This window comes from Coenobita brevimanus, chromosome 5, assembly GCF_032717465.1.
Source record: "Coenobita brevimanus isolate Jiangsu-jjx chromosome 5, ASM3271746v2, whole genome shotgun sequence".
In the NCBI taxonomy this organism is placed as follows: Eukaryota; Metazoa; Arthropoda; class Malacostraca; order Decapoda; family Coenobitidae; genus Coenobita; species Coenobita brevimanus.
The window spans coordinates 22,932,854-23,004,942 of NC_136958.1; the positions used below are offsets into that span (position 1 = coordinate 22,932,854).

At 41.5% G+C, this 72,089-nt stretch overlaps 1 protein-coding gene across 1 annotated transcript; it reads right to left on the reverse strand.

Moving 5' to 3' along the window:
- Nucleotides 1-3,434: 3,434 nt before the first annotated feature.
- On the reverse strand, nt 3,435-58,638 carry LOC145398043 (trans-1,2-dihydrobenzene-1,2-diol dehydrogenase-like). The gene is made up of 7 exons (XM_080271007.1): nt 58,437-58,638; nt 55,815-55,978; nt 50,797-50,924; nt 36,931-37,054; nt 20,428-20,553; nt 11,434-11,584; nt 3,435-3,558 (listed from the first exon to the last, which is right to left on the reverse strand). Exons 1-7 carry the CDS (start codon nt 58,636-58,638, stop codon nt 3,452-3,454), a joined length of 1,002 nt encoding a protein of 333 aa, XP_080127133.1. The 3' UTR covers nt 3,435-3,451.
- Nucleotides 58,639-72,089: the final 13,451 nt, after the last annotated feature.

Below are 72,089 nucleotides of genomic sequence, written 5' to 3' on the forward strand. Positions count from 1 at the left end.
TGCCCAGTGTACAATAATCTAAGAAGTACAAATTATTTATTTACCAAACCTTACCAAGAAAATTGGCTTGCAGAATTATTATTTAGTGATAGCACTGACAAAGAACAAGTCAAGAAAATAAGAGAGAGAGAGAAAAAAAAAGGTGGTGCCAGGCACAGCAAACCTCGCAGAACCACTGAAGTTCAAAGGTCATGGTGTCAAATGAAAGCATATATGAGACTTCCTATATCTTGTTAATAGTATATATCCCTATCTTCATCCAGTTTCGAGTTATAGTCCCCGGAATATCCGTGACCTTGAGTGTTATCTGTCAAGGCCACTTAAGGTCAAAGGTCACGGTATCAATTAAAAAACCATATGGGACTCCCTTCATTTTGATAATAGTTAATATCTATCAACAGTTCTAAGTTATGGCCCCCTGAATATCCGTGACTTTGAGTTTGACCTTCCACGGTCACTTAAGGTCAAAGGCCATGGTACCAGTTACACACCCATATATGACTTCCTATATGTCGATAATAGTAACAGGTCGTGCTAGGCACAACAAACATCGCCCGACAGCAGCTCTTTTATTGCTGTTAAATACTGAAACAGGACTGCCAGTTAGTGTCAGTATGGTACACAATAAAAGTCTGGGGTAATGGCATAAATGCTTTCAAGTTACACCCTCTGAATATCTGTGATCCTGCATTTGACCTTTCAAGGTCACTCAGGTCAAAGGTCATGGTGCGAAATGAAAGCCTATATGGGAGGTCCTGTATGCTGATAAAAGTAAATATCTATATCTTCAACCTGTTTCAAGTTATAGCCCTCTGAAAATCGGTGACCTTGATTTTGACCTTTCTGGGTCACTCGATTACCTGCATAGTTTAATCACTTTCTTATGAGATCAGTGCTAAAATGTCCTGAAAGTTTCATGTAATTAAATTCAGCCGTTTTTCCGTAATGTTGCTAGAAAACAAAGAAACTCGACCCACAACAATACCTTGCGGGACTCCGTCCCGGGCGAGGTAATTATAAAATCACCCACGTGACATTAACACAAAAACTGAAGAAAGGGCAGGCTGTTGCAAAAGCTCCCCAACCAGCATCTGATCTGATCTGATTGTATTATGAAAGGAAGAGTTTCAACATCTAACATTAATGATGAAATTGTTATGGAATGGGCTTTGGAGGTGTGGCAGGCCTATTAATTCCAGTATACATAATTGATGGAAAATCTCACTTTCCATGTGTGCAGGTAGACGTAGGTTGCAAATGTGCGCAATTTTAAATGTTAAAACTTGGCAAAAAAAAAAATCCCAACATGCATTTACTTAACATTTACATGGTAGAAAATAAAATGATTTATGCTGGACACGTTTACAATTAATGCATATGAGGCCACTCTTTATGACACATGTCCCTTGACGATGGGAGTTCAAGTCATGCTACTAGAAATGAGTCCAAGAGGTCTATTTGTCGCATTTGAACTTAATGGTAACATAAAAAAAAAGAAAAAGAGAATGTTACAGTCACCTTTGTCATCTTTCAGAAGTTATATGTTATATTCTCCTATACAGAGAGGGGAGTCCTGAAGAACCATGGCAACCTGACTTTAAAATTTTGGTCAGAGACAGGTAGGAGGCGCAGAATAAAAAGTATTCAGCTATTAAGATTGCAAACGGATTCGTTGACAAATGTGCTCACTGAGATGAGGGGACAATCATCGATCTTCTGATCAAGAATAAGGGCCGGGCTTTGGCAAAGAAAAGAGGGTCATACCGGTATTAGCCTGCACTGCATTGTGGTATGACCTACTAAGCTCTCCAGCAAGTCTGCAAGATGATGGAGTTTCTCGTAATGCCTTTATAAGTCGCTGTTAATTATCTAAGAAAGACTAGAAGACCTCCCATCATATACAGTACAACAGACATTATGGCCTGACAAGTTTCAGCCAGGGACAGGTGTGAACAAATGAATGTGGAGGCTGTTCCCCGTCAAAAGAGGCTGAGGTACACAAAGTTATACTTCACTTATCAGTCCCCCGATGAGTCCAACAACAATTCATTCTAAAATCTGAAGGTGTATTTCTGCAGCATGATTGCGATTGCTACTGTATCTTTACCTCATGACAGACTGAAGACTAATGGGGGAGTGAGGAACAGGTTTGAAGATTTTGAAGAGCTCTCTAGCTCAAAAATCGTTTCTGTAAAGCAACTGGAAATCCTTAGCAGCACCATAAGCAATTGGAGAACAATCAAATCTAGATGGTGTAGGCGGCTTGTATAGGAACTACAAAATTTGCTTGAAGTGTCATATACCCGCATGACAGCACTGTGTCTTCTGACATTTACCAACGAAAAGCACCCTACAAACATATGCCTCAACTTCTGAGTCACCTCAAGGATCGCCCTTCCAGTTATTTTGGCTGGAGCAGAAAGAATTTTTTTATTTTTTCCAAACTAAACCTCATAAACATCTACCCGATGTCCATCATACCATAACACAGATTCAGTGGTCTTGCTGTTCATCTCTTATTAGCAATAACAGTGAGATTTTTAGACATCATTTCTATGACGAAATCCAACATTACATTGATTCAGTGAAACCCAGGTGGATCCAATCTTAATCTAGTTAGGTCTAAAACTTCCAGCAACCTGAGCAATTTTATCATCCATTTTCTGCCACCTTAGTTTTTCAACCACTTCAGTATGATTTCTCGTGCTTACTATTCCATGACGACTTTAACTTTGAAATGACCTCTCGCATTTAATGAGTCAATGAAACCCAAGTATATCCTTACCAGTGAAGTTTAAAAGATGCCATCTTAGTCAAAAAGATAACCTTTCAAGTGTACGATCTCTCATAAACCCACACTGTGTTCGATTTGTATATATTACTTTTCACTGATGCATTTTTTCTGCAACACCCCTCATATTCCTTCTGATTCTTCTGATGAAATGTGATCATTTGCCGTGTATGTAGCACTTGAACTATAAATTATTAAAATATGTAAAGTTTATCTTTCATACTCTAAAGTAGCATTTCATAAAGATATTGTACTCTGTGTACTTGAATACAATTATATTTTTCTTTGTAAACGTGCAGCATAGAACACCTAATATTCAGTGAAGAGGATGCCTTCAGCTTAATTTACAGTAGGTTCAGCGACTTCTCCTTCCTTTATATATTTTGTTTCTATTTATCTATACTATTTTACTTATCAGTATATCTTTTCTCACGGTGGCAGTGATCCGGTGATATGAGGAAGCGAGATTTTGACGAAAAATGAGTTAGGTTCGAGGGGGAGGGCTTGCCCAAGGCCTAGGGCACCAAGAATGCGAGGACCTCCACTGTATCAACAGGTGCAATGTGTGTGTGTGTGTGTGTGTGTGTGTGTGTGTGTGTGTGTGTGTGTGTGTGTGTGTGTTTGCGGGGGGGCCGAGGGTGCCAGCCAGTAAAGAAGCCTCTAATGATCCTGTGGGTATTCTGTGCCCACTTGTTTGCGAATCTGCTCCATGATCTCGGCCACGGTGAGTGTATCTGAGTGTGGCATTCCAGGACTCTCCAAAAGACCTGCAGAGAGAAAAATATCAATTCATGCTCTATTTCTTAAAATACAGATTAATCATGCCAGATACAACCCTTACAACCCGCTTAAAATAATTATGCTGCATTTTTTCTTTTCACCTTAGCTTGGCCCGTTTTTTAGTATTATTTTAGTATCTTGCACGTACATCGACGGCACACAAAGATAAGGCTGTGCTGTTGATGCTTTCCATAGCAATTTGCTGTTTCAGTTCATCATTCAGAATAGAGAGACGTCGTTTTTTTGGCTAAGATAGTATGAAAAAAGTATACTTATATTACCAAGAGGTCAGTGACTCTCGACACAGTAAAAAAAAAAATAGGGGGGGGGGGTATGCAAGAACTGTTGACAGTTAAGCTAGTGACCGGAAGTGTAAGATGTGCTTACCATATGCACATATTGAGTAACACTGGATAATTCTGCGTACTGACTAATCTCGCACCAAGACACCGCGCCCACTTCTCTATAGCTACCACCACCACCACCACCACACTCACACAATCCGTTACCACTATGTAGGGTTCGATACCAGCGTCACCAATACACAGCCATTAACATAAACCAGATTTCGTCACCATCACCACTTGCCATATATCGCCATCGCCACCACAACAAACATCACATGCCATACGCTACAATCACTACCAACAGAGACTACCGGCACTTAAAGGTCACGGTTATCACCACCCATATATCTCCACCACAACCCATATATCACAACCAACCACCATCCATATATCACCACCACCACTCATATATCGCCATCACCACCCATATCTCACTACCATCACCCCTTTATCACCATCGGCATCATTCTGACACCCTCATCACCACCCGCATACTCCCATCATGGTCACACAAACACTAACATCACCATCAGCCATATACAAGCTTCACCACCGTCATCACTCCAACGTAGACAACGCTATACACAGACCACCAGTACCACCAAGCATAAATCACCATTGCGACCACACATACTGTACGCCACTATCACCTCCAAACCCTCACAACTATCACCACCTACCAGACACCATAATAAGACACGACAGTCACCATACAGACAACTTATCGGACATCACCATCACACGTACCCCACCACCATTACACAGACACCCCCATTACAATCACATATACAGCACCACAAAACAGACACCTTTAAACAGACACCACCATTACCGTCACACATACACCACCACCATTACACAGACACCACCATTACCATCACACATACACCACCACCATTACACAGACACCACCATTACCATCACACATACACCACCACCATTACACAGACACCACCATTACCATCACACATACACCACCACCATTACACAGACACCACCATTACCATCACACATACACCACCACCATTACACAGACACCACCATTACCATCACACATACACCACCACCAAACAAACACCTCTAAACAGGCACCACCATTAAGATATACGTAGCATCACAACCACCACACACAACTACCGAAACACCGTCATTGTTTTAGCTGGATTACACTCATACACCGATTCCAACAGCTAATTGTTTCTTACGTCTTTGTAGTACTAGTGTTTTCAATCTTGTTAAACTACACTAAGTATTCTAAAGTGGTGCAGACATGTTGTATCCTGTAGCCTGCATGGTATGATTCATAAATCCTGTTCGTCATATGTTTCTTGTACATGAATTCACATTTAATTCGCCACAGGAGTTCAGTGTGGCATAGGATTGTTTAGGTGCAGGAGTAGGGACCAAATTAGTCAGTCACACCCTAAGGACTTTCATACGCACGACCCGTCATTTTAGTGAAGTTCCACATGGTGCTTCATTATTGTTCCCAAAGGATTTTCCCACTTAAGGAATTCACTTTAGCAGAGCCACATAAGGCCATTCAGTACAGGATTTGCCCATATGGTCTAGGGTCTGTTAAGGATATCTATACTTGTCAGACAGCCGATGGAGACTATACTGCTAACTAAAGCACCTGCGGGAAGGGGAGACCGGTTCCGTGGAGGTGCAGAAACTGCTTTCATTGGTAAAACATGGCGGTAGCTCAGACTGTTACGGGCCGCAGTCAGGCGAAAAGAATTAGGTGCTTCCCTTAGCAGTGATATTATAGCATGATATTCTTTTTATCCAATGGGATTAACATATATATATATATATATATATATATATATATATATATATATATATATAGATAGATAGATAGATAGATAGATAGATAGATAGATAGATAGATATAGATATAGATATAGATATAGATAGATATAGATAGATAGATAGATAGACAGATATATAGATAGATATAGATTTATATATATATATATATATATATATATATATATATATATATATTGCCAGACGCTTTAATACCTTATACGGGGTGGCCACAAACAAATCGCCTCCAAGTCACCCTGTCCCCCGCCATTTCACTTACCTGCTCCCAATTCACAACCCCCTCCCTTATATACCTCTCCACTCCATCCCACCATCTCATCCTTGGCCTTCCCCTCCCTCTCTCTCCCTCCACCTCACTTACATACTCTCCTCGTCAGTCTCTCACTCTCCATCCTCTCCACATGGCCAAACCACCTCATTGTGTTTCTCCTAACGCATCCTATCACACCCACATCCACACCACAACTCTCCTTCACATCCTCATTTGTCAGTCTGTCACTCAATGTGACTCCACAGGCTGCTTTCATATAACTCATTTCCACTGTTCTCACTCCTGAATTGTATCCCTTCAACAACGTCCAAGCTTCACTTCCATACGTTATGGTTGGTATCACAATACTGTCAAGTAATAACGTTTTCACTTCCATGATCACTTCCCTGTTTCTTTCCACTGCCTCCAAGGAACCAGCAACCTTTCTTCTTTGTTGTACCCTTTCAAGCATTTCACCCTCCAAACATCCATCCTTACACATCACACTACCCAAGTACTATTGTTGACTGGTTAGTAAGATTATTGAATGTGTGCTTTGAGAAAGGTATGGTGCCAATTGACTGGGCAAGTGCTTGTGTGGTCCCGTTGTATAAAGGCAAGGGTGATAAGTATGAATGTACTAGCTTTAGGGGTATAAGTCTGTTGAGTGTTGTAGGTAAAGTGTATGGTAGAGTGTTAATTATGAGAGTTAGAGAGGGTACAGAGGGAGTGATTAGTGATGAGCAGTGTGGCTTTAGGAGAGGGAGGGGATGCGTTGATCAGGTGTTTGCTGTGAGACAAGTGTGTGAAAAGTATTTAGCGAAAGGCAAGGATGTGTTTTGGGCATTTATGGATTTAGAGAAAGCGTATGATAGAATTGATAGGGAGGCTTTGTGGACTGTTTTAAGATTGTATGGACTTGATGGTAGGTTACTAAAAGGGGTGAAAAGTTTTTATGTAAATAGTAGAGCGTGTGTAAGAGTGGGAAATGCTGTGAGTGATTGGTTTCCCGTGAGAGTGGGGCTGCGACAGGGATGTGTGATGTCGCCTTGGTTGTTTAATATTTACATGGATGGTGTTGTAAGGGAGGTGAATGCAAGAGTTTTAGGTGGTCTGAGTCTGGTAAATGTTGATGGAGGAGAGTGGAATCTGAAGCAGCTGCTGTTTGCAGATGATACTGCACTGGTGACTGATTCAGAGGAGAGATTGAGACAGTTGGTAGAGGAGTTTGGAAGGGTGTGTGAAAGGAGGAAATTGAAAGTAAATGAGAATAAGAGTAAAGTGATGAAGTGTACGAGGTTGATAGATGGTAGGGGGATGAATATAGTTTTGAATGGTGAGTTGCTTGAGGAAGTAGATTGTTTTAAATATCTAGGGTCACATGTTGCTGTGGATGGAAGAATAGATGCAGAAGTGAAGTTTAGAATAAATGAAGTAGGAAAGGTGATGGGAGGAATGAAAAAAGTGTTTAAATGTCGTTCGCTTAGAATGGATGTAAAGAGAAGGCTGTATGAGGGTGTTGTGGTACCGACTGCGTTATATGGGGCTGAAACATGGAATATGGGTGTAGCAGAGAGGAAAAGTTTGAATGTAATGGAGATGAGATGTCTGAGGAGTATGTGTGGAGTGACGCGTATGGATCGAGTGCGAAATGATGAAGTGCGAAGGAGAACTGGAGTTGTTCGGGAGATGGCTGGTAGAGTTGAGCAGAGGGTGTTGCATGGTTTGGGCATATGGAGAGAATGGATAATGAGCGATTGGTGAAAAAGATAACTAGATCTGATGTGAGAGGTGTAAGACTGAGAGGAAGACCACGAATAGGATGGATGGACAGTGTGAAGAGAGCGCTGGATGCGAGAGGGATGTCTGTTGAGCAAGGAAGAGTGGCTGTGCATGACAGAAATAAATGGAGAGAAATTGTGAATGAATAAGTGATGACGCAGCCCTGAGGGGATATTCTCCCGCATTTGGTCTGATCAGCTAGTCAGGTCAGGTGCGGGTAAGGGGATGGGTCTGTTATGATGTGGCAGGGGTAAACCAGTTCTGCTGTCAGGCCCTGCTGTGGATGTCACTGCTTGCATTGCGCAGTTGACCCTTGTGCGGTGTGATGCGGTGAGGATCTGTCCGTTCTCCCCTTTGGGGCTAAGATGCGAATGAATGTGTTTGAATGGATGAGTAAATGGAGAGTGAGTCGTCCTGTCTCGGCTACCTCCCTTTCCTTGGGGGAAGCAGCCTAGGTATATAGATAGAATAGATAGACATTTTCCATTTCCTCATCATCCAGCCTCACGGTACATTCACTGATTTCACTTCTCTCGAAGACCATGACTTTACTCCTCCCTACAAACACCTTTAAATTCCGTTTCTTACACACTCTCCCAGACTCATCCACCAAGCCTTGCAGCTCCCCTTTGTCTTCACTTAACAACACAGTACCATCAGCAAACAACAGTACAGGGAGTTTCCAAACACTGCCCTCTCTCATTAGGGCCACTCCAACATCCGCTGCCCTATTTTGTATCTCTTATATAACCCCATCTATATACAGATTGAACAACCATGGAGACATGACACATCTCTGTTTCAACCAAACCTTCAAATAGAAAAACTCACTCAGTTCACTATCCACACGCACTGCAGCCTTAGCACCCTCATACATACTTTTCACAGCATTCAGCAACTTCCCATCTACTCCAAATATTCTTAATGCTTTTCACAAGTCGGACACATAAAAAAAAATAATCCTTGTCTATCCACCCTGTCATATGCTTTCTCCAAATTCAATGAAGGCCGCATATAACTTCTCTCCCTTCTCTAGAAACTTTTCCACTAAACATCTAAGAATGAATATCTGATCTACACAACCTCCTCCCTTCCAAAAGCCTCCCTGTTCTTCTCCAACTAATTCCTCTGCTATTTCCCTAACTGTCAATAAGCATCCTACCGTACAACTATTACACTAAGAAGACAAATGTCCCTGTGATTACCACACACTTCTTTTTCCTCTTTCCCTTTGTTCAAGGGAATAATTATACCCGACTTCCAATCGTCCAGGACTCTACCTTCCTCCCAGGCTAATCTGCACATCTCCCACATCCATCCTACTACTATCTCTCCCCCATGCTTCAGCATTTCACCACACACTCCATCAATTCCTGGGGCTTTCCCCATTTTGACTTTCTTCGTTGCTTCCACAACTTCCATCCTACTGATTTCTTCCTATCTTCTCACCTCCCTTCTTCTCCCAGCCATTCCCCAGCCGCTTATACTCACATTACTTTCATTCTCTATGTTCAGCAATTCATTAGTGTTCTCTCCATCTCCTCACTTTTTCTCCCTTCTTAACTAGTAATCTACCATTTTTATCTTTCACTCCGTACTAACTTCATTGTCACCTTGTCTGACTCTCCTTACCTCTTTCCAGAACATTTTCTTACATTCCCTCCGTTTGACACTCAGATTCCTTCCAAATTCCTCATCCACTCTCTTCTTACTCTCTCTTACTAATCTTTTCATCTGTCTCTTCCATTCTACATATATCTCTCTCTTCCATCTCTCAGCTTCTTCCACGCCCCTATTTCTCATCCGTTCATTATATGTTTTTTTCTTTTGTGCCACAGCCTGTCTCACCTCTTCATTCCACATTGCTGTTCCTTGCACCCCCTTTCGTCTTCTCTTCACCCCACACACCACCTCACATGCTGCACATATTTCTTTTGTGAATATCTTGCACACACCTTCCACGTCTCCCTTCTGCTCTACAGTAATTCATAATTACCCAATCGTTCCTCCACTTCTCTCTTATATTCTGACTATTTCTCATTCTCTTGTAACCTTTCCACTCTCCTTGCATATACTCTTTCCTTCCGTCCTTCCCTTCTTCTATTTCTCCATTTTACTTGGACCTTAATTCTGACCACCACCAAGTTGTGGTCAGAAAGTCCACTCCCCCAACCTCTATATGCTCTTGCATCCATTACACATCTTCGCATCCTTTCATCCACACACGCATAATCAATCATTGCCTTCCTTTTATTCAGTTCACCATCCACCCTTCTCATCACTCGCCATGTATACCCGTGCATCATTTTGTGCCTGTAGAGGGCACTGTATATCACCAACCCCCTCCCGGCACAAATGTTCACTAAAGCACTGTCATTCCCACCTATCTCAGCATGCACACCACACTCACCAAATACTCCATCCACCTTCACATTCCCAACTTTACCATTCATAACTACAATCAAAAGCACTCTCCCATTCCTTTCAGACTTTTCCATGCACACTTACACATTTGTCTAGAGCTTTCCTCTCACTTTGCTTGCGTGATCTTGTGTTGGCGCATACACGCACACAATTGCCCACATTTGTAGTCCAACTTCCAGTCTTACCCACACAGTCATTGAGCCAACTGATCCATACTCTCTTATATTCTCCATCCATCTGTTACTCTCAAAAATACACAATCCTTCTTTTGCCCTGACATTCTCACCTACTCCTGCACATACACACCACCCATACTCTCATCCTTGCACACTCTTTCCTTTCCATTAAGTTTCAGTTAATCCACATACATTCACTTTCGCACCCTCAAGCACCTGGACAATCCCTCTCTCTTTCATTTGCACCCATTACATTCCACGTCGCCATCCTCATCATGTCCTTTGCTCGGTCCTTAGTCGTCATTTTTTGGTCAGCCCTGGTCCGAGGCTTCTTGTTCGTATTTTTAGTTAGTTGTTTTCCGGGGAGAGGACCCTCCGCCAACCCACTTGCTTTCACGTAGGGAACACGTATCGGTTGGTTATAAGGTTACTGCCAAGCGTTGTAAATGATTTCCGGTTTACAAGAAATCATTTGGCTTGCCACTAGATGTAGAGCTACCCTAAAAGCAGGGTACCACTACACGAAGTGGGTGGATGATAGGCACCCCCACCTACCACACACACACACACACACACACACACACACACACATATATATATATATATAAACTAGCAAGGGTACCCGGCATTGTCGGGCCAAAAACGCGAACGCTCAAGTAGTATTTGTTCTAGTTCGATCTTTCTTTTGACTCCAAAAAGACCATGTACACGACTTATAAATGACCCGTGAGCCTTACGGCCTTGCTTGCACGTTCAGGATCTCAGGCTTAAAAACAAGGCCTTGAGTTAACCTTTCGAATCCGGTGACATCTTTATGTAGATTATTTTTGCAGCTCCAGAATATTTTATTTAATTTAGGAAAGGCCTCTACTAATTCATAGGCTCATGAAGGTTGCATCTAATTCTTCCAGATCGAAAACTCTCCTCGGAGAAAGAAAATATTTTAGAGACAGCTAAAAAAAAAAAAAAAAAAAAAAAACAATTAAGCCAACAGATTATCATACATTTAAAAACGAAGGTGAAAGTTAATGACCATCTCTGGCAACTCACCTTCCATGATGCACCTCCTCACTTCCTCAGCCTCGTACATGAGACCCTGGCTGTTGTCATAGAAGAATGTCTGTCCCGTCTTAGGAAGAGGCTCATAGAAGGTGCCGGAAGGCAACTCGATGCTCTCAGGACACCACATGGGGTAGTTTACCTTAGGAAGGAGACATAGTCGTAAGTCTTTCCTTACAACTGATCATCAAGCTTAACACACTCAAGCCCTATGACTCACAGGTGAATGAAAACGTCTGACATTAGCTGGAATGGCTCATTAGATTGGTCTCGATCCTCAGAGAATTGACTGAACTCTAATAGTCATATATCACTGTGTTCGTACGTTAACAAGGTAAAGGGGTAACACTATTTTTGTGTTATTAAAAGATAATCAAATCCTCACTTCAAACAGGTGTTACGAAGCAAACATTGTATAGTGAAGTGCATGATACATTTTCAACCAGCACCTGCAAGTGCAGTGGGATGACATTTTAAATTATAACCATGAACGTGATTCTTTTCCCTCATTCTTTTCATGCTTCTTGTTCACACACAATCATTATGAGGTATAATTATTTTACTTCTTGATGACGTAGACGCAACAGTATTAATCTGGGATTCAATTTTCAATAGATTTGGTTGATAGTTAAAACCTGACATACTGTACGATTAATGGCTTGGCGACAGTTGTTGGGTTCATTGAAAGTTCTTCAGCACTTACTACTGTCATCAGTATACTCTTTAAATTGAAAGAGTTATTTTTTTTTCTTTAATATCTGGGTGGCATTAGTTGTGAAATTTTCCAGGTATTTTTTGAATTCTTAGTTTTGGAACAATGTGAATGTGTAGTGATTGGAGATCTGAATCCTATTGTAGGAAATGTAGCAGTTGAAGATGTAGTTGGTATGCATGGTGTGCCTGGAAGAAATGGTACTGGGGACAGCATGATAGGGACGTGTCTGAGCGAGAGATGGTTATTGGAAATACCATGGTTAACAAGAGAGATATTTATACATATAAGTGGGTGAGACAGAAGGGCGGAAGGGTTGTTGATAGAGCATTGAAGGACTACGTGGTTGTGTCCAGGATTGCAAGAGGAAGAAAAGAGAGAAACCTGCACTGTACATAGAAAAAATAACCCAGTATATTACCAACATGCCGAGAATCGAACCCAGGACTCTCAGGTGAGAGCTAGGCAGCATACCACTACATGACGACCAGGTAAAAGCTATCTCACATTGTCACAATCTTGTAACCATTGTCCCTTCCCCCCCACTGTGGGCCTGAAGAGGATGACATAACCCCCTGGCACTCAGGCATTCTGACTTGCCGTAAGTGCTTAGGATAGATTAAAAGCATCTACATGCCCCAGTGCCAGAGGGTTACCTCATCCTCTTCAGGCCGAATTTTGAGAGGGGAGGGTGGAGGTATGTCTGACCACTACCTGTTGGAGGGAAAGTTGAGAGTAGGTATGGGGTGGTTGAGAGGCGGGAGAGTTGGGTGTGGTGGGGAGGTTTTGAAAGTCAGCAAGTTGGATAAAAGAGAGAAAATGATAGAGTAGCAGAAGTAGTTGAAAGATGAGTGGAACGCAGTGAAATATCAGGATAATGGCAGTGTGGAGAAGGAACGACAGTTGTTTAAGAGTTCTGTTGTGGGGTATGTGGAAGAGGTGTCTGGTATGAGACGTGTGGGTGGTGGTGTAAGAGAGGGAAGTGAATGGTGGTCCGAGGAAGTACGTACGGCTGAAGCTGAGAAGAGACATGCATATGAAATGTGACTGCAGAGGAAGGGTGGGGTGTCATATGAGAAGCATAAGGAAAAGAAGTATAGGGCGAGAGGGACTGTAGGTGATGCTAAAATGGCAGCAGATGAGAGGTGGGATAGACCGTTGACTGAGAATTTTCAACAGAAGAGAAAAATGTTTTGAAAGGAGGTGAAGAGAGTGTGAAGGGGAGAGTCTAGGAAGGAAGAGCGAGAAAAAGCTGAGAATGGAAGGATGTTAAATGAGACAGATGCAGTAAGGAAGAGATGGGCAGAATATTTTAAAAGACTGTTAAATGTAGAGGAGGAAATGGGGGCTGAGATTGTGGCAGATGGAACGGTGCAAGGAACAAATGTGTTGGGAGAGCTGAATGATTCTTTGATCACGATGGAGGAAGTGCAGGAGGCAGTTAAGGAGATGAAAGTAGGGTAAGCTGCAGGTATGGGTGGGTGTGCTGCGAAATATCTGAAAGGTGATGGAGCGATTACTGTTGAGTGGTTAGTAAGATTCCTGAATGTGCGTTTTGAGAACGGTATGGTGCCAGTTGACTGGGCAAGTGCACGTGTGGTTCCGTTATATAAAGGTGAGGGTGATCGGTATGAATATACTAGTTTTAGGGGTATAAGTCCACTGTGTGTAAGGTGTATGGTAGAGTGTTGATTAAGAAAGAGATGGTACAGAGTGGTGATGAGCTGTTTGGCTTTAGGAGAGGGAGGAGATGCGTGGATCAGGTGTTTGCTGTGAGATAGGTTCGTGAAAAGTATTTGGCCAAAGGTAAGGATGTGTTTTGGGCATTCATGGATTTAGAGAAAGTTTAAGAAAAACCTGATGGGGAGGGTTAATGGACTGTTTTGAGTTTGTATGGACTTGATGGCACGTTATTAAATGGAGTGAAACGTTATTATGAAAATAGGAGAGCATTTGCAAGAGTGGGAAATACTGTGAGTGACTGGTTTCCCGTGAGAGTGGGGCTGCGAAAAGGAAGTGAGCTGTCGCCTGGGCTGTTTAATATTTATATGGATGATGTTCTACGGGAGGTGAATGTGAGAGTGTTAGGTGGATATCTGAGTCTGTTGAATAATGAATGTAGACATTGGAATCTTAATCAGCTGCTGTTTGTGGATGATACTGCACTGGGGGCTGATTAGGAGGAGAGATTGAGACAGTTGGTAGAGGAGTTTGGAGGGGTGTATGAAAGGAGGAAATTGAGAGTAAATGAGAATAAGAGTAAAGTGATGAAGTGTACGAGGTTGGTAGATGGCAGGAAGATGAATGTAGTTTTGAATGGTGAGTTGCTTGTAGAAGTAAAGTGTTATAAGAATTTAGGGTGGCATGTTGCTGAGGATGGAAAAATAGATATAGAGGTGAAGTTAAGAATAAATGAAGTAGGATAGGCGCCGGGAGGAATGAAAAAAGTGTTTAGATGTTGTTCACTTAGAATGGATGTAAACAGAAGGTTATATGAGGGTGTAGTGGTACCGACTGTGTTGCATGGGGCTGAAAAGTGGAATATGGGTACAGCAGAGAGGAAGAGTTTGAATATAATGGAGATGACGTGTCTGAGGAGTACGTGTGGAGTGACACAAAAGGATTGAGTGAGAAATGATGAAGTACGAAGGAGAACTGGAGTTGTTCGGGAGATGGCTGATCGTGTTTAAGAGAGCGTTGTGATGGTTTTAGCATATGGAGTGAATGGATGAAGAGCGATTAATAAAAATGATAACTCGATCTGATGTATGAAGTATAAGGTTGAGAGGAAGACCACGAATATGATGGATGGACAGTGTGAAGAGAGCATTAGATGCGAGACGGATGTCTGTAGAGCAAGGAAGAAAGGCTGTACGTGATGGGGATTACAGAAGAGAAATTGTGAATGAATAAATGATGAGGCAGCCCCGGGGGGATATTCTCCTGCATTAGGTCTGATCAGCTGATCAGGTCATGTGAGAGTAAGAGGATTGGTCCATTATGATGTGGCAGGGGTAAACAAGCTCTGTTGTCAGGCCCTGCTGCAGATGTCGCTGATTGCACCGCGCAGTTTACCCTCGTGTGGTGTGGTGCGGTAAGCATCTGTCATTTCTCCCCTTTGGGCTTAGATACGAGTAAGTGTGTGTGTGTGTGTGTGTGTGTGTGTGTGTGTGTGTGTGTGTGTGTGTGTGTGTGTGTGTGTGTGTGTGTGTGTGTGTGTGTGTGTGTGTGTGTGAATAAATTGGGAATGTGTCGTCCTCTCTCGGCTATCTCCCTTTCTTTGGGGGAAGTGTACATTACTACCGTGTCGTCCGAGAGGTGGTCAGTAGTCCCAATGGACTCAGGATCAAATCCCGGTTGAGGCAGGGAACAGTTTAATTATCTGAATTTAGTTAAAGTAAATGTGGATGTGATAGGAAGCGTTATGAGGAACACACTGAGGTGGTTTGGCCATGTGGAGAGGATGGAGGGTGAAAGACTGACGAAGAGAGTGTATGTGAGTGAGGTGGAGGGGGGAAGAGGGAGGGGGAGGCCGAGGATGAGATGGAGGGATGGGGTGGAGAGGTATATGAGAGAGGGGGTGTGTGAGTTGGGAGCAGGGCAGTGAAATGGCGGGGGACCGGGCGACTTGGAGGCGATTTGTTTGTGGCCATCCCAAACGGGATTGAGGCGTCTGGCAATAGATAGATAGATAGAGAGATTGTACTGATCTAAGACAAGCCGGCATGTCGTAAAAACACTCCCATAATAACAATACACCATCCCTGTTTGAAACAGCTCTAGTACGTATCCAATGTGGACAGTGGGTGTTAGCGCCAGCGGTAACAAGTGGAGGTGAAGTGCGCAGGAAACTTCTGGTCCTCAGGGAATGGGTTGTTAAGTCTATGCCCATAGGCGGACACATAAAAGAAATCTTGTAATTATCAGTTTGGAATAACTGCTTAAAATATATGCATGTGGCATCCACCTATTACAGTCTGGCATTCACTTTTTGATGGAGCAAAAACACGCAAGCCCTAATCGCAACTGTTTAGAGTTAATATCAGTACCGTATATAAATATCAGTATTAATTCCTACCCCCTGGGGGTAGGGGGGTTTTCAAGAATACTCCCCCAGTATCCCTGCTTGTCGTAAAAGGCGACTAAAAGGGTTGGCGGAGGGTTAGTGCCCCTCCCCGGAAAACAACTAACTAAAAAAACAAACAAGAAGCCTCGGACAAGGACTGACCAAACGTTGACGACCCAGGACCGGACAAAGGACTTGGTAATGTGTACATGGAATGTAAGAGGAGCGAATGATGAGGTGAAAGAGAGAGAGATTGTCCAGGTGCTTGAGGATGCGAAAGTGGATGTATGTGGAATAACTGAAACAAAATGGAGAGGAGAAAGTGTGAGAGAATGGGAGTATGGATGGGGTATATGTGCAGGAGTAGATGAGAATGAGAGGGCAAAGGAAGGAGTGTGTATAGTTGTGAGTAAAAGATGGAAGAAGAGCATAAGACAGTATGGATCAGTTGGGTCAAGGATTGTGTGGGTAAAGTTGAAAGTTGGAATACAAATGTGGGCGATTGTGTGTGTGTATGCGCCAACGCAAGATCGTGCTAGAAGAGTGAGAGAAGAGTTCTGGACAAATGTGGAAGTGTGCATGGAAAAGTTTGGAAGGAATGAGAGAGTGTTTTTGATCAGTGATATGAATGGTAAAGTTGGTAATGTGAAGGTGGATGGAATAGTTGGTGAGTGGGGTGTGCCTGCTGAGATAGATGAGAATGGGAGTGCGTTAGTGGACATCTGTGCTGAGGAGGGTTGGTAATAGCCAATACCCTCTTCAGGCACAAAATGATCCACAGGTATACATGGCGTGTGATGAGAAGGGTGGGTGGTGAACTGAATGAAAGGAAGGCAATGATTGATTATGTGTGTGTGTGGATGAAAGGATGCGAAGATGTATATTGGATGCAAGAGTTTATAGAGGTTGGGGAGTGGCCTTTCTGACCACTACTTGGTGGTGGCCAGAATTAGGATGCAAGTAAGATGGAGGAATAGAAGAAGGGAAAAGACGAGAGAGGAAGGAGTAGTTGCAAGGAGAGTGGAAAGGTTACAAGAGGATGAGAAAAGGCAGAGTATAAGAGAGAAGTGGAGGAACGATTGGGCAAATATGAATTGGAGCAGATGGGAGACGTGGAAGGTGTGTGTAAGATATTTACAGAAGAAATATGTGCAGCATGTGATGTGGTGTGTGGAAGGAAGAGAAGACGGAGGGGGGTGCAAGGAACAGCGTGGTGGACTGAAGAGGTGAAACAGGCTGTGGCACAAAAGAAGAAAGCATACAATGAATGGATGAGAAATAGGGGCGTGGAAGAAGTTGAGAGGCAGAAGAGAGAGTTATATGTGGAAAGGAAGAGAGAGGTGAAAAGATTAGTAAGAGAGAGTAAGAAGAGAGTGGATCAGGAATTTGGAAGGAATTTGAGTGTAAAGTGGAGGGACTGTAAGAAAATGTTCTGGAGAGAAGTGAAAAGAGTAAGACAGGGTGGAAGTGAAGTTAGCAGGGGAGTGAAAGATAAACATGGTAGATTACTAGTGGAGAAGGGAGAAAGAGTGAGCAGATGGAGAGAACACTTTAAGGAATTGTTGAACGTAGAGGATGGAAGTAATGCGAGTATAAGTGGCTGGGGAATGGCTGGGAGAAGGAGAGGAGGTGAGAAGACAGGTAGAAATCAGTAGGATAGAGGTTGTGGAAGCAATGAAGAAAGTTAAATCGGGGAAAGCCCCAGGAATTGATGGAGTGTGTGGTGAGATGCTGAAGCATGGGGGAGAGATAGTAGTAGAATGGATGTGGAAGATGTGCAGATTGGCCTGGGAGGAAGGTAGAGTCCCGGAGGATTGGAAGTCAGGTATAATTATTCCCTTGTACAAAGGAAAAGGGGAAAAAGAAGTGTGTGGTAATCATAGGGGCATTTGTCTTCTTAGCAGTATAATAGGAAAAAGTGTATGGTAGGATACTTATAGACAGAGTTAGAGAAAGAACAGAGAAATTAGTTGGAGAAGAACAGGGAGGCTTTAGGAAGGGAAGAGGTTGTGTAGATCAGATATTCATTCTTAGATCTTTAGTGGAAAAGTTTCTAGAGAAGGGAAAGAAGTTGTATGCGGCTTTCATGGATTTGGAGAAAGCATATGACAGGGTGGATAGACAAGGATTGTGGAAAGTGTTAAGAATATATGGAGTAGATGGGAAGTTGTTGAATGCTGTGAAGAGTATGTATGATGGTGCTAAGGCTGCAGTGCGTGTGGATGGTGAACTAAGTGAATTTTTCTCTTTGAAAGTTGGTTTGAAACAGGGATGTGTCATGTCTCCATGGTTGTTCAATCTGTACATGGATGGGGTAATAAAGAGGGGTACAAGGTAGGGTAGTGGATGTTGGAGTGGCCCTGGTGAGAGAGGATAGTGTTTGGAAACTCCTGTACTGTTGTTTGCAGATGATACTGTGTTGTTGAGTGAAGATGAAGGGAGCTGCAAGGCTTGGTGGATGAGTTTGAGAGAGTGTGTAAGAAACGGAACCTAAAGGTGAATGTAGGGAAGAGTAAAGTGATGGTCTTTGAGAGAGGTGAAGTCAGTGAATGTATAGCGAGGTTGGATGGTGAGGAATTGGAAAATGTGAGTACGTTTAAGTATTTGGGTAGTGTGATGAGTAAGGATGGAGGTTTGGAGGGGGTGAAGTGCTTGAAAGGGTACAGCAGGGAAGAAAGGTTGCTGGTTCCTTGAAAGCAGTGATAAGAAACAGGGAAGTGAGCATGGAAGTAAAAAAAGTTACTACATGACAGTATTGTGATACCAACTCTAACGTACGGAAGTGAAGCTTGGACGTTGTTGGAAGGACACAAGTCAAGAGTGAGAGCAGTGGAAATGAGTTATTTAAGAGGAGCTTGTGGAGTCACGTGGAGAGACAGGCTGACGAATGAGGATATAAAGGAGCGTTGTGGTGTTGATGTGGATGTGATAGGAAGCGTTGTGAGGAACACACTGAGGTGGTTTGGCCATGTGGAGAGGATGGAGGGTGAAAGACTGACGAAGAGAGTGTATGTGAGTGAGGTGGAGGGTGGAAGAGGGAGGGGGAGACCGAGGATGAGATGGAGGGATGGGGTGGAGAGGTATATGAGAGAGGGGGGTGTGAGTTGGGAGCAGGGTAGTGAAATGGCGGGGGACAGGGCGACTTGGAGGCGATTTGTTTGTGGCCACCCCAAACGGGATTGAGGCGTCTGGCAATAGATAGATAGATAGATTAATTCAGTCCAAACGAGATTCATTGCAAGAACATTTATTACACGCTGCGGCACATAGAACCCTACCTTTTTGTTTCAACACAGCAAAAGAATATAACTTAGCACACACACCACTTGTTACTGGATAAATCAAATTATATTACAGAATCTGGAAGTATCTCTCTTTGCTGGTATGCATGAAAACCGTCAGGATAATATGCCGAGATGAGAGAAAAGTACTAATGTTTGTTCTGTATGATTAATGTAGTGCATCGACTCTAATCTGATAAAGATCTTTAACATCTTCCGAATCAGTTGATTGCCAAGCGTAGCCAGATGGGGGAATCGTTTTAACTACTAACCATGGAGTCTGCTTCCAATATAACTGATAAGGCTCATCGAATTTCATGCCTCCACAGTATGGTATTATTGCTGCAACAGTGGCATAGTCCTTGAAGATGGAAGTCAACCTACTCTAGGGGTGCTCAGATGTATAGGTCTCTGTACTCGAATAGCCATAAAAAAAAAAAAAAAAGTCTGTGAACAAATTTAACGTCATACATCATGGCAGGGGGAAAACATACTAAAAGCCATAATGCCCCTTAAATTTGCAAATATGATAACTTGTTTTGAGTTGTATGTACCATAAGGATGGTCTTTAATTGAGAAGGAAAAGAAATACTGTTGGATACGCATATGTGGAACCTTCTTTCGTTCTCTCTTCTTCTGATAGCCCAGTTTCTCAGTCCTTTCTCCCCTCCTTTACTTTCTTCTCTCCATCCTTCTTTTCTCCTCCTCCTCCTCCTCACCCTCTTTACTGTGCCAGCCACCTCCTTTCATTTCATCTCACCCACCTGATCTACCATCTCCGTCATCCTATCCTTTCCATTCATCTCTCACATCTCATCTCATCTGATTTCCTCTTTCTTCCTTTCAACTCTCCCTTCCTCCATTACTCTTCTTTTCCCTCGATCCTTTCCATGCCTTCTTCCATCCTCCTACTCTGACAGCCTCACCTTGATAGTGCCTTTTCTGCCAACCACGTATGCCACTGAAGGAAGGTCGTCTGCCTGGGAGGCGAGAAGAGATGTGATTCTGCCCCCGGAATACAGCAAGGTGACTCCAAATGATTCGTCCACACCCTGGAACACCAACACTTTAATTACTCCTTCACACCCTGCAACACCAACACTTTAATTACTCCTTCACACCCTGCAACACCAACACTTTAATTACTACTTCACACCCTGCAACACCAACACTTTAATTACTCCTTCATATCCTGCAACACCAACACTTTAATTACTCCTTCACACCCTGCAACACCAACACTTTAATTACTCCTTCACACCCTGCAACACCAACACTTTAATTACTCCTTCACACCCTGCAACACCAACACTTTAATTACTCCTTCACACCCTGCAACACCAAAACTTTAATTACTCCTTCACACCCTGCAACACCAACACTTTAATTACTCCTTCACACCCTGCAACACCAACACTTTAATTACTCCTTCACACCCTGCAACAACAACACTTTAATTACTCCTTCACACCCTGCAAAACCAACACTTTAATTACTCCTTCACACCCTGCAACACCAACACTTTAATTACTCCTTCACACCCTGCAACACCAACACTTTAATTACTCCTTCACACCCTGCAACACCAACACTTTCATTACTCCTTCACACCCTGCAAAACCAACACTTTAATTACTCCTTCACACCCTACAACACCAACACTTTAATTACTCCTTCACATCCTACAACACCAACACTTTAAATACTCCTTCACACCCTGTAACCACAACACATTAAGAACTCGGCTACACCCTGAAACACCAATTACACTTCCATACATTGCAATACCAACATTACTCTGTCAGTGTAAGGATTCAAGGAAGAAAAATAATCCGAAGACCTTAATTAATATTCCAGGGACAAAAATTTTTTGAAAAGAAAATATGTCTGATACATTAATCAGGTGTAGATTGTTGTTTTTGCTAGTATTATTCTTATTACAACCTCAAAGTCTCTCCACAATTCCAGGTGAACCAGAGACTGCGCAAGAAATCTGAAGGGCCCAGGTTATGTGTCCTGGCATAGGCCATTGCTGATAGAATGAAAATTGTAAATCCTTTATGTGCAGTGGCAGGAGTCATATCAGTATTATGAGTGAAAGAGATAAGGCAAGAGTGTCTACTGGAGATTTCAATGGGACCTGAGCAAGTAATCTGAAAAGAAACTTAGCGGAAATTCCCAAGAGCTTATTTTGATTTCATAAGGAAGTTCCATATCTCCCCAGTGGAGGAACAGTCATTGTAAGAAACACTGTGTGGCGACTGGTGAGTGTTCACAGTATGGTTACAGAGTTCTAGTTATTATTAGTCTCAGCCTATTAAATAGGTGGACAGTATTGTTTTTGCTCATGCTATTATTATTTCGACCTCAGAGTCTCGCAATGATTCCAGGAGAACAATAGGCTATAGAAGGAATATGAAAGGCGAAGGTTATGTGTCCTGGCATGGGCTATTGCTAATTTTTAAAAAAATCCAAATCCTTTAAGTGCATTGGCAGAAAGAGTCATACCAGTATTACAAGTGAACGAGATAGGATGATCAGGTCTACTGGAGACTTCAACAGGACCTGAGCAAGTACAGTAATCTGAAAATGAAACTTGGAGGACTGATTCCCTATTTCGTTTTATTAGAAAAACTACAAATCTTCCCAATGGGGTCAAGGTCATTGTAAGAAACAGTGGGTGGGGACTAGTGACTAGCCACGGGACAGTTATAGAGTTCTTGTTATTAGTGTCCACCTACCTAGTAGGTGAAGACAATTGTTTTTGCTGTTATTATTATAATTATTCTCGTCTCAGAGTCAATTAACGATTCCAGGGGAACTGGAGACTTCGTAAGGAATCTGAAACGCCCAGGTTATGTGTCCTGGCATAGGCCATTGCTAATAGGAAAAAAATAGCAAATCTCCCAACAAATCTCCGAATGGGGTCAAGGTCTTTGTTAGAAACAATGGCAGACACGTTCTTCGACACCTTTGACAGATCCCTTGTTAATATTATACAAGAATTTACCTTTGCATTTTCAGATATGGTTTATAATACACATATCTTACCACACAGCGTAGCTTCCTTATTATGGCTACACAATAAAAATACATTTCTTTTCTCATTTCGTTTTTGAAGGCTCTAGTGTGATTGCATGCATTGGCCTTGGTCACCTAATGGCGGCTCTCCATGCTGCTCGATCTCTGGCAGCCTCCCTGTTCATCCCTTAACCATGAGGTAACACTTAATGACATCGTCGCAGGTCTTATTTGGTCCACCCCTCGCAACCCCATCCCTAATATTAACGCTTCTCACTTTCTGCACCCAATTATCATCCCCGATTCTCTCCACATGCCCAAACCACCTCAATCTATCCCTCCTCATCACAAAAATACGTTCAAGTCACACCCTACTTTTCAATTATTTCACTGTAAACCTATTTCCCCCAGGCTTTGCACTCAGGGACGGACTGCGCATCCACCCAATCATTGTCGTTTCTGTACATGTGAGCCTGCGAATATCCTCTTCCTTTACTGTCCAGGTCTCACTACCATACAACATTACACTCCTAACACATGCTACATACAAAGATCTCTTAGCACTTAGGGAAAGCCCTGTCAATGTCAGGAGAGGCAACAGCTCCCTGAACTTCTTCCAGTCGCTCCTCACTCTATGCACACCTTCAGCATATAACATGTCTCCCAAATAACAAAACTCTTCCACACCCTCAAGCGACTCACCAGCAGGTTCAGTCCTTTCACGCCTGACAATCTCCACCTGCTCTCCATTACACACTGCACACATGAAATCAGTTATCTTGCAGTCTACCTCTAATACCACTACATGTCTTACGCACCTAATTATCACAAAAACTGCACAAGATGGAATTATCTCTCACACCCTTGTGGCAAATCGTACATGGCTACTCACCTTCTTCTTTGATAGCACTGCCACCAGCCCTAGATATCATCACTTTTGTTTTATCTGCATTTACTCTTAAGCCCTTGTGCCCCATACCATCACTCCACTTCCTTAATCTTTCCTCCGCCTCCCTTTCACTCTCTGCAATCAACACCAAATCATCAGCAAACAACATCTTCCACAGGGGTCCATTTCTGAAGTCACATGAGAGGGCTTCACGTACGATGATTAGCAACGAGGGACTCAAATCTGACCCCTGATGCACACCAACATTCACGGGAAGAATCATCACTCAAATCTCCATCCACTCTTACCTGGGTGCAAACACCCATATACATGGCCATAACCACCCTAGCCACCCACTCATCGATCCCAAGCTTTCTCATTGCCCACTTCACGATCTTTCTAGGGACTCTGTCAAAGGCCTTCTCCCTTCTGGAATGGATGTGGAGAGGTTGCACTAAAACAGCTAGACAAAATTCAGAACAAAGCTGTTGGAATTATTAATAACCCTGCTATTATAAATAAACTACCTCCCCTACAAGTACGAAGGAATGCTGTCTCCCTTGCATTCTTTTCGATACTCTTATGGCAAATGCTCAGACGAAGTTTGCTTCCATTGTGCCACCTCTCCATGCATTTCCTCGTGCTACATGGGCATCTGGTTGCGCTAATGACTGGAATGTCACATAGCCATATTGCAGAACTTCTGCCTATCAGAATTCTTTTATTCCCCGAACTGCATCTCTCAGGAACTCGCTTCTCCAGATTTGTTTCCCCCCACCCTTCAACATATAGCTGTTCAAGTCCAACCGTTACAGATATTATATGAATGGAGGATGCCAGTAATCTGGTGAATGGATTATTTTTTAATTCCTTTGTTTTTCCTTCCCCTGTTCTGTTTCTTTAAGAAAATCAACAAAAACAAAGTACAGTTCCCATTTCTTTCCTACATATTTTTCGTGAAGCTGCCAAATGATGAATATGGCATCAGCAGTCCACCCGCCTAAATTAAACCAATAATGCATCTCATCAATATTCACTCTTTCTCTAATAATACCTTCTAGAACTCTCTCCATTACCTTCAGTATCTGATCGAAAAGCTTTATACCTCTATAATTTTCTGTTTCTAGGGCATCACCCTTCCCCTTGTACACATTTACAGTTACACTCTTCAGCCAAACATCTGGGACAATACACTCATATATAATCATATAGATCAGATCAGTGACTAACCTCACTCCTATATCACCTGAGGCCTTTGACATTTCAGCGATCAACCTAGAGACACCTGCTGCCTTCCCCACTTACATGCTGCCTATTGCCTCACTCACAGTAGCAGCGTCAATCGAAGTCGGAGGGCCAAACACTGGATGTGCTCGCTCCAAACCTTCCCTGTCCCAGTCAAACTCCTCATTCAACAACAGGCTCTAATGCTCTCTCCATGTGTCTTTAATATCCCCACTGTTCACCAAAACCCTTCCTTCATCATTCTTCACACACTGCTCATCTATAATATCCCGATTCTCCCTCCTCACCTAATTTGCCATCTTAAATATCATATTCTTCCTTTCCATGTGACTTGGGTTATCCAGTACAAGTCTCCGTGACTCAGACTTCACCCTGTATACCTCTCTCCTAGCCCGACGCTTGACAGCCAAGTATTTCCTATTTACTACCGCCCTTCTTCCTTTATTGCAGCTTCTACTCCCTCATAGCAAGTTACTTTATGGCTTGGCGGGCCTCTTATCCACTCACATACTGCATCAATAACTCTCAAGAGGTTGTTCTTGAGGGCTCTGTACTGTTCATTAACGCCTCTGTCAACGGCTCCCTGTTCAGCCACCACTCCTCATGTCGCAACGGAAAGTATCCCTCACTGCCTGGTTTCCAGCTTTCATATTTTCCTCCTTGGTGTATAAGACCTCCTTTTCATCATTCGCTCTTTAGGTACAACGTTACTTATCAATAATTGTGCTGCTGCACACACTCCTCGTTTCCTATAACTTTAACATCCCTCACTAACCTCTTATCAGCCCTCTTGGCCAGGAAATAGTCTATCTGACTGCTATTTCCCCCAGACTCATATGTAATCAACCTACTTTCTCTGTTCCTGAAATATGTGTTACACACAATCATGTACATTGCCTCCCCAAACTATCTACCTATCTATATACCTAGACTGCTTCCTCCAAGGAAAGGGAGGTGGCCGAGACAGGGCGACACACTCCCAATTTACTCATCCACTCAAACACATTCATTTGCATCATAGCCCCAAAGGGGAGAAGGGGCAGCTCCTCACCCCACCACACCGCACGAGGGTCAACTGCACAGTGCAATCAATGACATCCGCAACAGGACCCGACAGCAGAGCTGGTTTACCCCTGCAACATCATAATAAACCCATTCCCTCACCCACACCTGACCTGATCAGCTGATCAGACAAATGAAGGAGAATATCCCCCCAGGGGTGCGTCATCATTTATTCATTCACAATTTTTCTCCATTCATTTTTACCACTCACAGCCACTCTTCCTTGCTCAACAGACATCCCTCTCGCATCCAACGCTCTCTTCACACTGTTCATCCATCCTATTCGTGGTCTTCCTCTCAGCCTTACACCTCTCACATCAGATCTAGTTATCTTTTTCACCAATTGTTCATTATCCATTCTCTCCACATGCCCAAACCATCGCAACACCCTCTCCTCAACTCTATCAGCCATCTCCCAAACAACTCCAGTTCTCCTTCGCACTTCATCATTTCTTACGCGATCCATACGCATCACTCCACACATACTTCTCAGATACCTCATCTCCGTTACATTCAAGCAATCCCTCTCTGCTACACCCATATTGCATGTTTCAGCCCCTTATAGCCTAATACAGTCGGTACCACAACACCCTCATACAGCCTTTGCTTTACATCCATTCTAAGTGAACGACATCTAAACACTTTTTTCATTCTTCCCAGCACCTTTCCTACTTCATTCATTCTAAACTTCACTTCTGCGTCTGTTCTTCCATCCACAGCAACATGTGACCCTAAATACTTAAAACACTCTACCTCCTCAAGCAATTCACCATTCAGAACTATATTCATCCTCCTACCATCTACCAAACTCATACACTTTATCACTTTACTCTTATTCTCATTTACTTTCAATATCCTCCTTTCACACACCCTTCCAAACTCCTCTAACAACTGTCTCATCTGCAAACAGTAGCTGCTTCAGATTCCACTCTCTACCATTAGCATTCATCAGACTCAGACCTCCACCTAGCACTCTTGCATTCACCTCCAACACCATCCATATAATTATTAAACAACCAAGGCGACATCACACATCCCTGCCGCAGACCCACTCTCACGGGAAACCAATCACTCACAGTATTTACCACTCTTACACACGCTCTAGCTCTACTATTTACATAAAAACTTCACTCCTTTTTGTAACCTACCATCAATTCCATACAATTTTAGAACAGTCCACAAAACCTTCCTACCAGTTCTATCATAGGCTTTCTCTAAATCCATGAACGCCCAAAACACATTTTTACCTTTCGCTAAATACTTTTCACACACCTGTCTCACAGCAAACACCTGATCCATGCATCCCCTCCCTCTCCTAAGGCCACACTGCTCATCACCAATCACTCCCTCTGTACCCTCTCTAACGCTCTTAATTAACACTCTACCATACACCTTACCTACAACACTCAACAGACTTATACCCTTAAAGCTAGTACATTCATACTTATCACCCTTACCTTTATACAACAAGCACTACAAAAGCACTTGCCCAGTCAACTGGCACCATACCATTCACAAAGCTTACATTCAACAATCTTACTAACCAGTCAACAATAGTCGCTCCACCACCTTTCAGGCATTCCACAGCACACCCATCCATACCTGCAGCTTTCCCTGTTTTCATTTTCTTAACTGCCTCCTGCACTTCCTCCTTCGTGATCGAAAAATCATTCAACTCTCCCAACACATTTATCCCTTGCACCCTTCCATCCGCCACAGCCTCAGCCTCCCTTTCCTCCTCTATACTTAACAATCTTTCAAAATACTCCGCCCATCTCTTCCTTACTGCATCCATGTTAATTAACATCCTTCCATCCTCTGCTTTTACTCGCCCTTCCTTCCCAGACTCTCCCTTTCGCACCCTTTTCACCTCCTTCCAAAACATTCTCTTAATCTATTGAAAATTCTCAGTCAACTGCCTACCCTACCTCTCATCTGCCGCCCCTTTAGCATCATGCACAGCCCTTCTCACCCTATGCCTCTTTTCCTTGTACCTCTAATATGACACCTCATCCTTCCCTTGCAGCCACACTTCATATGCACATCTTCTCTCAGCCACAGCCATACATACTTCCTCGCACCACCGTTCACATCCTTTTCTTACACCACCATCCACTCTTCTCACACCACACACCTCTTTCGCATGCCCCACCACAGCACTCTTAAACAACTGACATTCCTCCTCCACACTGCCATTTTCCTGATCTTTCACTGCTTTCCACTCATCTTTCAATTTCTCCTGATACTCTATCATTTTCTCTTTTTTATCCAACTCATCCACTTTCAAAACCTCCCTGCCACACCTAACCCTCCTAGCTCTCATCCATCTCTTACCTACTCTTAACTTTCCCTCCACCAGGTAGTGATCATATATACCTCCACTCTCCCCTCTCAGAACTCTCACATCCAACAATCTTCCTATTACATTCCTGGACACAACCACATAGTCCATTAATACTCTATGAACAATCTTTCCACCCTCCTGTCTCATCCATGTAAACTTATAAATATCTTTCTTCTCAAACAAGGCATTTCCAATCACCATCTCTTGCTCAAAGCACATCGTTATCATTCGTTCCCCATTTTCATTTCTTCCAGGCACACCATGCATATCAACTACACCTTCAAGTGCTACATTTCCCACTCTAGCATTCAAATCTTCCACCATTACCACATTCACATTCGCTCCAAAACTCTCCAGACACTCATCAACATCATTCCAGAAAGACTCCCTCTCTTCGTTATCCCTTTCACTACCAGGCCCATATGCACTCACAAACACCCACAACTCACGTTCAAATTTCGCTTTCACCCACATCAGTCTCGATGACACCTCCTTTCATTCAATCATACACTGCTGTACTTCCAAACTCACTGAGAAGGCCAAACCTTCTCTTGCCTTTCTGATTATTATTGTTCTGGCCTCAGAGTCTCCCGAGGAGAGCCGGACACTTCACGAAGAATCTGAAGGGCACAGGTTTGTGTCCTTGCATGGACCATTGCTGCAAATCTCCCCATTCAGGCCAAGGACACTAAGAAACAGTAGATGAAGACTAGCGAGTGTCTACCGTATAGGGCAGTTACAGACTTCTAGTTATTATTTCAGGCTCAGAGTCTCGCACTGATTCCAGGAGAACCGGAAGCTGAGGAAGGAATCTGGAGAGCCAAGGTTATGTGCCCTGGAATGTACCATTGCTGATAGAAATAAAATTCAAATCCTTTACATGCGGTGGCAAAAAGAGCTATATCAGTATTATGAGTTTATTTGATAAGGTGGTCATGTCTACTGGAGATTTCAGTGGGACCTGAGCATGAACTATGAAAATAAATGTTGGCACACTGTTTCCAAAGAGTTTATTTCGTTTTATTAAAACTAATCCAAATCTCTCCATTGGTGTGAAGGCCATTGTAAGAAACATTAGGAGGAGACTAGTGACTGTCCACAGGATATTTACTGAGTTCTAGTTGTTGTTGTTGTTGTTATTATTATTATTATTATTATTATTATTATTATTATTATTATTATTACTATAATAATAATCCATCCATCCATCATCCAATCCAACATTGCTCCATGAGAAGCGTAGGAGTCCGGGGCTAGGCAAGTTGATCCTGACATTTAAGATGAAAGTGACCAGCCTCACTCATTCCTGACTGGCATTATGTGAGCAATACACCCCAACCACCCCTTGGATATAAGCCTTCACCAGCTCAATCCGACTGGAGCGCCTTTATTACCCACTAAACCACGAGGCGCCATAATTTGGTTATATGGTTACCACCCAGCGTAGTAAATGGTTTCCTTGTGTACAGGAAACCATTTGGCTTGTAACTCAGTGTAGAGTCACCCATAGGGAGAAGGAAGAGGAAAGAATGAAGGAAACACAGATAGAAGAGGGAGTGTAAAGTCACCCGTAGGGAGAAGGACGAGGAAAGAATGAAGTAAAGAGCGTCAGAAGAGGAAGGAAAGAAAGAAGGAAAGAGGAAAGGAAAGGAGAGATACCCGAAAGCAGCACTACATCGAATGAGTGGATGGTGAGCACCCCCACCTACAACTATAATAATAATAATAATAATAATAATATTATTATTATTATTATTATTATTATTATTATTATTATTACTTTATTATTATTATTACTATTCTTCTTCTTCTTCTTCTTATTATTATTATTATTATTATTATTATTATTAATTTCGCCTCTGGCTTCTTCAGGAGTACGGTACTGGAAAACTCACAGACTGGCTGGGCTTGTATGCAGGTGACAGGGAATCGCCCTTCTGCCGGCTGCCAGACAGTGCTGTCCTGTGTCCTGTCACAGGTGTGTGTCACTCGCTAGGCATCCTATCCCCCAAGGGTATCATTAAGGTGGCCACTCCCTGCACGTGTCAGCCACCTTAGCTGCTGTTCTTGACCATATCTTGTCTCCTGTTCTCTAGTTAATGTTTTTAATGGTAGTGATGTACAAAGATTCCACCACTTTTCTCTGTAGTTTTGAGAGTCCTTTCTTTAATACTGAGTCATTGTTGTACTGTGGTAAATGACCTTTCTCATCAAAGTGGTTGAGTAATGCACTACTAGGACGGAGGAATTTCACGTCTGCTCTATGTTCTCTTATTCTTACTTGAAAACCTCTGTCTGTTTCTCCGAAATTAATGTTGTCACATCCGCTGCATGGAATCTTGTACACCACGCTATTCTCATTTGTTGTATTGCATCTCTTCCCTTTCATTATATTACCTATTCGTTGTCCCGTGGCACTAATGATGCTGTATCCTGTGTGGAGGAGTGCTCTACGTAATTCAGCGACAATTTCTGACTGTGGAACAATCAGATATATGTTTTTATTTTTATCTCACTTTTTTCTCCATTACGGATGCTGCCTTTCCTTTTGGTTTGACCAGGAGACCCTTGGGACATCGCAGTTTGATGAAAGTCTCAGTTATATGTCGTAATTCCTCTCCCAGGAATTCCTGGTTGTATATCCTTAATGCTCGTAAGATGAACCGTATCACCATTTCTGTTTTTGTACTTTCATTGTGTGCACTTAGGTTGTGAATAAAATCGATTTTGTCAGTGCGTTATCTGTTTACTCTGCATTTATCCTTGCTTCCTGATCTAAAAATCTGTGTGGTATAGAAAGGTAAGACACCATCACTTTCATTTTCTACTGTGAGTTGTATTTTCTGGTGCATTGGTTGTCTCGTTTTAATCCTGTCAATGTTAGTGTAACAATTTGTGATCAGGAGAACGTCGTCTACGTATTTGTACCGCTCAGAATTGCCATTTGTGATGTGTGTGTGTTCTGTTCCTTCTCTAGCATGTCCATAAACATTGACGCCATCACTGCACTTAATGGCGATACCATGGCCAGACCGTCATGCTGCCAGTACTCACACTGGTTGAATGCAGAGGAACCAAACACATCGATACCAGCTTTATATAGTCTGCTCTGCGAACGGGTAAGTCTTTATCGATAATATGGTCCATAGCTTTGTTCACTCTTCCTACTGCACCACTCTCTGGAACGTTCGTAAATAGTGACTTCATATCGAAGCTAACAAGCCTCATATTTCTGAAGCTGATGTTCTCTGGTCGTTCAATCAAGTCTGTAGAATTCTTTAAACGAGAATTGCTTACCTTGCCCAACACTGAAGACACAGGCATGGCTAAGCACCTTGCTTGGCAGTGTGGGGCGCTTCCTATCTCCGATGTGATGGGATGAAGGGGAATTTCCGGTTTGTGAACCTTCGGTAAACCCCGCATGGCTGGGACTCTGGGGTTCTCCTCGAGAAGAATCGGTGATTTGTTCCCTCTTTCCGTTTTAGTTAGAATTTTTCTCATCTCAGCATTAAATTTCTTTGTTTCTTTGTGTGCCTGTTCACACCTTTGTTTGCAGTATGTATGAGGGTCAGATAATAATTCCTCCATCTTTGCGTTATATTCACACCTAGCCAGTATTACAACTCCTCCACCTTTATCTGCTGTCGTTACCACTATGTTCTTGTTACTGCTTAACTCCTGGTGGGCTCTTATGTATCTCCTAGGAACAGCTGCCTTGTTCAGCCAATGTGAGTATAGACAGCATGAAGGTCTCGCCATGATATCGCAATTAAGTGCAGTGATGGCGTAATTGTTTATGGAAATACTAGAGGAGAAACATTACACACAGATCATAAATGGCAGTTCTGAGTAACACAAATACGTAGACGACGTTCTCGCGATCACAAATTGTAACACCAACACAGACAGGATAAAAATGAGACACAACCAATGCACCAGAAAATACATCTCACAGTAGAAAATGAAAGTGATGGTGTCATACCTTTCCTGGACCCAGAGATTATTAGATCAGGAAGCAAAACTAAATACAGCGTATACATAAAATGCACTAACAATGACGATTATATTCACAACTTAAGTGCACACGATGAAAGTACAAAAGCAGGAGTGGTGATGGGGTGATACAGCCATGAATACCTAGGAGAGGAATTTCGACATATAACTGAGACTTTCATCAAACTGCGATATCCCAAGGATTTCCTGGTCAAACTAAAACGAAAGGCAGCGTCCATTATAGAGAGAGAGAGAGAGAGAGAGAGAGAGATGACAATAAAAGCAGGTATCTATTTGTTCCACAGTCTGAAATTGTCACTGGATTACGTAGAGCACTCCTCCACACAGGATACATCTTTAGTGCCACAGGACAAAGAATAGGAGATATAGTGAAAGCGAAGAGATGCACAGCAAATGAGAATAGCGTGGTGTACCAGATTTGATGCAGCGGATGTGACCACAGTTATTTCGGAGAAACAAGCAAAGATTCTGAAATAAGAATAAAAGGACACTGAGCTGATGTGAAATTTCACCGTCCTAGTAGAGCACTAGTCAACCACATTGATAGGAATGGTTATTTACCACAGTGGAACAATGCCTGATTATTAAAGAAAGGATTCTCAAAACAACAGAGAAAAGTGATGGAATCTTTGCACATAACAATCAATAAAAACATTAACCAGAGGACAGAAGACATGGTATGGTCAATAAGCAGCAGCTAAGGCGGTTTATGCATGTAGGAAGCGGTCACCTTATTGATACCCTTGGGGGATAGGATCGACTAGCGAGTGACACACACCTGGGACAGGACACAGGATGGTACTGTTTGGCAGCTGACAGAAGATGATTCCCCGTCACCTGCATATAAGCTCAGCCAGTCAGTGAGATTATTATTATTATTATTATTATTATTATTATTTTTTTATTTTTATTTTAAGCAGTCGCGACAGCGAAGCTGGTATTGTTTTCAGTTTGTCTGTGTGTCTGTTAGCACGATAACATCACAGCCGCTCTAGATATCATCATTATAATTTACAGGTGTGTAGTAGGGATGAAAATCTCCTATAAGTATTGTTTTCAGTTTGTCTCTCTCTCTCTCTTTGTGTCTGTGTGTTTGTTAGCACGATAACTTCGCAACCGCTCAAGATATCATCACAATATTTTAAAGCTGTGTAGTATGGATGAAAATCTCCGACGAGTTCAAAATTGGTGAAAGTAGGTCAAGTTGAAGATCATATTCCGAGCCGTGCTGAATATGTATCGGCTCACAGCTGGTGTGATTCCCTATTTGATGTTGTTGTTATTATTATTATTATTATTATTATTATTATTATCATCAATTTTTTAATCTTTTAAGGAGATAAACTCATAAATGAGTTATCCGTGATTTGTTCCATTACGAGCCTTGAGACCCGGGGTTAGACTACTTAGTCATGACATTTGCGGCGAGAGTGACCAGTCTCACTCACGCACTACGTAAACTATAAACTTTGATTTCTATCAGATATAAACTCTTACAGGCCAAACCCCGCTGGAGCGTGTTAACCCGTTAATCCACTAGGTGTCATTTTATTAAAAGCCTACTACTCGACTAAGTAAATGCTTTACCGGTTTATATGAAGCCATTTGACATTACCTAGTGTAGAGTCATTCGATGACATCTTTACAATGAGAGAGTGGATGATAGGCGCCCTTATCTACCAAAGATGAGGTCTATCAAGACAGAAAAGAAATCGTCATGCAGGAGCAACAGTAAGTCTTGAATTCAGGCTGACGAGTCGGCCACAAATATCACAGTGGTACAATCTTTTCAAATTAATTTTTCAAAGCAGATACTTCACAGTATCAAGGTTGCAGATGCACTGGGTTGACCAGAGGGCCTTTTGCTTAGCGAATGATTCCCCATATCCTTTTGATACATACATACATACAGTACGTACGGACATACGGAAGAATGTTCAGGTGTAATATGTGACATAGGTCGCTGAGGATGTGCTGGGAAGCCTCGTATACCACCTAGAATATGGGTCATATAACAAGTTCAAGACAGTAATAGAACTAAACCAGGCATAAACCACAAACTGACCAAACCAAAAAGCGTATTCTAGTTAAACTAAAACGGAGCTGAAGGTCGTAGTCTAACTGGCATAGTAGATTTCATAGATCTTCTTCCTTTGCGATATATTTTGTACATTACACCTCTGTATCCTCTTGTAGGTTACCCAGAGTAACCAATTAAATATCAAAATTATATGAATGTCATAGTCAAGCATATTATGGTGTAATTAACATTGAAAGAAAACATAGAAAAAGATGTTATGAAACCTCCTGTACCTCCCACAGTACAGGTCTGAATCAGACAAATTACAAGATACAGATTAAACTATGAACTGACGACCATAAATGGGGTATGGATGCCACAAGATTTAACGTTACTATTTCATGTACGTGACGAAGACTGAACGGGTCTGGCCTCTGTGCATCGATGCTTGTTCTACTGTGTAGCGTTAGGTGCTAGTTGATCATGTCTAATGCCCACAGGCAAATCAAAGTTCAGACGTTTCCCTTCGCCTTCGCAATGATAGATTAGGAATCGTGGGATTCATAGCACCTCATAGCTGCATAGTTTGCTTATTTCACCCAAACAGCGTGGTGGAATGAAATGGTGAGACAAGTTGTGGCACAAAAGAAGAAAGTACCTAGTAAATGGATGGGACGGAGGGGCATGGAAGAGTCTGAGAGATGGAGTAAAGAACTATATGTGGAAAAGAATAGAGTGGTGAAAAGATTAGTAACAGAGAGTAACAAGAAAGTGGATGAGGTGTTTGGAAGGAATTTGAGAGGAAAGTGGAAAGAATGTAAGAAAATGCTTTGGTAGGAAGAAAAGAGAGCTAGGGAGGGTGGTAATAAAGGTAGTACAGGAGTTGAGATTAATATGGCGGATTGCTTCTGGCGAAGGGAGAAAAAGTGAGCAGATGAAAAAAACACTCTAAAGAACTGTCAGGCACAAAGAATTAAAGAAATGCTAGTATAAGTGGCTGAGGAATGGTTAGGAGATGGAGGGAGATGAGGAAGGAGGAAGAGATCACTGTGATGGGAGCGGTGGAAGCAATAAGAAAATCAAAATGGGGAAAGCCCCAGAAAGTGATGGAGTGTGTATTGAAATGCTTAAGCACGAGAGAAGAGATAGCAGTGGAATGGACGTGGGAGACATGCAGATTGGCCAAGCAGGAAGGTGGAGCCCCGGAGGACTGGAAATCAGGTATGGCCTGGAAGGAAGGTTGAGTTGCGGAGGAATGGAAGTCAGGTATATTTATTCCCGTGTATAAAAGAAAGCAAGGGAAAAAGAAATGTGCGGTATTCATAGGAGAATTTTACTTCTTATTATAATAGGAAAAGTATGTGTAGGATACTTATTGAGAAGGCTGGGGAATAACAGAGGAATAGGTTGGGGAAAAACAAAAAGGTTCCAAGAAGGTAAGAGGTTGTGTAGATCAGATACTCATCCTATGGTGAATTGTTGAAAAGTTTAAAGAGAAGAGAAAGAAGTTGTACACGGCCTTCATGGATTTGGGGAAAGTACAAAACAAAGTGGATAGACAAGGCGTGTGAAAAACATTGAAAATATATGGAGTAAACTGGGTGCTGTTAAATGCTGTGCAGAGTATGTATCAGGGAGCTAGGGCTGCAGTGCGTGTGAATGGTGAACTTAGTTAATTTTCTATCTGAATTTTGGTTTAAAATAGCATTGTTTCATGTTTCCATGGTTCTTCAGTCTGTATATGGATGGAGTTATAAAAGAGATGTAAGGTAAGGCGGTAAATGTTGGATTGACCATAGTGAGAGAGGGCAGCGTTTGGATACTTCCTGTTCTGTTGTTTGCAGATGGTACTGTATTGATAAGTGAAGACGAAGGAGAACTGCAATGCTTGGTAAATGGGTTTGGCAGAGTGTGTAAGAAATTAAAATATTTAAAAGCAATCTAGGGAACAGTAAAGTTGCTGTCGTCAAGAGATGTGAAATCACTGAATGCACAGTGAGCTGTGAGGATGGATCGTGAGGAAATGGAAAGTGTGAATGCATTTAAGTACTTAGGTAGTGTGATGAGTAAGGATGGAAGTTTAGAGGATGAATTGGTTGAAAGGATAAAACAGGGATGAAAGCAGTGATAAGAATAGGCAAGTGAGTATGGAAGTCACTGCATGATGGTATTCTGACACCAATTCTGCCATAGGGAAGCTAATCTTAAATATAGTTAAAAAGACAAATGAAGACTGAGGGCACTGGAAATGAGTTATCTGACAGGTGGATGTAGGGTACACGGAGAGACAGACTGACAAATGAGGAAGTGAAGGAGCAGTGTGGCGTGGATGTGGATGTGATAGAAAGAGTCAGGAGAAATACAGTGATGTGGTTTGGCCATGTGGAGAGGACAGTGAGTAAGAGTCTATATGAGGAGAGAGTAAGTGATGTGGAGGGGGAGGGGAGGGGCGGGAGAGGGAAGGGCAGATCAGGGATGAGATGGAGGGATGGAGTGGAGAGGCATATGAGAGAGGAAGGGTGAGCTGGGGGAAAGGCAGCGTTATGGCATGGGACAGGACAACATGGAGGAGATTTGTTTGTGGCCACCCTTTACGGGATTAAGGTCTCGGCTATAGATACATAACCATTTGGTAGTATGATCTTATATTTCTTTAACACTTACCTGGTTGCATTACTAACATGGAAGAGGATACTGAGGAGTAATGCACAGAATAAATCACTAAGAAAGAAGCGTTTCAGTTTCCCAAACGACTTACATTGCAGTCTTTAAAAGTACGAACGGAAGTTACTGAAGACCCCGCAACCACGGCCAGTGCCGGAATATATACTAACCCCTGTAGTCATGTGACCTCCTGCTATGATCTTCATTGGTTTCTCCCCTCCCATAATGGAGGTAGCTAACTGAATGGGGTAGAATCCAATATCCAAGGTTACTCCTCCACCCAGTTCCTTTACCCTGCAAGAACAAGCAAAGTTCTACATTAATACTTTAACAGAAAAGTTGGAAGAATAAAATTAGAAAAGTACATTGTAAGCATATGAGGCTTCAAACAACAAACGGGAACCTTCATGTCTGATGATACGATGTTAGGAAGCATTATTACCGTGACTGCTATGCATGATCTCTTGGATAGTATCTGGCAATAGATGTCGTTCTTTCATTTTAACCTGGTACAAATTTCCGTCCTTTTGTTGCCTACTCGAGTATCTTTGTGACAGGAGAAGACAATGCAACTGCTCCACAGACTTTCCATTGAGTTCATTATAACGCAATGCTCTTGTGTTAATGTCTTCGTGTTGCTCAACAGACAAGGTAAAGACTTATTAATTTTAGGCCAAGTTGAAGTGAAAAGATAATGGACAGCATTATGGGTGTCTGAGCCACTGCTTCCGAGTTGTGAGCTACCTTAACCCGTCACGTCCCGAGCTATTTCGCACCTCTGACACCCCCCAATCCCGAGGTATTTTCGAATTTTTTTTTTTTTGGCTAAAACCTCCGCTTTTGGTGAGAAACATCGAAAATTCATAGAGAAATCGCTCACCTGAGGTTTAAAATACTCAATCAAGGTAGCAGTACCTCCTTACCTTACTGGGTTTTCAAACAGGCTGGCACCAAAGAAAACGACTCCTATGGGAGGGTAACTATTTCACACCACTCATAAACGGTATTTATTTATTTACTTGGTACGTATTTATATGTAGTACGAGAGTATATTGGTTTTCAAACAGTAATATAGGCATTATAAGCATTGTTTCACTCACTATCTCATCACCATACCTGACCTTTTTTTGCCACATTACCTGATCATCATTTCTGACTGTTTCTTCCTGTAATGCTACTTAAACTTTGTTCTCCACATTGTCATCGATTGGGGAATCACTCTGGCCCTGAATGTCTTTATTGGCCAGGTCACTGGTAACGGGTGAATTGCCGAGACAATGGCGTGCAAAGGGGGGGAGGTTATGCGGTGTAAGGCATTGTCCCTGCTTGGCATCTTGTAGAGGAATAGAGGAAGGTGTCCCGTGTTTACGTACGAAAAATCACGCGCGAAAATTGAAAATTGTGCGAATTATGAACCTTGCAATTGCACAACGTACCAGTACGTCATCGGGACTGGCAAATGCAAAATGTTGCTACGTATCCATACGTCAACGGGACTCCTCGGGTTAAAATGTGCTGTTGTGTTGAAGATGACGTGTAAACGTTTACAAGTTTGCTTGTCCGATGCATCCCTTGAAAGGAAGCCAAATTTGTATAACACAGCATTAAAAACGAAATCAATTCCTTCATCACTTCCAGCTGTTAACATACTGTAATTTTACAGAAATAATATGTGTAATATGTGATCCATCGATTGCATTACCTTATGGAGCTGTGATCAGGTCGGCTTCAGCTTCATCTAAAACAATTCATAAATCTTCGAGTAAGGTGATGTTGGCCATGAGTTTGGGTAACACTGTCAGTCATCTTCAATTTTTCAGTACTGATTGGCATGTTTTTTTTTTGTGTGTTTTTTTTTTTCAGGAAGCTGATTTTTCTGTGATTATAAAGTAGTGACAGGAAACTTCAGTTATTATCTCTTTGTTTGGTTAAGTCTTATACCTCCACTTACCTTTGGTGGAGGAGACAGTAAGCAATTGGTCTGCCTGTCCGTGTATGTGTGTGTGCGTGCATGCGTCTGTCTATAACACTTTACTGGGCGAGATATCTCCTGAACCCACTGACAGATTTCCACCAAACTTTTGTTTAGTCATTCAGTATGAGGATATGATGAACCGATTAGGTCAGCTATTTCAAGGGGTCAAAGGTCAAGGTTATATTGGGTAGACTTAGTTCATCCTTGAGGGTGTGTATCCATAATATGATTGTCTTCGCGATATCTCCTAAAACCATCACCAGATTTCCACCAAAATTTGTCAGTGATGCACGTTGAGGACACAATGAACTGATTAGGTCAGTTAGGTCAAGGCATCAAAGTCAGCGCCATACAGTGTTGACCTGCTTCATGCTTGTGGGTGCAATATCTCCTGAATCCCTTAGCAGATTTCGACCAATCTATTGTCAGTGATACAGAATGAAGGGATGATGAACTGATTAGGGCAGCAAGGTCGAGGGGTCAAAGGCCTAGTTCATATGGGGTCGATTTAGTCCATCTCCATGGAAGTGTGTCCATAACACTATGGGCGTGGTATCTCCCAGACTCAACAGATATTCAGTTTATCAGTGATGCAGTATAAGCAGATGATAAACTGATTAGGTTAGCTAGAACAAGAGGTCAACGGTTAAGGCTATAGGGGGTCGACTTACTTTAGCCTTGTGGGCACATCTCCTGAACTCTTTAATGGATTTGATCTAACTTTTGTAAGTGACACAGTATGAAGGGATGATGAAGTAAATTGGTCAGCTAAGAAGGGGTCAAAGGTCAAGGCAATACTGGTGTGGGCGTAATATCTCGTGAACCTATAAACAGATTTCGACCAAACTTTTGTCAGTGATACAGTATGACCGGACGATGAATTAATTTCATGCACAAGGTAAAGGGGTCAAAGGTCAAGGTTGTATGGGTGTGGGTGCAATATCTTCTGAACCCCCCAATGGATTTGGACCAAACTTTTGTCATGGATAGGTCAAGGTGTCAAAGGTCATGGTCATATGGATGTGGACACAGTATGAAGGGATGATGATATAATTAGGTTGGCAAGGTCAAGGGATCCAAGGTCAAGGTCGTATGTGCGTGGGTGCAATATCTCCAGAACTCCTTATTGTGTTTTGACAAAACTTTTGTCAGTGCTACAGTATGTAAGGACGATGAACTGATTAGATCAGTAAGCTCAAGGGGTTAAAGGTCAAGGTCATATGGATGTGTGGAAGATATCTCTGGAACCCCTTGACAGACTTTGACCAAATTTTTTCAGTGATACAGTATGGAAGGATTACCTGAATGCAGCAAGGTCAACAGGTCAAAGGTCAAGGTCATACGGGTGTGGGTACGACATCTCCTGAAGCCCTGAACAGATTTCAACCATATTCTGTCAGTGATACAGTCTGAAGAGATGATGAACTGATTCGGTCAGCAAAGTCATTGGGTCAAAGGTCAAGGTCTAATGGATCTGGGCATAATATCTCCTGAACCACTTGATGGATTTTGACCAAGTTTTTTCAGTGATACAGTATCATAGGATCATGAACTGATAAGTCAACAAGGTAAAGGGGTCAAAGGTCACGGTCATATGGACGTGGGCACGATGTCTCCTAAGCTCTTTGACCAAACCTTTTTTTTTTTTTTTTAGTGATACAAAATGGAGATGTGATGAACTGATTAGGTCAGCTAGGTCAAGAGGTCATATGAGCTCAAATTAGTTTACATTTAATCTCCTTTCAATCCACATTGAGCCCTGTCTTGGAGGTTGTATGGCAGGTCCATGTGCAATGCTTTACAGAGGCATACTGAGTGTTACTGTGAGTCAACATCTCGGGGCCTGAGTTCTCAGCTTTTTTATGCCTCCTCCCTCCTAGGGCTGAAGAGACATTAAGTGATTAGTCTGTCCTTCCATGCATGGGTGCTTACATACATACGTACATCTGTAACACAATTCTGGCTACAATATCTCCTGAACCCATCAACGGATTTCCACCAAACTTATGCCAGTGATGCAGTATGAGGAGATGATGAACTGATTAGTTGAACCAGGTGAAGAGATTGAAGGTCAAGGTTATGAATGGTCACCACAATTTATCCTTGTGGGTGTGACAACTCCTGAATCCCATGACAGATTCTGAGTAAACTTCTGTTAGTTATACAGTATGAAGGGATAATAAACTGATTAGGTCAGCAGGGTCATGAGGTAAAAGGTCAAGATCATGGGGTCGATTTATGTTATCCTTGTTAACATGTACCCATAAAGCTATTGTGGTCATTATATTATCGCCCAAACCCTCCAATGGATTTCCACCAAACATTTGTCAGTGATGCAGTATGAGATGCTGATCTGATATAAGGTCAGCTAGGTCACCCAGATGGTGAAGGTCATATGGGGTCGAAATAATATTTTTTATGCTAAAGAAGGGACCAAGGACAGGAGGTGCCAAATTGGTCCCTCCAAGAAAAACAAAAACAAGATAACAGAGTGCCAAATTCAAGAACCATTCATTTTGAGATACCTGGACACATTGCGTTTGAAAATCTGGAGATCATAGGCAGTAGGAAATACTGACAGAGGGAGATAGTTCCTGAGTTGACCTGTTGCATACATGAAAGACTGGGAGTAATGGTTAACTCCTGCACTAGAGAGCTGGACAGAAAAAGGATGAGAGTTTGTTGCTAGAAGGGTGCTATGCACCCACTGTAGTGGTGGAGGCATGCAGGCAGAAAGTACAGAGAAGATGAGACCATTTAAGTAATGGTACAAAAGACTTAAAGATGCAACATTGTGGCGAAGAAATAGAGGTTTAAAGGAGCCACTAAGAAGAAAAGAGATGGTGAGATGAAAAGCCTTTGATCCCATCTTGTTGAGAAGAGTTGTATGAAGGAAGCCTCCTCACACGTGAGAGTTGTACTCCAGAGAGGTGAATAAAACCCGTGCATAGAGTCAACAACTGCGAAGGGGTAAAGAACGCACGGAGTCAGCTAAGCACACTTAATCTCTTGGAAGTAGATTTAACAACTGAGGCAATTTGTTCTTTCCAAGATAAATCTTGAGAGAATGAAACCCCAAGTATGTTTAAAGATGGTGCAGGACAGAACTGGGTATTGTTGAAAAGTAGAGGGAACTCCAGCAGAAGAACTGTCTGACTGATAGATATAAGGAATGATAATATTGTTAAAAATTAGAGGGAAGTCTTGCAGAAAATTTTATCTGAATAACAGATGTAAAGAATGAGTTTTTGATGCATTAAAAACAAGATTACTTTTATCCCAATCAGGGATATGAGCCAAGTCAGACATGGTGTGGCATAGCCTCATTCCTTGTTTGCTGAAGTAACTGCTGAGATGGATGCTGCTGGAAGACAGTGGAAAGGTGAAGGGTGGAGTCATCAGCATTTGAGGGGATTGGGTTAGATGTGCAGCTTAGAAGGTCATTGATGAATAAAAGGAAGAGGATTGGTGATAGGACAGAGCTCAGAGGAACATCTTATTGATAGCTCTAGGAGGTGAGTGGTGGCCATCTAAAACAGCAGCTCTAGAACGACCAGAAAGGATGATAGGGATGAAAGCACAGATAGAAGGATAGGAGGGCAGTTAGAAAATTGAATATTTATGCCAGAATCGATTGAAAGCCTTTCAGATGTCAGGTATATTAAAGCAATTGGGCTATAGTTAGAGGGATTGGAATTCTTACCCTTCTTTAGGATATGCATAAGGAGAGCAAACTTCCACGATGAAGGAAAGTAATAGTTGATAGACAAAGGTAAAGAAGTTTACCTAGGCAGGGTGTAAGCAAAGAAGCGCAGTTCTTGAGGAGATTGGGAGGGACCCCGGCAGGCCCTCATGCCCTGTTAGTATTGAGGCCAGTGATGGCAGAATCTTCAGCAATTGAAGAAATTTTACTGTAAGCAATGAGGAAGTCAGAAGGGGGATGTGTTAGAAGAACAGCACAGAAATCTTCGAAGGTAGAAGTGGAGTAGAAAGTCTAAGCAAAGACTTCTGCTTTAGCAGTAGAAGAAATAGCTATACAATCATCAGAGTGCAAAAGAGGAGGGAGGGACTATGAGGTAAAGCTGTTAGAAAAGTTTTAGCAAGGTACCAGAAAGAGCGGAAAGAACTCGAGTTGGAAACTTCAGAGCATTTAGTCAGAATGAAATTATTTTTTGCAGAGCAAAGAACAGACTTAGCATGATTCCGGGCAGAAACATAAAAGAGATGAGATTCAGGGGTGAGTTGGCTCAGGTACCTTTTGTAAGCTTTCTCCTTCTTGTGAACAGCATTAGAACAAGCATGATTAATCCAAGGTTCTTTTGCATTAGTCACAGGATATGAGAAAGGTATGTATGCTTACATGCCCGAGAAAATAACCTCCGTAATGCGCAAGGCACACCCAGATTGCTCTCCGCCATGCATCAATAATCATTCCAGGGAAAATCAAAGAAGTATTGCCTTAGGGCCTCCAAATTAGCAGATCCAAAATACCACAACCGTCACTTCTTGCGATGTTCCACAGGCCTTACTGGAGCAAGAGGACAGGTTGAGGTGATAAGGTTATGATCAGAGGAGCCCAACAGAGAGAAAAGATTAACAGTGTAAGCGGAAGAATTATCATGTATGTTGGAACTCTCTCCATGGCAGTCTGGGATATGGGTTGGGTGTTGCACAAGCTGCTCTAGGTCATTAAACACAGAAAAATGGAGGCTTGCTCACCAGGTTGACCAGTGAAAAGAGAGGACAGCCAAAGGTGTTGGTGATCATTGAAATATCCTAGAAGGAAGATTTCAGAGAAAGGAGAAACAGAATGGATGTTTTCCATCTTAGAAGTAAGATAGTAATAAAAAAAATGTCATAGTCAGCAGAATCAGGAGATAAGTAAACAGCATATATATATATATATGTATATACACTGTATATGGCTAGTGAGGGAGTGATCGCCCTCTACCTACACAGATCAAAAGCCCTTGGGAGCAGGGGGGTGGTTGCTTTCTCAGGCAGAGGAACTCCTTGAGAGTGAAATGGCTGGGAAGCATGCCGGCACGTGACTGGCTACAGCATAGCTGGGTCTTTCGGGTGTGGGCAATCAGGCAAGTTAGCTGCCTACTGCGACTGCAACACAATGGCGAGGTGTTCAGGAAGTTAGCCAAAGAAACCTTGATGGACTCTGAAAGAACAATAATGGCCCCCAGTCCCGTGCAGCCCTTAAATGGGCAGGGTGCTAAGAATCTCACGGTTGCCTCAATTACAATCTAATTCCTTTGTCAATGCAAAAAATACAATTAAAATTGGTAACTGGAATGTGAGAACGCTAAATCATGACGGTAAAATCGATGAGTTAGTGAAGGTTTTTCAAAATTACGGACTTGATATTTGTGCTCTGACAGAAACTAGATTAACTGGATTCGATAAGTTGGATTTGGAGGATGGTATACGTTTATTGATATCTGGTCGACAGGACGGAATGCATTATCAGGGAGTAGGATTGTTGCTGGGTTGTAAGGCAAATAAGGCTTTATGTGAGTGGGATCCTATAGATGAGCGATTGTTATACGCACGGTTTAAATCAAATCATGGCAACATCAGTCTGTTTGTGTGTTATGCACCTACTAATGATGCACTCGATGAAAGGAAAGACACATTTTATGAAAAGTTGCAAGAAGGAGTGGGAAGGGTACCTAGACATGATGTTTTGATCTGCGTTGGAGACTTTAATGCAGTAATGGGCTGTTCAAATGAGGGATTTGAGGCATGTATGGGTAAGATGGGAGTTGGTAATAGGATGAGTGAAAACGGAGTGAGGTTTGGAAGCTTCTGTCTAGCAAATGACTTAGTCATCGGGGGCACACTCTTTCAGCATTGCAATATACACAAGACAACATGGGTGTCGCCGTGTGGAAAATACAAAAATCAGATTGATCACATCGCTATCAGTAGGAGGCATAGAAGTTCTCTGCTAGATGTTCATGTTAAACGGGGAGCGGATATTGGTAGTGACCATCAACTCAGCATTGCAAAAATAAGGATTAAACTTAAAAATCAGAAGAAGGAAAAATCTGGTGTTGGTAGATACGATATTGTTAAGCTTAGAAGGGAAGGAGAAGAAAGGAAGAATTCAGATTAGAATGCAGAAATAGGTTTTTGGTGTTGGAAACGTTGGAAGAGGAGAGAAGTGTAGATGAGATGTGGGAGGATGTGAACAAAGTTTTGCATGAGACTGCTGAATGTACGATTGGAAGGAGACATAGCTTCAGGAGAAAGAAATGGATATCAGAGGAAACGTGGGATATGATAAAAAAGAGAGGTGAGGGCTAAATTGAGGAGTGAGATGCAATGCGTTGATGAACAAGAGATTGAATTAGCAAGAGCTGCGTACTGGAGTTTGAATTCAGAAGTAAGAAGGTTAGCTAGGAGAGATAAAAGAAGATGTGTGGATGAAAAGGTTGCAGAGACTGAAATCTTAATAAACAAAAATGATGGACAGAGTCAAAGAATAGCATATGAATCGATTAGAGAACTGAGTGGTAATGCAGGTAAACGCAAGGAAATACCAGTTAGAGACAGGGAAGGAAATTTATTGACCAAAGATGGAGATATTAAAAATGGATGGAAAGAGCATTTTGAGACAGTTCTTAATAGACCAATACCACCAGAAGAGGATATACCGTCTGCTCAGGAAGATTTAAATATAGAAACAGGAGAGTTGAGACTTGCAGAAGTGGAGAAAGCAGTAAAACAGTTAAAGAATAATAAGGCACCAGGGAAGGATGGTTTATTTCCGGAAATGTTTAAAGTGGAGGGGGATAGATTAATAATGATCTTGACCAAGCTATTCAATAAGATATGGGTGACGGGGTTACTACCATCAGTTTGGAAGAATGGTGTGATTGTTAAAGTTCCGAAGAAGGGAGACCTGAGTGAATGTGGAAATTGGAGGGGAATCTCTTTGTCACCGATAGCTTTGAAAGTTTTCAGTACAGTGTTGTTAAATAGGTTGGAGCCAGTGGTTGAGGGTATTCTGAGGGATGAACAGGCTGGTTTTAGAAAGGGACGTGGTTGCAATGATCAGATCTTTATAGTTAGGCATTTGATGCAGCAAGTTAATGAAATGAGAGTACCGTTAAGTCTTTGTTTTGTTGATTTTGAAAAGGCTTTTGATAGTGTTTCGAGAGGGACTATGGGGAAGATCATGAGACATTATGGAATACCAGAGGAGTTTGTGAGGGTCATTATGAACATGCATGAGGACACATTTTGTAAAGTGATGGTTGATGGTTGTCTGAGTGATTCGTTTGAAGTCAAGTCCGGAGTAATTCAAGGTGGTGTTCTATCGCCTTTACTATTTATATTGGTCATTGATTACATTATGAAACGCGTTGGAACAGAAACCGGTGCAGGTATACTTTGGGGAGAGAACAGGAAACTTTTGGATTTAGATTATGCAGATGATATAGTTTTGATTTGTGATGGCCCAGAAGAGATGCAGAGAGTGTTGGACTGTTTGGTGAGTGAAGGTCGCAAGGTGGGTTTGGTTATTAATTGTGGAAAAACTGAAATAATCAATATGAATATGGAAAATGTGCAGGAATGTGTAATTGGAGGTATGGTTGTAAAGCAAGTTGATAGGTTTAAATATTTAGGTACTTATTTAGCCAAGGATGGTTCTTTGAACTTTGAATTCGAGGAAAGGTTAAAGAAGGCTAATCAGGCAATGGGAATGCTTAAAAATATTTGGAATAATAACAATTTCTCTGTGCATACAAAAATCAAACTTTATAAGGTAATGGTTAGGAGTATCTTAATTTATGGACACGAGTCTTGGTACAGCACAGTGACTATGGAAAATAAATTCTTGGTGTTTGAAAATAAAGCACTTAGAAGAATATTAGGAGTTAAGTGGTGGGAAAGGATACCAAATAGTAGAATTAGAGAAATAACGGGAGTGCAGCCGGTCGATGAATATGTTAGATTCTCACGATGGAAGTGGCTAGGACATGTGTATAGGAGACAGGGAATAGTACGAGGTACACCAGGGTGGGTGGCACTTGGTAGGAGAGGTAGAGGAAGGCCAAAAGAGACGTGGGTGAGGACAATGAGACGGGAAGCTGGAGATGAATGTTGGGGAGATCTTGAGGAGTTAGCACAAGATAGGATGTGGTGGTGTGAGTTCATTGAGGCCCTATGCATCCCCGAGGGTGCCAAAGGAAATGATTGATTGATATATATATATATATATATTCTGAGAGTGACAGGACAGCCGAAGCCAAAGAGTAGAGAATTCAGAAGATTCAAGTTCAGTAACAAGAAATCTAGATATGCTATTTATATATATATATATATATATATAAAACAAAAAATCTAGATATGCTGTTATATATATATATATATATATATATATATATATATATATATATAAAAAACAAAAAATCTAGATATGCTGTTATATATATATATATATATATATATATATATATATATATATATATATATATATATATAAAATAGCCACCTTTGGCTTTGAAATGAGTATAGAGAAATTAGGAGGATACAGAAAAGGGTTTACAACTAGTCACCTCAGAAAGTTGAGTCTCAGTTAGGAATAGAAGGTGAGGTATTGAGGACGAGAGGTGGTGCTCAACAGAGACAAAGTTAGAGGAAAGGCTGCGAATGTTGCAAAAATGAGGAAGAAGTAAGTCAGACAGTGAATCCGGGCATGTCGCTTGGCAGTCACCGGGAGAGGGGCAGATGGTTGGGTATTTGATAGCCCCCCACAGGGACTGCGAGGCTTTGTTGAGAAATACCATTTTTTTTTTTTTTTTTTTACCCTCGTGGGCCTGATAACTTCAGAACAGCTTGCCAGATTTCGATCAAACTTTTGTCAGTGATAGAGTATGAAGAGACAATGAACTGATTAGGGCGACAAGGTGATGGAGGTTGTAAGGAGAGTCTGTGCGCATGACTTGGCGAAGGCATACCGAGCGAAATTTGACACTGAAAACTCGAGTTTCGAATTCTCGGCGTTTCATTGTTATGATTATTATTATTACTGTTGTTGTTGTTGTTGTTGTTGTTGTTGTTATTGTTATTATTATTATTATTATTATTATTATTATTAATATTACTGTTGTTATTACTATGAGAGGGCAAGAGAGGGAGTATGTCTGATGATAAGCAAGAAGTGGAAGGAGAATATAAGAGAGTATGGAACAGTGGGTGCAAGGATTGTATGGGTGAGAATGAAAGTAGGTATACAAGCGTGGGCGATTGTATGTGTGTATGCCCCGACAGAGGACCGAGTGGCAAGAGTGAAAAATGAGTTTTGGGCGAGAGTAGAAGCATGTATGGACAAATTTGAGAGGAGCGAAAGAGTGCTTTTGATTGGAGACATGAATGGCAAAGTTGGGAATGTACGAGTGGATGGAGTGGTTGGTCAGAGGGGTGTGCCAGCTGAAGTAGATAGGAATGGTAGTGCTTTGGTGGACATCTGTGCTGGTAAGGGGTTGGCAATAGCCAACACCTGCTTTCGGCACAAGATGATCCACCGGTATACATGGAGAGTAATGAGGAGGATGAATGGTGAGCTTGTTGAACGAAAGGCAATGATAGACTATGTGTGTTTGGATGAGCGAATGAGAAGACAAGTGTTGGATGCAAGAGTGTGGAGAGGGTGGGGGAATAGAGTCTCGGACCATCACTTAGTGATGGCCAAGGTAAAGCTGCAAAGAAAATGGTTGAGGAGACGAAGGGGAAGACAGGAGGAAACAGCTCATGTGAGAAGAGTGGAGAATTTGCAAGATAGTGAGAAAATGGCAGAGTATAAGAGCATACTGGAAGAAAGATTGGGAAGGTATGAGCTAGAGCAGATGGAAGGGGTGGAAGGTGTACGAGTATGTAAGATATTCACGGAAGAGATAGACGCTGCGTGTGAGGTTGTTTGTGGAGTGAGGAGGAGATGCAAGGGTGTGCAAGGGACAGCATGGTGGAATGATGAGGTGAAACGAGCTGTGGAACAAAAGAAGAAGGCATATAGTGAATGGTTGGCGAGTAGAGGTAGGGGAGAAGATGAGAGAGAGAGAAGAGAGAGGTATATGTGAGCAGGAGAAGGGAGGTGAAGAGACTGGTGAATGAAAGTAAGAAGAAAGTGGATGAAGAGTTTGGGAGGAATCTGAGTGTGAAATGGAGGGAGAGTAAGAAATTGTTTTGGAAGTAGGTAAAGAAAGTAAGGCAGTGTGAAAGGGGAAATAGTAAGGGAGTGAAAGATAGGAATAATAGATTGTTGGTGAAAAAGAGAGAGAAATTGAGGAGATGGAAGGAGCACTTTGAGGATTTGTTGAATGTAGAGAGTGACAGCAGTGTGAGTATAAGTGGTTGGGGAATGGCTGGGAGAAGAAGAGATGAGAGGAGGGAGGAAGAGATCAGTAGGACGGAAGTAGTGGAAGCAATGAAGAAAATCAAGTTGGAAAAGGCCCCAGGAAATGACGGAGTGTGTGGTGAAATGCTGAGGTATGGGGTGAGATTGTTGTGGAGTGGATATGGAAGTTGTGTAAATTGGCTTGGGAAGAGGGATGGGTTCCAGAGGACTGGAAATCAGGTATAATTGTTCCTCTGTACAAAGGAAAATAGGAGAGAGAAGTATGTGGTAACCATAGGGGTATTTGCCTTCTTAGTGTAACTTTAAAATATATGGTAGAATACACATTGATAGGGTTAGGCATATGACAGAGGAGCTAGTTGGAAAAGAACAAGGGGGATTTAGGAAGGAAAAAGGGTGTGTAGATCAGATTTTGTTCTAAGATGTTTAGTGGAGAAGTATCTAGAGAAGGGAAAGAAAGTGTATGCTGCCTTCATGGACTTGGAGAAAGCTTATGACAGAATAGATAGGTAAGTTATGTGGAAGGTATTAAGAATATATGGAGTGGAGGGGAAATTGTTGAGTGCTGTGAAGAGTATGTACGAAGGAGCTAGTGCTACGGTGAGAGTGGATTGTGAGCTGAGTGAGTTCTTTAATCTCAATGTAGGACTGAGACAGGGTTGTGTGATGTCTCCATGGCTGTTTAATATATACATGGATGGGGTTGCAAAGGAGGTGCAAGGTAGGGCAGTGGATGTGGGGGTGGCTCTAATGAATGAGAGTGAGATTTGGAAGCTTCCAGTGTTGCTGTTTGCTGATGATACAGTATTGTTGAGTGAAGATGAATGGGAGTTGCAAGGTTTGGTGAATGAATTCGGGAGTGTGTAGGAGGAGGAAGCTGAAAATTAATGTAAACAAAAGTAAAGTTATGGTGTTTGAGAGGAATGAAGTCACAAAATGTACAGTGAGGTTGGATGGTGAGCATATGGAGAATGTGAGTACATTCAAGTACTTGGGTAGTGTGATGAGTGAGGATGGAACTCTGGGGGATGAAGTGCGTGAAAGGGTACAGCAGGGAAGGAAGGTTGTTGGTTCACTGAAAGCAGTGATGAGAAATAGGGAGGTGAGTATGGAAGTTAAGAAGTCACTGCATGATAGTATTGTGATCCCTACCCGGACATATGGAAGCGAGGCGTGGACCTTTCAAGAGGGGAACAAGTCAAGAGTGAGAGCAGTGGAAATGAGTTACTTGAGAGGAGCATGTGGAGTGACATGGAGGGACAGGTTGACGAATGAAGAAGTGAAGGAACTTTGTGGGGTGGATGTGGATGTGGTTGAGAAGATTAGGAGAAATACACTGAGGTGGTTTGGACATGTGGAGAGAATGGAGAATGAAAGACTGACTAAGAGGGTGTATGTAGGTGAGGTGGAGGGAGGGAGAGGGAGGGGTAGACCGAGGATGAGGTGGAGGGATGGAGTTGAGAGGTATATGAGGGAGGGGGGCGGTGAGTTGGGGGGAGGGTAGTCAAATGGTGGGTGACAGAGAGACTTGGAGGCGTTTTGTCTGCGGCCACCCTTTGCGGGATTAGGGCGTCGGGCTATAGATAGACAGAGATAAATAGTTATTACTATGAGAGTCAGGTTCAGATCCCCTCCTCCCTCAAATCCACCACTGAGCACATATCTACTAGGGTTGGCTCTACTCACTCGTTTCTTGGAATGTCCTTGAGATCACCGCCCATATTGGCCATGATGTGCCGCACTTCCCCGATTTCTCCAGCCTTAATCCTGCGCTGCATCTCTTTATAAGCTGGAAAGAAGCGTGTCCAAGCTGCCTGAAAAGAATGAGAGATAAGGTCATATTTTAGTGGTTCTCGGTATTTTGTTCCACATCTTACTTAGAGACCCATTCTGTACGCCACACACTAATATCCTCTTGTATGTAATTAAGGCACACCAGGTCCGTACCGAAAGGACATAAATTATGTATTAGAGAATGTTTCAGAGTTATAAACAAAATCATTGGCAAAGAAATGGACTCTACGAGGCTTCAAATGTCACTGAGAATAAAGTCCATCAAGTGATTGTTCTCTGGACTGCTAATAACCTACCATTTTCAGAAATTTGAGAGTGATGTATGTCTACTCATATTTTCTTGGGAAGTTCGTGGCCGATTTATCTATGAAAACATTTTTTAGTCACCCCAAGCCTAAGCAGATGTTGATGTACTGAGGTAGATTTCTCAAGCATAAATACGATCGATTCCCTGTTGTAGCTCAGGGAATTATTTGTAGGAAGAGCATGATACAAGAAATGATTCTTAATTATCCCGCCCTTGTTCTTTGTGCAAAGTCTGACTGCGTGATGAAAATTATCGTGTAACTAAGATCTGTTTGTGTGGTTAGAATAAGGGAGGCGGGGGAAACAGAATTTTCTCGTGTCTCTAAAACAGGCATAAAATACAACAGTTAGTTTATCATAATATATTAGGGAATCCCTCGCCAGAACACAGAGCATCTTCTAAGCAATGTCTGGGGTCGCATTAATAAGATCTTAACCAATTCATAAGATAAACAAGTCCTCATAACATTTAGATAGCACCATTAATCACTGTGCATGTCGCATTCATGAAGTATTTCGTGGTTGTGTATGTGAAGATAAAGGAATAAACAACCAATCTCATACGTAACTGAACCTCAAGAACTTTTACGAAAAGTCCTGGTTATTCTCTTCGTTCCAAAGTGTACTGTGACACTTCTGCAAAATAATTACACAGGTCTGTAAACTTAGTCATTTCAAATTGTCTTAAGTCTGAAGAGTTATCTTTCACTGCACTTGTGAAGAAAAAAAAAAAAAAAAAGTACATTTAGAATGTTTCAATCAAAGCACATTTTAATACAAAATTTAAAATAAATATAAAAGTTAGCAAATTATAAATACCAGTCAATCTATAAAATAGTGCCCAAAATTAACTGAAAATGGAAATATTTAAGCAATGTATTTTCATTTCTAACGTATACATTAAGGAAACAACACTAATCATTCCATAACTCGCATTCAACTTCTCCAGTCTTTGTAATTTCTGTTTATTTTTTAATTTTTTATTTTCATATTTTGGGGACCAGTCGTTTGTACACTGTTTCTAGTGAGTCCTATGAATCATCCAGCAGTTGTCCGCCCTCATACCGACATCCCTACGTCCCTGGTACCTTCTTTCCATGTCCTTGATATCCTGATGGAATCTTTAACCCTGTTCTTCACTCACTGCTCCAGATTTTTCAGGGAAAAATTTCAAATGCAAACCCAAAAAGTGATCTTTTATACTCATGCGGCAACCCAGCTACTTAAACATGACCAACAATTTACATTTTTTTTTTTTTTTTGTAATTCGGATTCTTATTTTACCTTCAGACTTACAAATTACTTCTCTGAATGATACCCAAACCTCTCGTTCCCCATCATTCATCGCACCGTCTAATTCTGCATCAGAAAGCTTTTTCCTAATATCAGTTCCAGTAAATACGCCCGCTTTCAATTTAGCTTCAGCCAAACCAGGAAACTTTTGGCACAAATATATAAAACAGGCTCCATGTATTGATAGGGCTTTGAGAATCTGCATCATTAATCCAAGCTTAATATGAAGCAGTGGTAGCAGCACTTCATCAGGAATCACCATGCTAGGTCTAAGGATGTTTTGGGGACCAACCTGTAGATTTTTTTCTATTTAGGCATTGCTTCCAAACCCAGTGTAAGTCTTTGGCTCTGCTGTCCCACTCACAAAGAAAACGCAGTGTTTTGTGTACCCTGACCACTGACCCAGTAAGATACACAGAACTTTCAGATTCCCACATATGAACCACCGGTGTTCGTTGTATTTGATTTTCTCGAAAAGATTTGCCAAATTCTGGTACGTTTCTTTTCAATGCACTTAACAAGGAACAGGTATTGATGCATATTAGTACCATTACGAAGAAGGACCTCTTTCTGGCTTATTTTAAATAAATCTGAAAATAGTCTCCATTTTTCTGCATTATAATATCTGTCAAGTTTCTGGACTAGGCCACTTACGTCAGAGCAATTTACCAAGGATCCATCTTTCTTGTAATATGGTGCATATATGTGGATGTGATAGGAAGCGTTAGGAGAAACACATTGAGGTGGTTTGGCCATGTGGAGAGGATGGAAAGTAAGAGACTGACGAGGAGAGTGTATGTGAGTGGGGTGGAGGAGGGGAGAGGGAGCGGGAAGCCAAGGATGAGCTGGAGGGATGGAGTGGAGAGGTATGTGAGAGAGAGGGGGTATGAGCTGGGAACAGGGCAGTGTAATGGCGGGGGACAGGGCGACATGGAGGCGATTTGTTTGTGGCCATCCCTTACGGGATTAAGGCGTCTGTCAATAGATAGCCTTTTTTTTTTCTATTTCGGTTCCAAGAGAAAGTTGTGTCTGGATGGAGTAAGTTTTTATCTTGTAATCGGGACCCCAAGAGCTTTGCAGCATCTTTGGGGAGACCGAGGTTTCTTAATAAATCATTAATTCATCCTGGCTGTGGCTCATTGCTTGAACACGCTGGGACAAATTCTTCATCGTCTACTGCAACACTTTCTCCCTCTCACTGAGTTTCTATATAATCAAAACCCAGGTGATGTAGTGATTGGCAGATCAGGTCTATCTGGTACAGGTCTTATTGGTGATGGAAGATAAGGATAAACAATATCTTTCTGATTCTTTTTCTTGTATCCTTGAACTTTGCAGGAACAAAAAACAATAGTTACTAAGATTTTTGGGTTCCCTTCCATATCATCGGAATATCAGAAGCAAGAGCCCTCTTTTAACCTTTCATCCATTATCTTAGTTCCTCAGCACAGACAGTGAAGACACTGTGACGGGTCCACTTTTTGTCCTGGTCACCAAGTTTCACTCTAAAGTAGGCATAATAAGATTTTTAAACAAAATCTGTCATGTTCAGTCTCTATTTTTTCTTTTTTCATTTCAAATTTTCCACATATGTAGTAAGAAAAATCAGGACTGCTTACACAATCTCTAGACGCCACAATATGATCGTTAACAGTACAATTTTACATTATCTGTAGTGATATAAAATTTTAAAAATATCACTGCTTCTCCAATAAGAACAACACGATTTTCTATATCACTGAGGGAAAAAAAAAAAACACTGAAATAATTTGCCAGTGCACTAGTCAGCTGAGTCACACTGAAATATGTTTGCTATATTCCAGTTCTGGTATGACTCATCACTGTGTTGTGTTCCAGCTAGATTCTGGCTTATCAAATAAAATAGCTGTGTAGTTTTAAACATGGATTTTAATAATAGAAATTGCTGATTTCAAACATATTACCATTGTGATAAAATATACTGTACATATGTAAATAATTGTATAGTGCGAAATAATTTTTAAAAAAAGTATAAATGAAAACTAGAAAAAGTGTTGCGAAAAAATGTATACGTGATGGAGAAAACTGGTTTTCATTTTTGTATTCTGCACCCATAAATATATAAAAATCACCTGAGATAATGGAAACAACTTTTTCAGTGTAAACCTGCGTTATCAAGGAGGTCCCCAGGACGCTTAGTCCCTTCCTGCTAATCAGCTCATGCGAAGTGCGAATGGCAGGTTGTCTCGCATTTCAACCCTCACTGTTCAGCCTGTACACTCAAGGGATGACGTTTATCTCATTTAGGTCTGAAAACAGACACTCTCGCCTCCCTTTTCTAACAATCTCCACCACCCAGACTACAAAAATTAGTTGATACAACCATAAACACAATAAACACCAAAAAAATGCAAAATTCATATAATTTTTTACACTCAACCCTTGCATATTATGTACTGAAAAACTTCAAAATATACATATATACTTATTTCACACCTTTTCAGCACCGTTGACACCTTTTAATGGTAAAAAAATAAAAGTGATGTTGCTTCACTGCAATACCTACTTGTGACTAGCATCAACTGCCTGAAGTTACGCAACTTCCGCGTTCGATTGCACTCCGCAGGTTGGGTCTAGGAAGCTGAAATTTGCACTGCCGGGTGCGTCAGAACTTCCTCTTCAATAAGGCAAGGTAAGGAAATCAGTTTTCAAAACTTCAGAAAATGGCCCTGGCATTGGCCAGGGGCGCACGTAAACTTCTGGACCCAAGGCCGAGGGAGGGTTAAAAACTACTCAATACCCTAACATCAGCAAAAATACAAAAGCAGGTTGTCACTCCATTAAAAGCACCGTGATTCAGATAAACACACACACACACACACACACACACAGATATATATATATATATATAGATATATATATATATATATATATATATATATATATATATATATATATAAATATATATATATATATATATATATATATATATATATATATATATATATATATATATATATATATATATATATATATATATATATATAATACTCCAAACGCCCAGGGTAGTCATATAGATATAGACCGTATATATATATATATATATATATATATATATATATAATACTCCAAACGCCCAGGGTAGTCTTATCTCCATGTAAGGAGAGAGAGAGAGAGAGAGAAAGAGAGCATCCAGATTCCAAATGACCTTTATCAAGGAAGTTTTTCATTCCTTGGCAACTCATGTCAATCTTTGACAATAATTCAACTTCAGAGAGAGAGAGAGAGAGAGAGAGAGAGAGAGAGAGAGGAGCTGTTTTAAAGATACTGACCTCCATCAAGAAGCGCTTTTGTTCCTTTGCCACTTGCAACAGTTGTTTTGTCTCCTTCACATTCATACAGAGGGGCTTCTCACAAAGGACGTGCTTGCCCGCCTCCAGCATCATGGTAGCCAGTGCCAGGTGCTGTGGGTGGATGGCGCCTATGTACACCACGTCTGTAACCACCAATGAAGTTGTTAGCCTACCCTGTACTTAAAAGATGGTGTGCATTTACCATAGTTTGTGTGTGTGTGTGTGTGTGTGTGTGTGTGTGTGTGTGTGTGTGTGTGTGTGTGTGTGTGATAGAGCTGGAAATAATCGTTTTGTTAGAAAGTAGGATATGTGACTTTGCGATACTTAATTTCAGACATTCTGTAACATTGAAATTAGTACTTACAGTACGTATGTCAGGACTCTAAAATATCATAACACTACGTAATTGCTAGTAACATACATACGTAGTGAAGAGGTTAGATGAAAGTCATGCCTAGGGCTCGAGGATTAGGTGTTCGCACATTCTCTCGGGAAAGCCACAGACAGCAAGGTGTGACACCTGGTCGGAAAGTCCCCAGGCTTGGGAAAGTTCCACACAACCGTGCCTTACACGTGACACAACCAGACATATACAGGGGAAATGACAAAGACAGGGCAGAAGGGGTTTTAGGAGAGAGAGAGGCACTGTGGCAATGGCAGGAGGAGAGCACACGGGTTAGCTAGTAGCTCTCACCTCATTATGCTCTGAGACTCACTCACTATATTACTCATCTTTATCTTTCTCCTGTCATCGACGACAAGTACAACAAACATTTTCTCCTTCTGTAAAATCCCTACAAATCAACTCACTGTTACAATACCTCAGTGACAACTACGATATATTATACCTACAATTCTGATATATTATTTGGTGGCAGCAAGCGCATGAACCACGTCTATGAGTCTACAGTTGAGTCTACATTATCAAGATAGAAAAACAAAAAACTACTACAAGTTTGAGCCACATGACGCCTCAACTTTATACTGGCAATTGTTTGACAATATATTATTACAACCAACCTTCCAATTTCTAAGTCAATCTACAATCAGTGAACCAATGAACTACAATACAATCTACTTGTGCCTCACAATTTTATCAACATTCAACATTCAGCCACGGGCTCAGTTCTACCATTCATGACAAACTACAAGTATCTACGAATGCTGCGGAACAAGCAGGCGAGATGGTAACCAACATCATCTTCAAGTTCACACCATTCTGCAAGAAACTACACCATACAGCAAGACACTACAATTAAAAATTGTACAAGAAATCACATGCATCAAAAGAAGCCTACAAATCTATGATCAAGTAACCACAGCCACTACAAGTTAAGAAACAGAGCTGTAGGCTGACTCACAACCCACAACCACATCGACCCCCACTTACCCCACCATACTCCCAAACCACCCTCCATCTCCACCACCACCACAACTACCAGGAGGCGCTGATGTGGGGGTGATGGGGCAGACAACGCAGCAACTACCAGAGCCCTCACTCACTACTCACCTCACTAATCGTTACTCACTCACCACTACTCACCGTTACTCATTCACCACAACAACTACCAGAGTGAGAAGTCGATTTGCTGTGCCAGAGTTTGCTGAGAACACCATAACACGTCACTCAACCTGGTGTCTGACACCACTCTAAAATATCATAACACTACATAATAGCTAGTAACGTACATATGTAATCTAGAAGTTAAATGAAAATCATGCCTAGGGCTAGGGGAAGTGGTGTTCACACATTCTCTTTCAGGAATGCCGCAAACAGCAAGGTGTGATGTCTGATCGGAAAGTCCCCAGGCTTGGGAAAGTTCCATACAACTGTGCCTTACGCGTGACGCAACCAGTCATATACAGGGTAAATAAGACAGGGCAGAAGGGGTTTTAGGAGAGAGAGAGGCACTGTGAGAAAGGCAGGAGCAGAGAGTGCTGGTTAGCTAGTAGCTCTCATCTCATTACACTGTGAGACTCAATCACTATATTACTCTTGAGATATTCTCTTTGAAGAAAATCAAACCCCAGACTCATCTTTATCTTTCTCCTGTCATTGACAACAAGTACAACAAACATTTTCTCCTTTCGTAAAATTCCTACAAATCAACTCACTGTTACAATACCTCGGTGACGACTACAATATATTATACCTAAAATTCCAATACTTAGTTAACTTATTTGTACATGACACAAACCACTTTCTTCAGGACTTTGATAATATTGCCTGTCATCAATCTTCTTGCTGAACAATGAAATCAGGAATGAAGGCCATGCATTACTAGAATGGTTCGAATTCTCAGGAAGGGTTAGGAAATTTTTCAATTTTTTAAAAATATCAACATAAATTCTGATCGACCCTTGGTCTTCAGAATAGCTGCTGGCATTAATAACTGTGAGTGCAAAGATTCACTGTCCTTTAGTGTTTCAGAGAATACTGTATCTGTTGTTAGTTATTTTTATATCCATCAACATTAAAATGTGCCAAGTGCATGCCTCATTCATCGATCTGAATGTCTATCCAGTTCAGCAACCAACCAACCAACTTTGTTACCTGAATTACCAAAACAATCCAGTAACTTATCATCCACTTTTGCTCACCAATCTCTGGATCCTTGGCCAACTCAGCATAAGACCCGTATGCCTTCTCTATTCCAAATCTATCAGCAAACTTCTTGGCGTTGTCAATGTTTCTGGATGCCACCGCCACAACACGATGCTGGGAGGTCGGGTACACTTTCAGGGCCGCAACGAAATCACTGGAAATCTTTCCAGCGCTGACGATACCCCAACGCGTTGCCATTTTAGTGTTACTGTGCAGTTTCGGAAACCTGCAGAGAAAGGTTTATGGTAATTTTTTTCTCCTAACAGGAAACTCTCTAAACTGATACTGTTACTTGAAAATGATAGTTTTAGTTAAACTTCTGAGTGCTACTACTAATAATACTAATGTTACTACTTGTTAGGTACTATTACATCCACAGTATTTAAAGAAAGTGAAACAATAATAATTATGTTAATCTGAGTGGATTTACAGAAGCAGAACAGCGAAGAAAAATACAAAATAGTTTTGTCAGCGTATTACAAGGTCATACAGGTAATACATGAAAAAATTAAATAAGACAGGGAAGTGCGAGACAGCGTGAGTCTGAATGGCTGATAGTGCGTGAGTTAAAAAATAGGATACCATGCATCCCCTTTGTTTGCAAGAGCTTAAGCTACACCTACAGCAGTATTTATAATCATTATCATAATTATCTCACGCCTATTTTATCCACCTGTAGGTAGGGTGAGGTAGGGTCCAGAAGCAGGGAAAAGGAAAGAATATGATAGTAAACCCATGTCCAATGAAGTAGGCCACACATCCAGGCATTCACCATCCATGCCCTTATAATCCAGGCTCTACGGGATTGGCATATCATTCCTCACGTTACTAAAATTACGTATCAGACAGAGGTAGGAGGGATGCCAGAACAAGCAGTTCTCCGTGCAACCAGCCCGATCTCATGTCAGTTCACCGGGCTTGTCAGCCTTAAAACCTCTCTTTCACAAGCACTCATTTGCCATTTGTATCCATCTTCTTGGCCTCCCATGCCTCCTCTCACCGTTAAACACACTCACATATTATACCCCTTTCACATATACATCTATTTGTACCACTTCTCTTCTTATGACGGTACAATATACTGTAAATATGCACTCCTTATCTCTGTTGTCCACAGATTTCCTTACTTCACATCTTCCAAGAATCATATCATTTATCATGGCATGCACTATCTGCACTATCTTTAATTCCTTAACTACTAAATTTCCATTTCTCTTAATCTTGACCTTTCATTTTCATACCGTACTAAAGTCTCACTTCAGTGTGTGTAAAAGTAGGTGCTAAGATTTTCTCATGCAAGCCTCTCGCAGACGCCACAGTGAAACTCAGTTGCAAATAAAGGGGTTCATAGCATCGGCTACTTTCCTTCCCAGCTCCACTCTATTTACTACTTCATTTGCATATTTACCTCTTTTCTTTCATTACACACAACTACATAGACCCCTTCAACACCCGATATTTGCAAAAATCCACAAAATCTATAGCAGTCTATCAGACTCTTGTCCACTACTTGGAAGTAACACAGCATCATATTAGTACATCGGATTCGAGATACACCACCCTTCACCAATAATTTTCAACACCATCTAGCTCAGCTTGACTTGAATATTTATCTCTCAGAACCCTCTCCATGAATATTTTGAACAGCCATGAAGACATCACACAATCTTGTACCCTAACAATGATCTTAAACCAGTCAACAAAGTGCTCATTTTTTTTTTTTTTTTCAGGCTTCGGTACCGTTATAAAAACTCAGCTGAATGCAGCAGTTTACTGTATTCACTAAATCTCCGCCTAACTTTCCGTAATTACAACCACCAAGGAGGTTATGTTTTACACGACGATGGTTCGTAGTTTGTTTGTCTGTCTGTCTGTTCGCAGGATTGCTCTGAAAGTTATGAACATATTATGATGAAATTTTGTGGAAGGGTGAGCTATTGGCCAAGGAAGACATTACTGAATTTAGAGGCAGATCCGGATCCGGAGTATCCTGCAAATATCTCCAAAAGTTCTTGGTGAATTTCAATGAAATTTTGACGATAGGTGGGCCATGGACAAAGAAAGAATTGATTAATTTGGGGGGCAGATCCGGATCCTTTTTCATGGCAATGACTTTGGCGGAAGTATGAGCTCTCTCAGAGATTTCTAGTTGAATACAGTACTGTATTTGTTATCTGAGACAAGAAGGTTATGTTTTAGACGGAGGTCTTTCTTATTTGTTTGCTTGTCTTTTAGCAGGATTACTCAAAAAGTTATAAATGGATTTTGATTTAAATTTTGTGGAAATGTTGGCCAAGGACGAAGAAAGAAATGATTAAAGTTTCGGGCGGATCTGGATCCGGATCCGAAGTATCCCGCACAATATCTCCAAAAGTTCTTAATGAACTCCAATGATATTCTGCGGATAGGTGGGCCATGGACCAATAAAGAACTGATTAAATTTGGGGGCGGATCTGGATTAAATCCTATATCCACGGATCCGGATCCGGATTTTGGTGAAACTATGTGGAAGGGTGGGCTATGGGCTAAGGAAGAAGTTTATAGATTTGGGGGCAGATCTGGATCTGGATCCAAAGTATCCCACACAATATCTCCAAAGGTTCTCAATGAATTTGAATAAAATTTTGTGGAAAGGTGGGCCATTGACGAAGAAAGAATTGATTAAGTTTTGAGGTGGATCCAGATCCTGATCCTATATCCAAGGATCCGGATCCGGATCCTATATCCACGCATCCGGATCCGGATCCTTTTTAATGACCCCGGCGGAGGTATGTCCTCTCTGAGTGCTTCTAGTTCCTCTTTGTTTACCTCATCATATGCTCTCAGCATGTCCATAAGCACCATTAACACCATCGAGTCCTCATAAGCCTTCACCGTTAGTCTCATCGTAATTTCTTGATCCATATACCCTCTGCTACTCCAATTCGTCACTCTCCAGGCCTTCTGATATGTGACTTCCTTTCTTTTAAAATTCTTTCATATAAATTTCCTCCAGCACTCAACGGATTTATGCCATGATTCTCTCCTACACGGAGACAATTTTTTCACCACTGTTTGTTTGTTTGTTTCTTTGACTTTTAGCAGGGTTACTCAAAAATTAAATGAGAGATTTGGACCAAATTTGGTGGGTAGAGAGCCCTTTTACAAAGGAATAATCGATTAACCTTTGGGACCAATCCGGATCGTATTACAGATTCGGAATCCGGAAAACATTTTTTTGTGAAACCCTTACCAATGACGAGAAAACCTATCCCATTATGAAGAGTGGTTTGGAAATTTCGTTGCCGTTGTCAGATAGATAATATGCTCCACTTAGTGCCCCTCCTGTTGCGTTTGCACCCACTTCACTCACATATATTGTTATACAGGGGTAACACCGAACTACCGGTATTTTTCCATTTTACTCGCACACTTCTGCATATCCAAGCTTTCTAACATTTGCCTGACAAACACTTCATTCCATTCTAAACACTGTACTTAATCATCTCTGCATACACCTCACAGTAACTTGCTGCCTTTCCATTCTTCATCACCAATGTATTCTTCTGTTTTACCAATGTCACAAGTTGTCACTACATTCCTTCCGTATATACTACCAAAACCAATTATGTTTACTACCACTCTTATCCTATCGTTTTCATCCATAATCATTTCAACATATTTTCTTTTATTTGCCCCTTATTTCACATCGATTTGGTAGTATTCTTTCATTTTCATCCCTCACAACTTTACATTGGCATTCATTTGCCCAGTGCCGTAATTTACCTCCTCCTTCTCCTTACTCTCAGTGAGTTCCCTTCTTCCATTTCAAACTCTTTCCTGCTTCCAATCCAGCTAGTTCGTCCTCTTCCACCACTTCATTTTCAAACTTTTCATGTTACTAAGCTGTGCCTTCTTTGCAGTTGCTAACCTAGTGCAACCACACAGAGCGATGACATTTTTAAATTCATCATATATACTGTACATTTCACATGTACAGATCCATTTATTTATTGTTTCCCCTGGTATTCATCTGATGCGTCTTTGTTTCTCAGTTTTTCCATGTTCAGTTTTTTACTCTCTCTCTCTCTCTCTCTTTCATCAGGTAAACCCCCAAACCGTCCTTCCACCGTCCATATACCATAAACAGTCCAAAGCATCCTTCTTTCTTTGAGCTTATATTCAATGAGCCTTCCTTCAGAACTCTTTCCATTCCCTTTATCACTATGTAAACTTGCCGGACCCTGCTAAATGGGAGAAATGGAGTTCCCCCGAGCTAAGCCCTGTATTGGACTATATAGCCCCGCTAGGGTTACAGGAGGGAGCTACCCCTCCCGGCACGGCAGCCCGGGCGAGGCTCGAACTTGCAATCCCCCGATCACAAGTCCAGCGCGCTACCACTGTGCTACCGCGCCCCCCGCCGGACCCTGCTAGTGGCTGGGGCCGGCCTACTATAGTCGCGGTACACAACTCTGAGGTTGACATTGTCGTACCCTGGCAACCTACCTGTCAAAAGCACGTCCGATTTCGTTTCATATTATACACGAATCATAGTATTATACACGAGTACACTATTCACGAGTATTATAATACACGAACAGATAAACAAATCGCAGGCGCAAAATATTATATACGAAATCGGAAGCACCGTTGACGAGTAGGTTGTCAGGGTACGATAATGACAACCTTTGTGTCGTGTGCTGCGACTATAGCAGGGGTCGACCTACTATCACATTTGTCTCTGAGCCACTTACGTTACTGTATCCAACAGAAAACTGGTCCGAACTTCAGCCTCCAGGAGCTGGATTCTCCAACAAGATCGTAATTTGCGGTGCCTGAGCAAGATATGGTGCCTCAGATTACACGCTCCTGTGGTGCCATATCTCTCATCAGAGTTTGGTATTTACTAAATTTTTTTATGGCGTCTTACCCCGGTCGTAAGTTGAACGTGCCTTAAATCGGCCATCATTAGCTGATATCTGCTCAGCCAATGACAGAGAATCTTACAAGTGAGGCTTTGTCACGATCGACCAATCACGGAGCGAACTCTCATATCATCTGTTTATCTCCCCGATGTAAACACAAGGGCAGAGGGGAGTAAATGCACAACCCACAGTCCTAAACCCAACAGGAGGAAGTAACATAACAAACTCACTAGGCATATTTTCTTTTAGCGAAATGTGTTTTGGAAAAAAAAAAAAAAGTCCAGTAGAAGCAAAGAATGGACGTCCTAACTTTTCACGTGACGAACTCTTTGTTCTGATTAATGAAGTCTCCAAAAGAAAAACAATTATTTTTTCCTCACTAGACACAAACATTACAAAGAATGCAAAGATGCTAGCATGGGAAAGTATTACTTATAGGGTAAATAGTGTTAGCAGAGTGAAAAGGGTGAGCAGTGAAGTGAGGAAGAAATTTCGTGATTTTAGGTCACAAGTTAAGGGGGGGAAGGCAGCTAAGGCATTAAGGAAGGCAAAGAAAACTTTAAGTATTAAAAAATACATGTTTTTGTTGTTAGTTACATGAGCCTGTGAGGATGTAAGCTGTTTGTTGTAACTTATCATATCAAACAAACCTAACCCATTCATGAAGCTTTACTGGTAGAGGTAGGGCTCGATTCTAACACTTTGGTTAGCTTGATTATACAAGTCTAAAACTAGGAAGTCATTTCCCTTTCTTGGGGGGAGGGAGGTGGGGTTGTGCTTTTGGCACTGATAACTGCGAATCGTTTGGTATTGTAAGCAATTACCGGTCCTACCTTGGAAAATTTGCGTATATGCTAAAGGTTAAAGTTGATCCCATCAATCTGTAACAATTTCTATCTATCTATCTATTGCCAGACGCCATAATCCCGTAAGGTGTGGCCATTTGACTCTGAGTTGTTTTACGGGGAGGGGCACTAACCCTCCACCAACCCACTTCTTGACACGTAGGGAGCACATATGTTTTGGTTATAAGGTTACCATCCAGCGTTGTAAGTGGTTTCTTGGCTTACAGGAAACCTTTTAGCTTGTCACTCAATGTAAAGCCACCTGTAAAGGAAAGAAAAGCAATAAGAAGTGAAAGGAAAGATGGGAGAAATGGGAAGAGAGGAGAGCAGGCACAGAAAAAAATGATAAAGGCTAAGGAAGAAGTAGGCAGCACTACATCAAGTGAGTGGATGAGGGTCGCCACCACCTACCACTACTTTGGTCTTATGTTCAGCATTCATATTGTTAAAGAAGTCATTCCTTGATTCTCCTTGTTACCTTATCCGGTATAGTGATGCATGAAATGATGGTGTTTATTTCCTTTATTGCCGTTTCTTTAGCGGGCAATCTTACCATACCCAGTGGATTTATGCTACCATCTAGTGTATGCCTGTATATATATACATATATATATATATATATATATATATATATATATATATATATATATATATATATATATGTGTGTGTGTGTGTGTGTGTGTGTGTGTGTGTGTGTGTGTGTGTGTGCAAATGAATAGTACCACATCCTGCTCAACATACTGAAAGGTGCAGTTCGTTTCCCAACTTCCCAACTGGATGCTGGGTTATGTTAGGTTAGGCCAGGTTAGGTTAGGTTAGGTTAGCTTAGGTAAGGTTAGGTTAGGGTAGATTAAATTATTTGGTACAGTTAAGCTAGTTTAGGTCAGGTTTAGTTAAACACTTAGATTAAGCCCAAGATTGTTGTAGTCATATTACTGGTATTACAGTATTCAATTGCACAACAAATGAACTAAAAAAGAACTATCATACGGAAAAAAAAAAAAAACACCAAAAAACAGGAAACTGCAATAAAGGAAATATTAATCAAAATGGTTTGTATTGCATAGGCTTTGTTTAGCTAATGTTTATTTATTTAACACCTTTATTCCAGTGCCATGTCTGAAATAAAATTAGTCTTCATAAGAGTTTAATCACATAAGTATATCAAACTGGCATTGTTTAGCACATCCATTATCACCACATGAACTGCCAGAAGTCTGATTTCATGATGTGGAAACCTATAATACCGCAGCAAATGCTCATCAGGCACATGGAGTGAGTCTAATGGGTCTCTGAACCTTCTGTCTCGACGTAAATATCGGCGAGCTAAATACACAGTCACAAGCTCCATCGCTGTACTTTAAACATCAGCAGCTGACTGCTTGAGCGGCCCCAGGCTTTCCTTGTGGCATGTATATTTTTGACACATTCATATAACCTTGCAAAGAAATAAGTATTGCCAGAGTTCTTAGCTGCACTAAAACGAATATGGCACATCTTTTATCTTTCTGTCTGTTCACTTTCTTCTTTTACAACGTTGACTAGAAGTGAAGTGGGTCAAAGGCAATCGATAGGCCAAGAGGTCGGATACTTGATAAACACACTGATTCCGGGCTGTGATGTAGGTTAAGGTATGTCCCCCAAGTGCTTAACTTGAGGCTCCAGATCTTGGTGCAAGATGGCCGCGCCCATGCTTAGTGAATGACTGATTCTGCCTCAGCACCGTAACTTTAGGCACCGTTAGGAGATCCGGCAACTTAAGTGTTTAGTGAATCCAGCCCCAGGGCTGTTCCAGCAATCATCCATTTACCTGAGAGGATGCTTGATTATATTATCTATCATGCATCCGTTTGGGGTCCTTATAGGGACCTTTTAAAGCCCTTTTTAGGCCCTTTATGAGGCCTATTTACATACCATGCAGCAGCCAGCATGGTGCTGTCAGCCAGACAGCTTCAAAATTGTCATCCTATAGGACTAGATCTCTTTTATGTATCTTTAGTTTCCAGAAACATAATATATAGGATATTTGAATACTGTTCACGTCACTAAACGATTTGAATAAAAAAAAAAAAAAGTCAAATGACTGAATGGAAACCAATGCATGCAATTTTTCAGCTTACTAACATCTGGTATCAGTTACAAGCTGCCACCGCGTAGGTTCGTGTGTGATTACTCTCAGTGTTTTTATGTACTCAAGGAAGCGGTGTATGTGACCCTTCTCCCTCCCTCTGTCCTTCCTAATTCCTTGTGTTATTGATTTACATGGAGTTTAGTCATGCTTACTGGGTCTGACTAATATCATGAACGATGTTCTAGCTGACCGTATCTTTGTGCTTAATATAGTAATTACAATTCATGCATAAACACCTTTTCTGAAACATCTTCAGTTGCCTCCCATTAACACTGTCACCTGGTATACCATAGCAACCCATTACCTCTTTCACAAGACCCATATCAACACTCCCGTTATCACTTTCACTTGGTACTCCATAGCAACCCATTACGTCTTTCACAAGACCCATGTCAACATTCCCATTCATGTCACTCACCATATGTCTTTTATTACTCGTGCATCTGCCCTACCACTACATCCAGCTGCTCTCAAAACTTGTCTTTTTCAGCCTCATCCTATCATCACAGGATGCATATGCAGCAGTCAGTGGCACTTTCACATTCTAAAACTGGAACTTGACATGCAGTCAATCAAAAATGTATTGTGCACATTTTGTGTTAAATAACCTGACGACACATGGGATGAAATACTGCAATATGCCTGTTTAACTTAGCCATTAACAATAACTTAAATTCATGTATCATTTATTAACGGCAGTTCCTTTCCAATCCATGAAAAATATTGGTAATGAATGGCCATTCAAATGAAATAAGATTTTTAGACTCGGGATATCACGAACTGTATTGATCACATGGAGTATCTTGGGACCCTGCCTGTGCGATCCTTTTTTTGGATCTCATACACCTCGGACTACCATATACACATTAGAAGCTTTTATTCCCCTGTGCCACTCGTCGCTAATCAATAACGTTAGTCCTTCACTCCATTTTCCATGTGCATTTATAATCTACTTTCCACATTACACGTATCACCACTTCTCCACTTAACACGTTTTCATCTTTGGTACACGTTTTCATCTTTGGTTCACAGAATGCCATCATACCGTACCCATCACTCCTGACCCCATTCACCACTTCTACTCTCTTACATTCCTGTTTCTCATCTCTCCCATTCCACAAACCATACAAACCTACTTATCTTTTTCGGGCTCTGTGCACGCACCGGACCCAGCAAGGTTCGCTGAAGTTTCGAGTGTGAGTAAAAATAAAGGATGATGGAAGTCTAGCCGCTGCCAACCCTGCATAGGCTCGCAGGGAACACTGGGTTATGAAGTTACCAGCCAGCATAGTAAATAGTTTTCCGCGTTCCAGGTAACCATATAGCTTGTCATTCAGTGCAGATTTACCCACAGATAGCACGACATAAGGTGAGTGGATGATAGGCCCCCACACCTACCATAAATCTTTTTGATAATAAGCAATTCGCCCTGTCCAAAATGCTGATTTTGATTACAAAAAACACAGACCACTAATTAACCGGATTAAATTTGCCATGTAAGGGATTATCAGCAAGATTATTAAAATTTAACAGCTGACTTTGTACTGGAAAAAAGTTTCCATTTTAACCTGGAAATCTGTACTATTAAATCTGTTGTGCCTTCTCATAAGTGTATGTGTGGGGTGTGAGGGGAAGAAGGGGTAATTGCTAAGTAATTGTTTACAACAAGCTGCAATGAGTGAGTGGAAGATGATAATGGTTGCTAGGTTGCTGGGTGGGTAGACGGTAGGGAAATTAGCCCATCAGGGGAAATAGGCTCGTGTGGTACATAGGTGCACGGTGGAAAGAGACCCATGTGGGGAAAATAGATCCATGATGAATTTGTCCTATAAGGAAAACGGCCCAAGTGGGAACATAGATTCAAAGGTGAGAAGTAAGTCCAAGGGAGAAATAAGTGCGAGGGAGAAAACAGATCTATGTGGAGATTAAGTACATCCTTATTACGAGAAAACAGTTCCACGGGGAGAAGAGAAAGGTTCAAAGAGAAAAATAAGTCCAGAGAGAAATTATATCTAGGGGAACATTAAGGTCATGAATTAAGTAGTCCCATTAGGGGAAATTAGGTCCACATAGGATTACCTCCCATTTGCAGCCTAGACCATGAGACAATAATGGGTCCAAAAAGGGGAAAATAGGTCATTGGTATAAAATAGGTTCTTTGGGAAAATGTACCCATGAGTGAAAAGAGGTTTAAGAGAGGTGTAGGACCGTAGGGCGAAATATGCCCATAGGGTAAATAGATCTATGATAAGTATGTAAGTTCATGAAAGATGAATAGGTCAGTGTTGAAAAGAGATCTATAGTGGAAAGTAAGTCCATGTCGGACCATGAAATAATTAGGTGCACGGGGAGAGGAGATCCAAGGAGAAAATAGGACCGCAGGAGGTAATATTTGTTCATATTGGAAAATCAGTATATGCAAGAACAGGACCCTGGGGAATAAAAGTGCAGGAGGGGGGAGACCTGATCACTAGGGGAAGTAGCTCCAGAGATGCTAGAATTTAAAAAATTAAGAAAGGTTTTAATCTACTATTAAGATCATAATTATCAACAAAAAATATCTCTCAAAGAATATATTACCAATTAGTCTAACGTCTTTATTACTAAAAACTAAGAGCACAAAGGGGTAAGCATGCTCCTCACATTTGATGCGCATTTATGAAACAACGTTAATTGCAAGGTGTGAGTAGCCTGCATTCCACGTTCTAGAAAATAGTCAGCAGTGATACGAGAAGATCGGACATATTCTGTCACTTTCCTGCGCTACAGAAATCATAGAACAATCTGGGAGCCTGTGCACACCTTCACTCCGTTAGCTTTATTAATATGACCGTATGTGCCAATATATATATATGATTTTGCCCTTCCCTGTGACCTTCATCTTCAAATGATTGCTCTTACAATTTAATGAATTCTTGCCTGAACTCCGTTATATATACCTAAAATCAGATTAAATTTATTTAAGCTCCCTTGCCCTGTAACTCTGACATTTGACGTTTCGCTATGAATTTGACCTTTGAGTTATTGTTCTGAAAATAGAATCGCTTTAACCGTTCCTTACCATGAACTCCTCCACAACGTATTATGTAACTTGGATTTAAAAAAATAAAAGTGTAAGTTTTCTTTCACATGTGACTTCGACCTTTGACTTATTGATCTAAAAAAACAGCAGGTCGACCCGTTACCTGACTCTCAACCTTCCCCCAGGCTTGGTCTAAATCAGATCAGTTTTACTTATTTTGTTCAAACACAGACATACTCTGCAAATTGCCTTGTGACATTAACGTCTAACATTGTCTTCAAAACCAGCTCCATTCGTCCTTTCATTACTCTCAACCCATCCACCACGTTGGTCTAAATAGAGTAAAATCCTTTAAAGTCCTGCGACATTTATGCCTGACGTATTGCTCTCAAAAACATTCCATCAACCCCTTGTCCATCTCTTTAATCACCCCCCCGCACACACCGATCAAAACGTAACACACCCGCTCCTGCTTCGCAAGAGCGGTTGTATGCACCACTTTTCTGGTTAATTTACAGCTGCTGAGACAGACAGACAGACAGACAGACAGACAGAACCCGGACATTGAAGAACCGCGAACACTGAGTGGTCTCAGAACGATATGTATGACTGCTGGGTGACCTTGACTTTCGGTAGATTATTCTCAAAATTGAATAACTCCCTTCTTGCCAACTTTGGTTCACCTCAGATCAAAACTTATTGTTGACTTTGCCCTGTGAAAGTGATATCTGACGTTTCCAGTGATCTTTGCTTTGGATTGTTTTCAAAATCTACTGTAATACTCGTATCGTTATCCTTGTTCTTACCTGAACTACTCCGCAAAATTTAGTTTACGTGGAGAAAAGTGTTTAAGCTGAGGTTGTCATATGACCTTCACCTTTGACCTATTGTTTAAAAAACAGTTGGTCTTTTTTTTAGGGTTGAGTTGGGGAAATGGTACTAAACTCTTCCACCGATTTTGATTCAAATCAGCTGAAAAACATTTTAGTTTAGTTACCACTCAGACATGTGGGTCGAAGTTTCACCTTGCCTCTTCGCTTAGAGCTTGGGCTGATCGTTCTTCAAATGGAATCCCTTTCTTTTTGCCTGATCCTAAATCCTTTCACAAGGTTTGGTTGAAATCATATCAAAGCTTTTTTTATTGACCTTGCCTTGTAACTCTGACTTTTGACCTTTACTTGTGACTTTGCTCTTTCATCAACTGAGTTCTAAATCGGTTCCTTTCACTGCTGCCTTCTCCTTAACTCTCCCACGAAGTTTGATCTAAATCGGATAAAATCTTTACGATGACCTTGCCCTGTGACTTTGACCTTTAACCACTTGTAAATCTAAGCTACTCCTTATATGATTCTCAACTATTCCACCAAGTTAGCTTAAAGACAGATTAAAACTCTCTGAAATATCTTGTTAACTATCGCACACACAGGCCAAAGTTTAGCACTGCCCTGTGTCCATGACAACTGAGTTTCTTCTGTTAAAAAAAAATAGTAATAATAGTAACCACTCCATTCTTCCCTGATTATTAATCATAACTACAAGTTTGTTCAGAGTTGGATTAAAGAAAAAAAAAAAGTTTAATTTTACTAGGTCATCATTTGACCTTGACCTTTGACGTATTGCTATAAAAAATCATAGACAACACTACGCTGTTGCAACCCTCCATCTGACCAAGTGCATACCCTCCACCTCCATGTACACCTAAGCAAGCGATTAACGACCCCCACCCCGACTTACAAGCTTTTCCTTTAAAGGTGGGCGTAATGAGAAAGCCTTGAGGACAAATAACCTGGGCTCCTCAGATTGTTTGTGCAGGTCGCACTGAAACTCTGGATTCTTTTTTTTTTCTTTTTTTCATTATTAAAAAAAAATAAACTTAAGACACAGCATTATACCGTACACATCAAAAGGCTACGTTCATTATAAGTCACATAACCATGTGAAATTTCATGACTTTAGTGAAAAAAGTCTGAATTCTGGCCCGAAACTGAAATCTATACCTCCAGCCATCCGCCCTGCCGCCCAACTCTACAAACGGACACCTACTGATACTAGTGATAACAACACCCTCCTCTGACTTTGTCAGGTGGAGGGTAACAGTACATCGCCTCTTGGGCAGGCCCTCAACCCTTCCACCATGCGTGGTTTAAAATCAACTGAAAACTGATTAATTCGGCACACACACACACACACACACACAGCTCATGCATGGCGAGTCGCTGATGTAAAAAAAAAAAAAAAAAAAGCTCCTTCGTGTAGGACAATTTCTGTACTCATTGTTTAGGATAATATCGCTACTCTGACCAAAGATTCACTAGTAGGTTTCTTATTACCTGGTGGAACTGAGCTTCTTGCACAACTTGACTATTATTTCCTCGTTGCAGGACGACACTTGAACACAAACTGAACTGAAGGATTTAGAGATCTTCATCAAGATCAGATAAACACAATATACTAGATATACGATCGTTTCCTCACGTCCTCCGATTTGTTTTTGCCGGAACATCAAGACACAAGGAAAGTTTGTGCATTCTCCTCTCTTTGTCCCTCCTACCTAAACAAGTCTTACCTGCGACAGAATATTCATGGCATTATTGTCTGTGAATCAGTGTCCTTGCTATTATGGCGGGGCTGTAAAGCTTCCCTTCTCCTTCGTAGAAAAACAAATTAAAATTACGACCTGAATTTGGGTGAAAATTTTTTGAGAACTTACCTTCAGTTCTATGTTCTCCCAGCAAAGCCTCTACCG

Coding starts and splice junctions, on each gene's coding strand:
- LOC145398043 (XM_080271007.1), bottom strand. CDS start 58,638: ATGGCAACGCGTTGGGGTATCGTCAGCGCTGGAAAGATTTCCAGTGAT. Junction 55,979..58,436: donor GGCCAAGGATCCAGAGATTG/GTGAGCAAAAGT, acceptor TGGTGGTTACAG/ACGTGGTGTACATAGGCGCC. Junction 37,055..50,796: donor AAGGACATTCCAAGAAACGA/GTGAGTAGAGCC, acceptor TTGTTCTTGCAG/GGTAAAGGAACTGGGTGGAG.